The 72,089-nt window shown below is 35.2% G+C and overlaps 1 long non-coding RNA gene across 1 annotated transcript; it reads right to left on the reverse strand.

Annotated features, from left to right (window-relative positions):
* Positions 1 to 31,022: 31,022 nt before the first annotated feature.
* LOC114074743 lies at positions 31,023 to 32,997 on the reverse strand. The gene is made up of 4 exons (XR_003575051.1): positions 32,795 to 32,997; positions 32,644 to 32,701; positions 31,396 to 31,530; positions 31,023 to 31,302 (listed from the first exon to the last, which is right to left on the reverse strand). It is a non-coding gene; the product is annotated as an uncharacterized LOC114074743 (long non-coding RNA).
* Between the last annotated feature and the right edge of the window lie 39,092 nt (positions 32,998 to 72,089).

The raw sequence follows: 72,089 nt of genomic DNA on the forward strand, positions 1-72,089 counted from the left end.
TGGAACAAGCCATGAAATAAAACCTTCTTGTGACAAAACTTGTATCAACTGGCTCTTGGGAATATCTTGGTTATTAGAAAGAGCCAGACAAATTTTTTCAAGAGAGAGGTTCTAATCCAACCCTGAATGTGACGTAGAAAATCTTGGTTCAGTTGGTAGTGACTCATATATATGGTATTGACTAACTAGCACAAAAAGATGAGGAAAACTTTCGATACTCAACGTTCTAATTTTTTTAATAACTTGAGATTCACACATCAAAAATTAAGTTGAAGTTAAATATAAATTCTTATCTAGTCAAGAAAGTACCATTATAATTAGAAATTCAAACTAATCTGAAAATGTAATTTAGAATACAAGACAAAAGAAAACATAATGAAGAAAATTTAACATGGAAAATTACAATCAATGTGTGTAGCCAAATAATATTTGGAAATTTTAATTAAAGTATTATTAAATGTTAACCATGGTACGTGTTTAACCTCAACTAAACCCCTCCTCCAACTATAGAAGGTGAAAATAAAGGTTTAGACCAACACATGAAAAAAACACTTCACATTAGGAAAAAATCAAAGCCTTTTCTCCCTTTTTTTTCTCTTTTTGAAACTTTATGCACAAAAATTGCACATTCCTCTCCGGTTTGATCAACAATCTTAATAGCTAGAAGCAAAAGAAGGTTGTCGAATTTCCACCCAAAAAAATAACCTTCTTTTGCTTCTAGAAATTCAGAGTGTTGATCAAAACCGAGAGGAATATGCCGTTTTTGTGCATAAAGTTTCAAAAAGGGAAAAAGACTTTGATTTCTTCCTAAAGTGAAGTGTTTTTTTCATGTGTTGTTCTAACCCTTTATTTTCACGTTTTATAGTTGGAGGGGTTTAGTAGAGTTTAAAATCGTGGCATGGTTAACATTTAATCATACTGTTACGACCCGATTTCAAACTAAAGGTTCCGACTTCGTAACTTTGGCAATTTGTTAATGTTTTTTTAAAAAATAATAATTTTGGGAGTCGCCACTTAATTTTTTTAAGAGAAAATTAAGAAAACAATTAAGAAAGGTGTTTTTGAAAGAATACATTTTAAATAAAATCAGAATTTTGGATAAGGGTTCAAATAATTCTCTAAGGAAGGGTTAAGGAATCTTAGAGAATCTGCTAACACGCGTTGACAGACAAATTTTAAAGTTGACTACTTTTTAAGAAAAAACTTAGGAATATTTGTGAAAAAATTGTTTTAAAATAACTAAAGTCTTTTGATACTTATATACCACAAAGTAAGACTGTGTTAAACGTTTGATCAAATTTATATCTTTATGGATAATATATTTGATGATTGGATCTATGTGTTTGTGAAGTTGTGTTGTTTCTATGAAATCATTATAATCTTTTTAAAACACTCATGAATATCATTGTACATGTATAGCCTGAGAGCGCAAAAATCACGACAACGATAATAATTTTGTAAATATAATGTGATAGAATAAAACTTTGAGTCAATAAAACAATTCTTGATTCATAGAAATTCTAAACTACATCAATTATTTTATGAAATTAATTTTATTTTAGCAAAGTCCGACGTAAACAATTCTTGATTCATTGAAATTCTAAACTACATCAATTATTTTATGAAATTAATTTTATTTTAGCAAAGTCCGACATAGAGTCTAAAAGACACTAAAGCACTGTATTCATATGTTTTTTTTCTGTATTCATATATGAAAACCCAACTAAAACTTTTTTTTTCTATTCATTATTGTTCTTTTTTCCATATGGTGGATTATAAAAAGCATGATTAGGATAACTCAAAAAAAATATTTTTATAAATGTTTAGTTTCATTTATTATAAATACCTTACTTATTAACTAATATTTAATAATATGATTTTATATCTTACAATTTTATTGTTGCATAATAAATTGTAACAAACTTCTGTTGACTGATAGTCTTGAATGTAGAGTTAGAAACTTCTAGATCCGTTCATTTAATTAGATTTATTTTTCTCTACATATAGAGAGAGAACACACAATTATATACATGTATGAGTCTTCATTTCTCTCTATGTCTGAGCTTGTAAACATAGAAAAATATCAACTACTAGTTCTTGATTAATATTTTTTTGGGTGGAAATTTAAGAACTACTCACTCTTTCCTTCCTTTTACAGGTAAACTATTTTTAATCAATTGTTTCTCCATTGTTTCATTCAAATTGTTGTAACTATTTTTTTGCAGTTGTTCTTAAGAGGAAAATAATTTATGCATACACGTTATATATATGTATATCTATGTATGTGATCATGCATATAAACCCTTTTCTTTTCTTTTTAATCGGTGTTTCTAAATGACTTTGGAATTTGAGGATTTTGTTATCTTGCTGAGTTCATATCGAATACTTTTGGGTTTGAAGCTTTGATTTCGAGATTCTGTAAAACATTTTGTGGTGAATTATTTTACAAAGTATTATTTTTCAAGTGTAAATTTTGAAACTTCTATAAACATAAAATGGTATCTACTACTTTTCAGTTTTGAATGATTAAAGAATGAAGATTAAGGATACATCTCACCGAGTTGTTGAATCTTTATTTAGTTTCAAAGAAAATAAATTTACGTAGAGATTTTGTTTAGTCATCAATACCCTTGTGATCAGTGTCGGCTCAATGCTTATTAAAATAAGGAACATGCCTTAGGTCCCTAATTTTAGGGGGCCTCAATTTTTCCCCAAAAATAATTTTTGTGTTAATTTTTCATAGAAAGAAATAATTGTTTATGACAAATGTATCATTTTTATTAAAAAAAAAACTATTTATTCTCCTTAACCTCAATCACATAGAAGAAAACAAGAAAATGTTGTTTCTCTTCTTACATTCTTTTCGCTTAAACTCATATTATTATATTTTAAACCCCCTTTATACTCTATCTTAAGTTACAATAATACTCTATCAAAAATATAAATTGATAGTAAAAATGTGTTGGATAAAATGAATTGCCTGTCTAGATTGACCTTTTTATGTGTTTCTAAACCAAAAAAAGTTTCTAAGCAATTTTGTCAAACTTAAGTTCCTTTATTCTTTTTGAATGAATTATAGTTAGTAAAGTAATCAGGTGGAAGGGGTCCATAGAAAAAAATTTGGCTTCTTTTTTTCTTTTTTCTTTTTTCTATTTTTCGTTTTAGATAGAGAAAGAGTTGAAACTAAGGGTACACTCACTAGAAGATTTGCTTTGAGATTTGTTGGTTGCCTACTACTATCTTGAAACGTCTTTGCTTGCGGGGGCAAGAGTTGAAAGAGCTCTGGCTGCACTATTATTTTCCTGAATATAGACTTCTACCTTACAATTCACAAAATTGTCCAATTTTTAGCAAGTTAAAATGTAATAGCTTCCGAGAATGCTTTAACTTTTTTTATTCATACTTGTCCAAATAAAAAATCCTAGCCTCGTCACTCCCTTTTCTCCTGAATGGCTGAGATAGCCACTGCATGATACATCTAAGAAGGAGTTAAAGAATACCTAATCTAGTTTTCTTATTGCTCGAGACCTCCAGTATAGCCTTGCATTGACAAATTCAAGTGTTAGCCAAGATGGAGTGGATTACCTTTAGCGGCGACTATTATTGGTTTTAGTTTGCCACAAATACCTATCTTTAGCGGCGACTAGCGGTTTCAGTTGCCACAAATCAAACAATAAAATTAAACTTGTGTTTCGTAAACCAGTTCAAGGGTTAGAGGAGATTCGTTAATTTTCAAAATTCTTCATATTCTGAACTCTTATCTCTTGAGTTTTATTGTTAATACAACAATGCTTGTTCATTTAATTTTTGTTTTGGAGTCAGTGAAACAAACTTTAATTTCATGCTACATCAGTTAAGGTTCTTACAAGTTTGTTCACCTATGCCACTTTGTCGAGTTATAGCATGACTACGTCGATTAATTTGTGTGAACAAAATCTTATCACGAAATAAAAAAATTTCTGAAAGGATATATGGGTGAAAAAGAAGGGGTGAAATAAGTACATACACCAAAACTCGAAATAATCAAAAGGAAACAAGAGTTTCAACATAATATAAATGTAATATATTTCTACTTGGAGACTTTAATACCAAGGCTACGATCCTATAGCCTCAAGTTACCAAATTTCAATAAAAAGGACATGCAAGAACTTATGATATCTTCCAGTTTGAACAAAATTATCGAAATGGAACAAGACTTTCAACATAACTATAAATGTCATGGATTTTGTTTTCCTTTGGAAGATCCATGATTTTTAGTTCTCTCCAATTCTTCTTGTGACATCATAACAGAAACAACGGACAACACTTGACCTTAAGTACAAGACAAATACATTCTCCACATCACTTTGAGTGGGGGATGATATAAATATAGGTTTTTTTCTCATTGCATATAAAGGGAAAGCGAATGATATGTCTTTTCATTGGTTTCTTGGAGTCTGCTCTAAAATCCACGTCCATGTATCCACTTTGACTTACATAATTATAATCTATGACTGCTAATTTACCCTTCACCTTTATCAGCTCGTGACAATACGACTGTGACTGTGACAAAAATGCTTTCCACAATGCAATAATTTCATAATTTTCATATTTAATATCAAATGCAACAATAGAAGATTTGTAACCGTTTATAAAAGGCTCATAGATGAATTGATAGATAACTCCACTAATGCAAACACCCGGGCCACTAGATGGAGCACAAGAGAAAACGTGTTGAGTCTCTCTCCATGATCCGTCTATGCCTAAAATAATAATTAAATGTATTTTAGGTATCCTTCTTGTGCATGATATTTTGTCGAGACAACTTTGTACTTGTTTGTTTTGGCTCAAAACCTAATGAATAGTTAGACAAAGGAATATCTTTATTTGGATGGGCAAAAAATCTTACTTCTTTTGTGTTGGGATTGAAAACTTGGAAAGTTGATGATGTCCAACCAAAAAATAAACCATTAACGGACGAATTGAAAGAATAATATGTATGGACATGAATTTTGAATTCAATAAAGAGGAATGTCGTTTGTAGTCTCTGTGTTATTGTCTAATTCAACTTTTAATCCATGTGATATTTGACTTGGGCCTTGAATTAACTAGACTGAGCGATTTTGATCTAATCACTAAGAAATGTTAACTTCGTTAACGATCTTTATTAACGGAAAGGGATATTTTGGTTCTATTAAGTATTGGATATCCTACTTTATTTATTGTCTAATAAAAAAATTCTTTTATCATTTAAATTTAGTTACTCTAGGTTCATGTGCTAGCACACTGTCAGAAGTATTGTGGATTGCATTTACGTTTACTTCTTCATATTTAATTTTCCTCTCTCTCTCTCTCTCTCTTAGAATGACATGAAAATATATCACTGTGTTCTTCTCTCCTTTCTTATCTCTTTCTCTCTCTTAAAAATCAAATGGAGAGCTCCTGAATATTTATTTAACTAAAGGAAAATATACTATGGAGCTCATCTTGGAATAATTTTTGTTTCAATTGAATCAATTTTTGAGATTTCTTCTCAGTTCTTCTTCAACTCGAGATATGAGCTAAGTCTTTTTGATTTCTCCTTATCGATTCGGTCAAGCAAGTTTGGTTCTTCAACTTACATATTTGATGGTTTTATTTTCTTCTAAGGTGTGTACATGACAACTCTAATTTAGTTGATGTGATGAGTACGTGTGTGATGAATTAATTTGGGAATCACTTTTTCTTTTGCATAAATCTATTTGTATCCCTTTTAAAATTGTAGTAACCCCTTTTGAAGGTGCTGAAATGAAAGGTCGGAGCCTATAGGTCCAATAATTTCTTTACCTCTAGGATTTCAATGGGATCCTTGTTGTTTGCGAAGGTTTCTTTCACTTTGTAGTATTTCAGATTGATTAATAGTGAAACTAATAGTTATCAACATTCAAATGTCATATCTCACTAAAAATTAATAAAATGTGGTTAACTGTGAAGTTTGCATTGTTTCTGTAGTGAAATTATTTATCTTGTGAAAAGACAATATGCATTTCAAAGTATTTGTACTATATTGACTTGTAAAGCATGATAGTGAAAAAACTGATTCTAGATATTAACTTAGTGAATTGTCTGATGTAAGATTGTTATATGGGTTTTGCATTAACTTAAATGGTGTGTAGATGCGGGAGACGAAATCAATTACTGTTATAACGGAGTCAGAGCTCTGGCTTCATATCCAATGAAAGACAATAAGAAAGGTATTGGAGAGAAGCACGTTCCCATAATCATTGTCGGGACTAGAATCTGCTATGGTGAGTGGCTTTATACCGAACCAATGGCATTCTGATTTATCAAATGGATCTATACCAATGACATTCCGATTTCTCAAATGGAGCTATGTGTTTGAAAACATATATACACCATGCCTTAAGTTAATGCATATCAGTTGTGAACATATTCTTATGGAGCTTATAGTCTAACTACTCCTACTTTATATGCTATGGGAATCGCGAGCTTCATTAATCTATTTTATGTTGTAAGACAAACTCTTCGTGAACACGTTTTAAGTCTACTCTATTTTGCCTTAAATAAAGTGATAGAAGTTGCCTTCTTGCTCAAGGTTTGAAGAGTTCTGAAAATTTACCTGACTTAGGTTCTGTTTGCATCTCTGAGACGGGAGATGAGAAGCAAGGAGTTGCAAAGAAAAGGTGTAATTTGGCTGAAGAACCTACAAAATCTTTGACTGTTGAAGAGAATAATCATGCACAAATGGAACTTTCAACATTGAAGCATGAAGATAATGGTTATCATCCTGCTGAGTGATGTGAACAGAACGCTTCTAGGTCATATACTAAAAGTGGTTAGTCTGAGACAGATTCTGTGGAAGATATCGATGACGAGTTGGCCACAATCTCAGCTTTCTTCCTTTTCACTGTTGTACAAGCCACCTTACATGTAGATGCTGGAAAATAAATTAGGAGATAGAAGGGTCAAGTTTTAGGTTGTGAATCTCCCTCCGGAGGAGGGTTCTATACATTTTTTGGATATGTAGAAACATTTCGATCTTTTTGTTGTGAAACCAATGCATTGATACATGTGATCTTGATATAGTCATCTGGGGAAAGTTCAAATTCAGAATAAAATCAAATTGTTTAAGTTACATCTAGTTTTAAGAGGAAACAAAAACATGTCACCAAAACATAAACAACTTCAAAGTCAATAGGAATGAGAACAATGTAAACTCATGCACCCATTGTCATGAGAAAATGTTTGGCTTGTATTTAAGGAACATTTTTCTTTTTAATATATGATCTATTTCCGACTCTTTTGCTAGTTTAAGAAAGCTCCTCGTATAAGCTTGACAATTAGACATATTGCTTTCCCATTCTCTGGATGAAATGTGGTCTTGTACCTTCTCTAGAATGCTCATTCGTTTCTTCTAAGATGAATGCAAAACTTCTGTTATATTCTAAGTGTTTTGATGATCCTCACAAATACGGGGACCTGGTCTCTGGCAGAGTTCTCTCGTCCAGATACAAATGGGGTACAACCGTAAAATCTGTCATGTCAAGTTTTAGGTGAAGTGAAGTGTCCTACACCAAAAGGAATAGCAGACGAGATTGTATGTTTTAGTATCTCACAAATGCAGGGACCTTGTCCCTTGCAGAGTTTTATCCATCAGGTGCATAGTGGAGTACATCTGTAAAAGCTGTCCACGTCAGAAGGTTGATGAAGCGTCTGCGTAGAACACCAATACGAATGGAGGAGGGTGTTTGTCCAACGGATAATGACTCTTTATGTTTGATACTTTCAACATGACAAACTCCATATTCAATTCATTCATACAAAGAAGGAAGTCAACAACAAACCTTTTCAAGAACTCACAAAGAAGTTTGTAAGGGACTTGATCCCCGCAAGACTCCGACGTGAAAAGGTGAAAAGACAGCTATTAGAAAAGCTACCACCTTTGATGCAGTAGGTGTATAACTTTTCCAACAGCAGACCTTCAACAAATGGGATGGCCTCAATGAATTTGTGGTTAATTATAGTGTCTCTTTCCAAGAAACACAAATTCAAGATTTGGCAAACTCAACTTGGATTTTCTTTCAAAATTCATAAGATTGAAAAGTGAAGGCCATTATCAAGGAAAAACACTGCTCATATCAACAAAGGACCAGATGGAGTACTAAAGAGTCTTTTTGTATTTAGAGCTTGGTGTCTTATGTGCTTACATTGTAAATCTGATCCAAATGTATAAAGGATACAAATCTTGTTTCGTCTTGTAGAAGTCTAAGTCATCTAGAGTTAGGTGATTTAGTGGGTAACATTGTTGTTGCTTAGTCAAAATCTAAATCGTCCAAAGGGTGGGGTTTAGTGGGCGATGGGGTATCCACTTAGGAAAATATATATATTAATTGGTGAGGGTTAGTATAGTGGGTAGTGTTGTATCTACTCTAGCTCAGCTAAGTGATAGGAAGTATTACTTAGCATAGAGATTAGCAGGCTAGTCTCTTGGTGTAAAACTGGTTTTAATTTTTCTTGTGAGAAGATTAGTGTACGAAGTTCGAAAAGTCCTGTTGGGATAGGTCGTGGTTTTCTTCCCTTGAGCAAGGAGGTTTTCATGTAAAGTTTCTTGTTCAATCTTTACTTTCAGCACTTATTTTACTGTTCGTTAATATAACTATGCTGAGAACCTGGTCCCATTGAAACAAGTGGACACAACTTTTAGTTGTTGTTCTTGCTGAGTCAAGGAACCTAGTCCTTGACTGATAAGTGGACGGATACATTCCAATAAGTGGTATCAGAGCAGGTTCTCTCTACCTTGTTAACAACAAGAGAGATTTCTATGGAAAGAATGGCTGCTCCACTAAGATGGAAAGAAGGTCGGTCTTAAATGAGGCCACCCCTGATCGATGGTTAGCATTATCGGTTGTGGAAACATTACATGATTGTCTTCATAATGGTTGAAGATTGCACACTGTGGGATGTTATTTGTGACGGTCCCTATGTCACATTTATTGAAGTAAAATATGGGGATGTCACAAGAAGCATTGTCAAAACTCGACAGCAATACAATGATTTTGACAAATGAAAAATTAAGAAAAACCACAAGGCTAAAATGTTCATAATGTGTGGAATCGGACCAACTGTATATAATATGATCTCTTCATGTGAATCAGTTAAAGGAATTTGGGATCTACTGGGGACCACATATGAGGGAACTGAGAAAACAAGGGCACACATTACTGGGGATGTTGATCAAAAGAAAAATACTGAAAGGGATGAATCATTAGCTTCCAAGGTTTCAAAGTATAATGAAGCCTTTATGGCAAAATCTGATGATGAGGAAGATGAAGAAAAGGTAACCCTTTTTTATCTTAAACAAAACTTAAATATTTTCTGTGTTATGAAGTTGAGAACTCTAGATACTCTTTTATTGACACTATCATTTTGTCAACAACTGAAAAGGAGTTAATGAACAATAACTTAGATATTCTTTATGTAGAAAAGGTAGCCTATGTTGACCAAATGTCTGTTGCGGAAGAAAAATTTATTGTTCTAGAGACGGAAAATCTAAAACTCAAGAAAAAGTTGAAGATGTTGAGTGAGAAATCTGGCAAAGGAAAGGGAGAGGCTATTTACATGCAAATGGAGCTAGAAGCTAGTCTGAACAGTGCTGAAACAAAACTTGTTATGTCCTTGGAGAAAAATTATCAGTTAGAAAGGGACCTGGTCCGCGTCAAAGAAGAACTGAACAAATATCTCAAATGGGCCACCTCTTCGAAATTACTTGCCAATCTTACAAGTCAAGGTCAAAATGATAGACAGGGATTAGGAAATTCAAGCAAAAATCCTTCTTATAATCTCCATGGCAAAGATGTGCTCATGCCTAATAGTTTTCCGTGTCTCCATTGTGGTCGTGATGGTCACTTGGAAGAAGGTTTGTCTATCTTTGAAAAAGACCCAGGATAACCTCTCAGAATATTCTAACCAGAGAAACAGGAAGACAAAGGGACCTGGTCAACGGAATAACAAGAAGAATAAGGGACCTGGTCAACATACCATCAAGAAGAAGAAGGGAACTATTCAACATAGGAGCAATCAGAAGAGAGGACCTGGTCAATAGAATAATTGGCAGAAGAAGGGACCTGGTCAAAAGAAGAATTGGCAGAAGAAGGGACCTGGTTGTTCTTCTGTTCCTAAGTTGAAAAATATCAATTTGCCTCACTGGACAAAGAATTCTCTTATCACTCATTTATATGCTTATTGGGAACTCCAACTGAAGTGGGTTCCCAAGGCTAACACGTGATATGATATTCTTGCTAGAGGAAATGGCAGCAACTAGTTTTGATTCATGAATGGCGGATGCTCAAAGCACTGGGAAACTGAAAAAAACTTCGTCTCTCTCAAGGAACTTCAAGGTGGAGGCGTTGTATTTGGTGATGGAAAGAAATTCTTTTTGTGAAGGCATGTTTGGAAAATCTATGGAATACACTATTGAAGATGTGTACTATGTCAATGATTGAACTACAATTTCAATTGTTTCATAGATTTGTGATGAATGAAATTATGTTAAGTTCTTATTAGAAAGAACGTGTGGTAACAAACTTGCTTTCTTGGGCTACGATCTTAATAAAAGAGAGATGCAAGAACATGTGTATTGCTGATCTGTTTACTGCTCATTGTGTCAGTCTCACTGAACTTAATGCTCGAGGTAAGAATGCGGATGTATGGCACAAGAGACGTGCTCATTTATCTGTTGCTTTACTGCACAAACTTGTGTTTGGGGACCTATTCCCAATATGCATAAAATAATATATGCATATAACAAAGGTTGTGACAATGGTGTTAAAGAGAAGCAGCTCATACTATGCTTTAGGTGATATGTGCAGACTTTGAATATTTCGAGGAACTTTCTACTAAAGTTATGAATGTTACATGTTGTGTGACTGAAATGATGATATGGAGAACCTTAATCTCAATGAACTTTGTAAGAGTATTTGTGAGATGTTCATCCTCCTGCAAAGCTTATCTGGTGCATAAAAATGTGTGCATTAAAAAAGGGTTTTCATGTGATTTTTGATGAGCCAAGAAGAATTGAGAAGTAAGTTGCAAAACAAAGAAGATTCTAAGATAGAAGAGCTACTTTAGATTCAGAGAGATGATCTAAATAGTGATCTTGTTGAAGACCATTCTCTTCATGAATCCAGCAATCTCAAGAAACCTGATGCAGATGATGTACTTGATCAGAGACCCGGTCCTCTAGACAGTGCTGAACAAAGATGATGCAGTTCAAACTGATAATCTGAATTTTGAAGGTGAGAATGAAGAAGCTAATCAACCTCAGTTTGAAAGAAGAAAAATCTGAAAGGCGGTTCTCTAACAAGCTGATCAGTTGTCCAAGTTGCTCTTCAACATTGGCTTCAGAAGAGGTAAAATTGTCAAACCCTCCTTTTGAGATTACAAGGAAATGAATTGTTGATCCTTCAAGTGTATATAGAGGAAGTCATCTTTGGTACTACCTTTTTAATTATTGTGTGAAGAGTTTTTCGCATTCATGGATGGTGGGTTCTAAATAAGCACAATGAGAGATTTCTTGTTAGAGCTACAAATTTAGCACACCTTGAAAGGTACCTCGGTTTTCCTGAAAAAAAAAACCAACATTAATGTGCTATTCAAATGGCGTAACATATTTGAAGTCAAGACAATGATAAAGAGGGATAATGTCATTATGAAGCTTTGTAAGAAGGAAGATCAAGTGGATGACATTTTCGATGAAGCTCTAATCACGGACAAGGTGAATACTCTCATAGGAGCTTAGTTACAGAGAAGAAGATAGCACAACATTCAGGGGTCATTGATGTCTAATCAAAGAGAGGGACATGGTACCAGTTTAAAAAGCTGCTGAAAGGGTTCATGGTTTGGGTGCCTAGACAATTCATACTTTCTTGAGCACTAACTTGAAGCTGGATGTTGATCAATGGGTTCAAAGACTCTACTCATGTACAAAGGACAATATTTTGAAGGCTGCTGAGAAAATCTTAAGTCATCTGAAGAAGATAGAGAACCTGGTCCTGTTTTGTCCATCAGGAGACTTTTTGATTTGTAGTACATGGTGTTGTTGATTATGTTGGGTATCCAGATGATAGAAATAGTACCCCAAGAGTGGATTATGTTATGCGCTGATCTTTCACTCATGTGGAAAGGAAAGATTCAATTGCTCTTTCATCAACTGAGGCAATAAATGTAGAAGTGCAACTTGATGGACTCAACTCTTGTGGAACAAGCAGTAACTTGAAGTTCACAAAAACTTGGCTGAAATAACAATGCTGATGATGGAAATGCTAAAACCTTCCTGAATGGATCCTGCCTAAAGCAATCAACTCTTTCATGACTATGCAAAGGGAGAAAGTATCCTTGTTTTTCGGTTATGTATGTTTTAGCAAGTTCAGTTTCATACCTTTAGTAGGTACACACACATGGAAAAGGGAGGTCAGGATTGATCTAGGCAATGACACTCAAACTACAAAGAGGGACCTGGTCCTTCTCGAAGGTTAGCAATCTTAACATTTCTGTTTGAATTATGCATGAGAACCATTGCAATTGCCACATGTCTGTCCTTCAGGAATCTGACAGTTGTCTCATATTTTGAGTACCAAAATGATACCTCCTTTCGCTTTCTTTATATTCCATATATCTTTCTATTTTCCTAGAAAGATCAAGTTACCTTCCAAATATCAGGGTGCTTCGAAATTCACTTTTCTCTTCTTTTCAAACACACTATAAATTGTTAACCCCTTTATTCTTGCTGAAGAATTCTCTGATGAAAATGTTTTAAGTGTGAAGAGGGATCTGGTCCTCTATGACAAATGAAGAAGTTGAAAAGATGATGTTCAAAAAGGGAGAAGTTGATATTATGAGAACTCAAAGTTTTCTGAAGAGGAAGGTGTAAAAATTAAAAATAAATAAATAAATTAATTAAAAAGAAATCTTCTTGCTTCCTCAATTGTTGATCTATTCATCTCAGAGGCCTTGAGTAATTTATGTTACCAATGTTTTTGTTATGAGAAACACAGGCTGGTGTTGGAAGCTATGAGAGTTGCTCGCGTTAACTAGAATACTGAAATGGGTTGTCTAAAAGTCCAGCTTCTGAAACAACACTATTAGAGGGACCAGGTGCCAAAAAAAATGGCAGCCCTGAAGGTTCAACATACAGGTTGGGCTGCATAGATTGCTAAACGTTAAGAGAAATATGAAAATCTCATGCTAAGGGATATGCTCTATTTATTCTATTCTTTCAATTCCTTCTCTCTAAGTCATCCCATCTCTTCCTATCTCTCTTTTGCAGTCCTCATTACTCTTTTTGGCCATTGTTCTAGTTTCCATTTGTAATCATACTTGCAATGCTTTGAAGGCTGATCTTTTTTTATGGATGAAAAATGTCTTGTTTCTACTGACTTGTCTCATTACTTTATGCCTTTTTACTCATGCTTAGTGTTGTCCAAGTGGCCATGAATTTGCTTAATATGTAGTTCTGTCAACTTGGTTTACTGCTTTAACCCTTCTTTATGATGTCAAAAGTGGGAAAATTGTTAAGGTAAGGTATGAGATCACTGGTGTTATCACTGCTTGAAGAAGTATGAGATCACTGGTGTTATCACTGCTTGAAGAAGACATGGATCATGCCAATAAAGGGAATCAATGTTAGCTTCTTGAAGAGGAAATGGTTTTGCTGACAGGGGGAATACATGCTTGCTCCCTGAAGAGGACCTGATCCTGTCGATAGGAGGAAGAAGATGTTTGTCATCATCAAAAAGGGGAAAACTGCTATGTTGATGTTTTGATGATTTGACAAACTTAAGGGATGATTAAACTCCAGTTACCCTAATAATTCTTGTTGATAGGGGGAACTGGTGAATATGTTTGTCAACATCAAAAAGAGGGAAAAAGCTACATTGATATTTTGATGATTTAATAAACTTTGGGGATGATTCAACTCCGGTTACCCTAAAGTTCTTGTTGATAGGGGAACTGATGAATATGTTTGTCATCATCAAAAAGGTGATAATGTTATATCCATGTTTTGATGATTTGACAAACTTCTGGGATGATTAAACTCCAATTACCCCAAGAATCTTATTTTAAGGGGGAATTGGTGAATAAGTATGTTATCATCAAAAAAGTGGAAAATGTTAGTTCGAAGTTGATTTGAGATATTTTTTCGAACTTGATATGAAATTTTGATGATTTAACAAACTTATCCATCTAACAAGAAACCAAATCATTGTCATTGGAACTGCTGACAGTGAGATGAATGATAAACTCAGTGTACGTTTGTTTGTGTGCTATCATCAAAAAGGGGAAAAATGTTATATTCTAGGTGTTCTGATGATCCTTCCTAATGCGGGGACCTGGTCCCTGACAGAGTGCTCTCATCCAGATACAAATGGGGTACAACCGTAAAAGTTGTCATGTCAGGTGTTAGAAAAGTGCAGTGTCCTACACCAATAGGAAGAGCAGACGATATTGTATGTTTTAGTATCTCACAAATGCAGGGTCCTGGTTCCTCGCGGAGTTTCCTCCATCAGGTGCATAATGAAGTACAGTTGTAAAAGCTGTCCGCCGCAGAAGGTTGGTGAAGTGTCAGCGTACTACACCAATCAGAATGGAGGATGGTGTTTGTCCAATGGATAATGACTCTTTATGTTTGATATTTTCAACATGAAAAACTCCATATGAAATATATCCATCCAAATAAGGAAGTCAGCAGCAAACCTTTTCAAGAACTGACAAAGAAATTTGTAAGGAACCTGGTCCCCGCAAGACTACGACGTGAAAAGATGAAAAGACAGTTGTCACCTCTAATGTGGTAGGTGCACAACTTTTTCAATAGCAGGCCTTCAGTCAATAGGATGACCTCAACGAATTTGTGGTGAACTATATTATCTCTTTCCAACAAACTCAAATTTAAGATTTAGCAAACTCAACTTGGATTTTATCTCAAAATTCATAAGCTTGAAAAGTGAAGGTCATCTTCAATTAAGAACACTGCTCATATCAACAAGGGACCAGATAGAGTGGTAAAGAGTCTTGTTGTATTTAGAGCTTGGTGTCTTATGTGCTTAGATTGTAAATTTGATCCTTATCTTCATAGGATACAGATCCTGTATTGATTTCCAGAATTCTAAGTCATCTAGATTTAGGTGATTTAGTGGGCAACATTTTTGTTGCTTTGTCAAAGATTAAATCGTCCAAAGGGTGGGGTTTAGTGGGCGGTGGGATATCCGCTTAGGAAAATCTATATTAATCGGTGAGGGTTAGTATAGTGGGTAGTGTTGCATCTACTTTGGCTCAGCTAAGTGATTTGAGGTTTTACTTTTGCTTGTGAGAAGATTAGTGAAACATAGTTTGAAAAGTCATGTTGAGACAGGTCGTCGTTTTCTTCCCTTGAGCAAGGAGGTTTCCATGTAAAGTTTCCTGTTAAATCTTTACTTCTGTTACTTATTTTACTGTTCATTATTATAACTGTGCTGAGGACCTGGTCCTATCGAAACAAGTGGACGCAAAATTTTGTTACTGTTCTTGCTGAGTCAAGGAACTTGGTCCTTGACAGATAAGTGGACGCATGCATTCCAACAACTTCTCAATGGGATTTGAGGTTTTTCCCTTGGGTTGTTAAGTTGACTAGCCTACAATACATAATATGATAAACTAAATTAGTAAAGTTTAATATAGACAACATAAATAGACAATGTCAATGGTAATTAAGATTTGTTTAGTCACAAATGAAGAGTTGGACTGTACTGATGCCGCACTATCAGAAAGAGTGCTTGACACCTACATCGAATAACATTTTTAGTATTTCTATTCTTAATATATATTGAAGGGAATCAACTTATTTTTAAACTTAATTCCGTTTCATTATTAAGTGTATATGAACCTTCTTTGGTGACTTCCTGGTGAACTTGTTGCAATTGAACCTCGGATTGATTGGTTTTTATAAGAATAGGACATTTTATAATATTATGTACTGTTTTTCCACACAATCCACATTTCTTTTTCCCCTTTCTTGACAATTTTAAAAGGGTACTATTTCCAAAATCTGATTCTTTTTTAGTTGTCTCATCATTTCCTCTCTTTCTTAGTTTTCTTGGTCTACGTAGTTGAGCTTTATATATGGGTGACAATGGTTGTTCACCCCAGTCTTAGACCATTGCTCAGAGCTATTAATTGGCAAGATAGATGGATAATAAATCTTCATATATTGCTCAACTGTGTAACATTCATGAACATACTTTTCAAGTTTATCCTTCTTAACCCATATAGTTGCGACAACATGATTACAAGGTGTCCTGTTGAGTCCCATCTCTTACAAGAACATGTCCTCTCCTTAAGTCAACAGAGAATAATCTTATCTTTATTTAATATTTATCAATTTATCACTGATAGCATTATGTTAACAATACATATAATAATTGTCTCACTCAAAGGATGTTTTTCAATGTTGAGTTGATAAAATCTAACCTAAAATTAGTAACGAAAAAAACATTATTGAATACTAACAATTTTCATCTAAATAGTGTGAAAAAAAATTTATTTTGAATAAATATGTATATGAAAATTATTTATTTTTTAGGCCATGAATTGAAATTTCGCTTTAGACCCCCAATTACGTTGAGCCACCATGCTACTATCTTAGCCATATTTTGATGGTGGAGATTGGGAAGAAAGTTTACTTGGGCCTGTGACATGCATAAAAAATTATAGTAATAAACTTTCAAAGTCTAGATAGTAAAGACAGAAACTAGGCATACCATGCATCCACTCCCTATGACCCTGAATTCCATGTGTATTCAGAGCTTTAACAAGTTCAGTGTCAGATTTCACTGGCAAACTTCCACTCTCACTTATCCAAAAATAATTTTGTATTTGATGTTATATCACTCTTCATATCAAATTATTGTTAAAGTTCACGTGAATCTTCTTATGCAATCAAGACACGTTAGCTTATCTCAATCAAATAGCTTCTACAGTTGTAATTAGAAGAAAACACGAATAATGACGGACATTTTCGTAATTCAACTTTTTTGTGCATAAACACATACTAATGTTGAACTAATGTTATAATTAATGTGTATTTACATTTTTTTCCAAGTTAAGATATTGTTTGTGCACGAGGCACTTCAATTAAGGATTTGAGTACTGTCTGTGCACGAACTTACTGGTAACATCACGCTGCAATTTATAAGTCTAATTTTGAGTGACAACCATTAGCATGTTGAACAATATTATAACTTGGAGAATTTGTTTGTGATTCAAATGATTGTCCATCTACAACGTAAGAAACAAATTTAACTTTAACTGCATTACAATGAGTTACGTTGTTAGCACGTCCTTGCATTTGATGGATAATAATATCCCTTTACCTGGTGTATCTTTGACATATCTGATGATTCTTAATGTTGCATTCATATGTGATTGTTGCATAAACTGAATTAGAGTTTGAACGTTGTAGGCTATATCACGCCTGGAATTACTGTGAGGTATAACAACATTTCTATCACTCTTTGATACCTTCCTTTATCAGTAACCAAATCATCAATTGCATCTTTGGTGTTGCTTAACTTATCGTTTCATTATATATGATAAGTACAATTTTACACCATTATCTCGAACGCCGGGATGAGCTATCCTCAACTACATCTTTTCGAGCAATTATTCAAACTACAACTATCATATCCTCCTCCAATTTGCTACAACATTGCCAAAGACATAAAGGAAAACTCAAAACAGAAATTCAAAGACACCAGAATGCTTGAAAGCAATTAATGACTACAAGCAAATGCTTAAACTAAGATATTAATTGGGAAAAAGCGAATGCATAATCCCTAAAGGGGCAGTAAACACATGTAAGAAGTTGGAAACATAGTCTTTCATGAGTCATAAACTCATAGATGATTAGCCTCTCATCTCCTTCCTTGCATATCTGATGGGGAGATTGAGAATAAAGTTTAGTTCAGTTTTCCACATGAGATAGCTTGTAAACGGAATTATGGCAATTTTAGTTTGTATAGTCTATGGAGGGTGCTCAAGAGAAGAAATTTGAGTCAACTAAGGAACTCAATTCCAAGGATGATTGATTTTACCGAAACATGACTTTATAATTTAGTCTCCTTTTTCCTATTTGAAGTAGAGAAATGGTTAGAAAAAAAAGGTAGATAGGAAAGAAAAAAAAAAGAGCAATGTGACACTGATAGAATATCAATTCAATAATTTGTGTATTTATGATTTTGTGTATGAGTATGAATTTTAAATTAAGAATTTTACAATTGAGATCAAACACAAAGCTTGTTAAAAATAAATAAGAAAACTAAGACATATATTGATTCCCCACATTGTAATCTCCTTCCTCATTTTCCTTTTCAATAACAATTAAAAAATATTGTTAAAATAAATCATACAAAGAAAAATAAAATCATTCAACATTCAATGAGAAAAATAAATAGAGTTAACCCATTTAACCGGTATTTAAATAATTTGAATCATATTTTGTGGTATCTTCATCTTCATTCCTTTTTTGGACAATTGTTGAGGAAACATCCTCTCATGGGATACGTATATTCATTCAAAATTTCATAGTAAATGGATAATTGAGAAAAAAATAAGAAAACAAAAAAAGGAATTCAGAAATGACAAGAACAAGCAAACTGACTTGAAGAATTTTTTGGGCTTTTGGCTGAAAGGGGGAGAAATAGGAAAGTTGGGCGGCAATTGAAGAAAGTAAAAAATATTAGGGTATAGAAAAATGGATATTGGGTGACCTGTTCAAATAGAATGAAGGACAAAGTTTATGAGGATCACGACTCCCACGCATGCGCACGCACACATCCACGCGTACGCGCAGACAGACACAATAACAAGGTAGGTCATGATCGACATGCCTGCCTGGCAGCTGCACTATTTTTCCTTTTTTGATGGTTATTTTGTTTTAATTTGTGTGTCTTGTTTCTTAATTTTGTAAATATTTAAAAATTAAGTAATATATACTATAATTAATGATAATTACTAACTTAAAATAGTTGTAAAAAATATATAAAAAATTCGATTGATTCATAAAATTAATATATCTATGTAAAATAAAATGGGATAAAAAAAGTAACATGTATTATTTAATTTGAAAACTACATAGAAAGTATTGTAAATCTCAATTATTAAAAACATTTGATTGACTTTTGAAATTATATTTGTGCTACATATATCGGGATAAGAGAAGTAACATGTACTATTAAACTTTTTCGAAGACTAGTACACTGATGATGATGATGTTGTTGTGCCTCCGCATATGATAATCTGATAGAGAGTTTCGAGAAGAAAGATGACAATTTTAGTTTGTATTGTCTATGGAGGGAGGCTCAAGAGAAGGAATATGAGTCAACAAAAGGACTCAATTCTAAGGATGATTTATTTTACCGAAACATGACTTTATAATTTATTCTATTTTTTGTATTAGAAACAAAGAAATGGTTAGGAAAAAAAGGTAGACCATAAGGAAGAAAAAAGTTCTTTTTTTTTCATTTTAAATGTGACACTGATGGAATATCAATTCAATAACTTTGTGTATTTATGATTTTGTGTATGAGTACGAATTTTAAATTAAGAATTTAAGAATTGAGATCAAACACAAAGCTTGTTAAAAATAAATAAGAAATTAAAGACATATAACATGGGAAAAGACTAAACATATAGTATTAAGAGAAATTTTAGTAGATAAGTTGGTTGACTACCTGAAAAATTATTTACGAGAGTTTGATTCGCCTCTACTTCCTCATTTTCCTTTTCAATTAAAATTACAAAATATTGTTAAAATAAATCATACAAATAAAAGTCAAATCATTCAACATTCACTAAGCAAATAAATAGACTTACCCCATGTCACGCCCCGAGATACCCCCGAGACATGGACATGGAACCTAGGACCACAAGTGATCCCAAGCAAACCCTACTGGAATGATCATGAGCATACTAAAGATAATAAACTGATGCATAGGCTATGTCATAACCTGAACAAGCCACAGTTAATCTAGCAAAACCGAAACTAAATTACTAAAGATAGAAATGAAACTCATAACTGTTTTCCTTGGAGAATGAGGACTCACCACTGAATCAGCTGAACTGAAGATCTAGAAATCAATCTATGCGTGATCTTGATGCTGCGAACCAGAACCTACATCACGAGAAGATGTAGCGCACGTATGCGTCAGTACTTGAAAGGTACCGAGCATGTAGGATAGAGTAAAACTGAAATAAAACATAACTGAACAAGCACAAAAATAAGTAAAATAATCTGAACATGATATGATGATTTTTGAGCTAACTTGATGCAATGACCAATTTATAACATGCTGAAACTGAATACTGAATATATTGATAAATGGTCAATGCAGAGAGTCTGCCTGAACTGTGGAAGCTACTAATAACTAAAAATAAAACCACATGAGGTAAATGTGGAGTCCGATGTATACGCCCCACCGAGAGGAACCAATATACCCTGCCAAATGTATAAAGGCATGCTGGCGTGATCACTAAATTGATTACCCACAGAGGGGACTTACAACCTACTTGGTTATTAGTTCTGGGACTAATTGGGTAGCTGAACCCTAGTTAAACTCGGTATTATGCTACTCCCAATGAATTCTATAAATTTACTTATTATGTCTGTGTTTCGATAAATAATGGATAGCTCGAAACTGAACATGCAAACTGAGAATGCAACAATTAATATGGTAAATTTGCATTTATAACTGAGGCATGTATATCTGAAGTGTCTGAAATATCTGACCTAGCATGTGTAATTCAAGAACTAAATAAATACGTAACAAGAGTTCTGAAATTCATGTGATGATCTGAGTAATAACATGATAATCTGATTTGGAATATGTATTTAATAGGTTCATGAAGTTATATCAAGGTTTTAAAAACCCTAGGTTTAATCATGATAATAGAATCAAGAATCTGACTGAAAACCCAATGGGTGAAAGGAACCCCTTAGTGAAATTCCACATAACTGGTGATTAAATCCACAGAAAAATACTTAAGTTTTGGGGCTAGAACTTCTGGAGCTCGTGGCGTTCTTGAAATTGTGTCTTTAGCTTTTTCTCCTCTCTTGCTTCTAATTTTCTATGTTTTGATTTAATTATTTGACTTAGATATGTTTTAATTATGTTTCTAGGCTTAAACTGACTAATATATGATGATTTAGGGTCAAAACGACGTAAATGATGGTTTAAACAAAGTGGGAAAGTTGCTGTCGGATCAAATGACGGCCAGGACTGACGGTCCGTCGTCTGACCGACACCTCGTCCTTGGGTCCGTCGACTAGGCATGTTTGATAGGCCTTTACTATAGGCATACCGTTTTACCCGTAGGTCTGATTTTAGCAAGGTCGGTGGCTATGGAAAGATAATTCAAGTATCTATATGTGTTTAGGTCATGGGACACCTAATTATTTTTGTGCTAAGAGTTATGACCATTTGAAGTTGACCCAACTACATTTCCCCTTAACTGTCTACAAATTTCAACATACGGTAAGACCTACACCTACGGACCATGCTTGTCATCCGTAGCTCTTGTCAGAGAGTGGGTGAGGGGAGTATTGATCAACGATCATAGACTACGGACCTTCATCTGACCTACGGACTATAATTCAGTCCGTCGTCTAACACTTAACCAATTTTTCTGCGCTGAAACTTTTGGGAGTTTCTGATCCCATCGACGGTTGTGCAGGACGGACCGTGGATCAGGCTACGGTATGTCGATGCCACCGTTGGTTGCACCTGCAGATTTTTTTTTCTCTGTAAAGTTGTTTTTGGTATGTTTTGACTACGGGGTGTTACATTATCACCCCCTATGGATTCGTACTCGAATGAAGACTTAACTAGCGAAAATAGAGGGAGAGAGCTGCAAACCCTACTACTAAACTTTGAGAACTGAGTTTTTGACAGAATTTAGTTCCGAGTACATGCAATTACGCTGAAAATTCAAGTACAAGTTGAGGGAAAATGATTCTAAAACTTAATTTACACATGAATGACTGGAAAACTGAAGAGGAAATATTACCTCCAGCTGGAGTGGAATCAAAAAGAAAGAGGTTAGGATACTTGGCTTTCATGGCTGCTTCTGCTTCCCAAGTAGCTTCCTCTACGGACTGACTCCTCCAAAAAACATTGATTGAAGCGACTTCTTTGTTTCTCAACCTTGTAACCTGACGATCAAGAATCTCAACTGGTACATCCTCACAAGAAAGACTATCTTTCACCACCATACTTTCCAATGGCACTATAGAGGTTGGATCACCCACACACTTCTTAAAGAGTGAGATGTGAAAGCCGGATGCACTGCAGCTAATTCAGCTGGCAACTCTAACTCATATGCCACCTTGCCAACCCTTTTCAAGATCTTGTAAGGTCCTACATATCTAGGACTGAGCTTCCCTTTCCTTCCAAATCTCATCACCCCTTTCATAGGTCAGACTTTAACAAAAACCCAATCATCAACTTAGAACTCTAGTTCCCTTCTCCTTACATTTTCATAAGATTTCTGACGACTTTGGGTTGTCTTAAGTCTATATCTAATTAGTTTCACTTTCTCCATAACATAAAGGACTGAATCTGGCCCTATCAAAGCTGCTTCACCTATTTCAAACCAACCAATAGGAGATCTACATCTACTCCCATATAAAGCCTTATAAGGGGCCATGTGAATGTTGGAATGGTAGCTATTATTGTAGGCATACTCAATAAGATGAAGGTGATCATCCCAACTACCTTGAAATCGAACACACAAGCTCTCAACATATCCTCTAAGGTCTGAATGGTACGTTATGCCTGCCCATCCATCTGTGGATAAAATGTTATACTAAAGGTAATATGAGTACCAAGACCTTTTTGGAATGAGTTCAAGAATAGAGAAATAATTGAGGATCTCTATCTGAGATGATAGACAAAGGAACACCATGCAACCTCACAATTTCATTGATTTAAAGCTTGACATAGTCCTCAACCGAATCTGTAGTCTTGACCTCTTAAAAGCGAGAAGACATAGTCATCCTATCAACTATCACCCAAATTGAGTCATGCTGTCTGCGAGTACGAGGTAACCCTGTGATGAAATCCATATTGATCACATCCCACTTCCAAGTAGAAATATCAATCTCTTGAGTCATACCTCCTGGTTTCTGATGTTCTACTTTGACTTGCTAGCAATTGCTGCACTTACTCATAATGTCTGCTATATCCCTCTTCATGACATTCCACCAGTAGACTTCCCACAGATCGTGGTACATCTTAGTGGCACCTGGATGAATAGAATACCTTGAGTTATGGGCTTCTGCAAGAATACGCTGCCTCAACTCGCCCACATCAGGAACACATAATCTACCCTGGTAGAGAAGTACATTATCTCCCCCTTGGGAGAAAACCTCCACTCTCTGATTGTGGACTGCATTCTTAAGTTCAAGCAAAATTGGATCACTGCCTTTCTTTTCCTTTACCTACACTACCAAAGAAGATTCTGCCCTATTCTGAAATGTCACACCATTGTCTCATATGCTCATAAGGCGAAATGGACTACACTACCCATAGATAATCTGTTGAGGGCATCTGCTACTACATTCGCCTTATCGGGATGATAATGCCACTCATGTCATAATCCTTAAGGAATTAAAGCCATCTCTTCTGGCGAAGATTCAACTCTTTCTGGGTGAACAAATACTGAAGGCTCTTATGGTCAGTGAACACAACTACGTGAACACAATACAAGTAGTGTCTCCATATATTGAGTGCAAACACCATTGCTGCAACCTCGATTCATGAGTTGGATAGTTCTTCTCATGCACCTTAAGGTGTCTAAAGGCATACACTATAATCTTATCTCATTGCATCAACACACAACCTAGGCCAACTCTGGATGCATCACAATAGATCACATAACCATTTGAACCCTCTGGTAGAGTCAAGACATGAGTTGTAGTCAATATAGTTTTCAATCTTTCGAAGCTTTTGTCATAATCATCTGACATTGGAACTTGACCACCTTTTGAGTCAACTTAGTCAATGGTGAGGCTATGGATGAAAATCCTTCCACAAACCTTCGGTAATAACCTGCTAGACCTAAGAAACTTCTGATATCTGCAGCAGAGGTAGGTCTGGCCCACTGTTTCACTGCTTCTATCTTCTGCATATCCACTCGGATCCCCTCTCTAGATATAAGGTGACCAAGTAAAGCAATGGATTGCAACCAGAATTCATATTTGCTAAACTTAACAAATAACTGGCAATTTTTGAGAGCATACAGAACATTTCTCAAATGACACGCATGTTATTCCTCATCCTAGAGTAAATGAGGATATCATCAATAAATACGTTAACGAATAAGTCCAGGTACTGTTTGAACACTCAATTAATCAAATCCATGAAATCTACAAGAGCATTGATTAGTCCAAACGACATAACTACAAATTCATAATGACCATAGCGAGTTCTGAACGATGTTTCGGAATGTCACTGTCTTTGACTCTGAGTTGATGATAACCTTATATGAGGTCTATCTTTGAGAAATGACTAGCACCCTGAAATTGGTCAAACAAGTCATCAATCCTAGGGATGGGATACTTATTCTTGATTTTGATTTTGTTCAACTGTCTATAGTCAATGCACATTCTAAGAGAACCATCTTTCTTTCTTACAAACAACACTAGTGCACCCCATGGTGAAATACTAGATGTGATGAAGCCCTTATCTAGAAGGTCTTTCAACAACTCTTTAAATTCCGTAAGCTCTACTAGAGCAATTATATATGGAGGAATAGAAATAGGCTGGGTATCTAGAAGGTTATAAATTCCAAAGTCGATTTCCCTTTCACGAAGGACTCCGGGAAGATATTCTGGAAACTCACAAACTATTGGAACTGACTCAAGAGTTGGGGTTTCAGAGCTAGAATCCTTAACCCAAAGATGATAGATATAACGCTTGGAGATCATCTTTCTGGCCTTAAGGTAAGAAATAAATCGATCCATAGGTGCTAAGCTACTACCCTTCCATTCTAAGATTGGTTCGTCTGAAAATTGAAAACGAACGATCCTAGTTATACAATCGACTGAGGCATAACATGAATGTAACCAATCCATGCCTAGAATTACATCAAAGTCTACCATTTCTAACTCTACTAGATCTACTGAGGTGACTTTTTGAGATACTGTGACAGGGCAATTTATGTATATCCATCTAGCTATAACTGGGTCACTGAGTGGAGTAAATACAGAGAAAGGTTCTGAGAGAGTTTCTAGACTGACATTGAATTAGACTGCTATGTATGGAGTTACAAAAGAAAGAGTAGCCCCTGTATCTAATAATGCATACACATCAAGGTCAAAGACTCGTAACGTACCAGTGACTACATCAGGAGAACCTTCCTTATCCTGGCGAGCCTAAAGAGCATACAACCGGTTCTAGCGCTAACCACCACCTGTACCAGATAAGTTACCCTGCTGAGTTGGGCGACTTGCTGGTGCTGCTGAAGTTGTATACTAAGCTATACCATTACAACCTCCTTGACCTTGTCTAGAAGTACAATCCATCAACCTATGACCAGACTGACCGCACCCAAAACATCTCTGTTTTCCTGCAAGACACTAGCCCGGATGGTTCTTACCACACTTAGGGCAAGTGGGGTAAGTCTTGGTTCCTGAAACACTTCCCTGAGATTTAGAGCCTAGTTCTCTACCCTTCTGGTCATACCTATTCTTTGAGGATGTAACACTAGCTGATGAAGGGGCTAGAGCCAAAAACTTATGCTAACCCTGCAAGCGATTTTCACGACCCGATTTCTGCTGAGAATAGTCATAGTTCCCAGTCCTAACCTTCTTATTTTACTTAGCCTGTTCTCTAAGATTATCACCCTTAACCTGCTGAGCATGAGTCATAAGTCTAGAGATGTTCAATCTCCAAGTAACATCGCATTTCTACACTCATTTTTCACTAAAAATCTGACACTCCATACAAAAACTTATTGATCTGAGCCCTGGAGTCAACAACCATGTGAGGAGCATACCTGGAGAGTTTGTTTAACTTGAGTCCATACTCTTGGACTGTCATGTTACGCTACCTTAAGTTCATGAATTCTTGGGCTTTTGCTTCCCTCAACTTTATTGGAAAAAACCTGTCGAGAAAAGTCTCACTAAAGCAATCCCAAGTGATAGGAGCCCCATTTGCACCCCTATTATCCTTCCACTAAGTGTACTAAATATGAGCATCATCTTTCTACTGGTATGATGCCAACACAACCCGATCATTCCCAGTTACTTGCATTACCTCAAAGATCTTCTTGATCTCATCCAATAAATTTTGGGGATCCTCATTAGTTTGCGATCCTAAGAACTCAGGCGGATTCATCATAACAAAGTCACAAACCCTTGCTGCTACTGATCCACCATTTTCATTCACATGAGCATGAATCCGATCGTTCTGGTTAGTCATACTCTGAGCCAAAATCTGTATTACATTTCTCAACTCACTATTGGTGACTTCCTGATCTGGGGCAGGAGGAGCTGCATTTGCATTTCTTGCGTTCGCATTCCTGGCGTTAGCTCTACGAGGAGGCATGATCTAAAACGTAGAACATCAAGTTAGAATGGAATAAGATCATACCTCATGCATGATAAGAATACCAAGAAAGTGAAGTTTTTTTTCAAAAACACTTCATAGCCTCCCTCTCATTAGATGTGGTGCATTTCACACCCATGAAAAGGACTCTACATAGTGCGGCTTTTAATACATCTTAGGACACTTAAACCTAGTGCTCTAATACTAAGTTTTGTCACTCCCAAAGCTAGCCCCAAGATGCCGACACGAACCTAGGACCACAAGTGATCCCAAGCTAACCCTGGTGGCATGATCATGAGCATACTAAAGATAATAAACTGATGCGGAAGCTAAGTCATAACTTTAAACTAAAATAAATAGGGAATACCCATATTCTATAACTAAGATAAAAGAAATCAATGAGTTTAATACAAAGAAGTTAGTAACTCAATACTAAGCTGAAACTAACTATGTCTTAAATAAGCCTCTAAACTGGACTAGAAATACTGGGACAAGCCCCAGCTAAATCTAGCAAAACTGAAACTAAATGACTTAAGGCTGAAATGAAACTCATGATTGTTGTCCTCGGAGAATGAGGACTCACCACTGAATCTGCTGAACTGAAGATTGGGAAATCGATCTATGCATGATCTGGATGCTGAAAATCTGAACCTACATCACGAGAAGATGAAGCGCATGTATGTGTCAGTACTTGAAAGATACTGAGCATGTAGGATAGAGTAAAGCTGAAATAAAACATAACTGAACAAGCACAAAGCAAGTAAAATAATCTGAACATGATATGATGATTTCTCAGCTAACTGGATGCAATGACCAATTTATTACATGCTGAAACTTAATACTGAATATACTAAAAAATGGTCAATGCAGAGAGTCTGACTGAACCGTGGGAGCTACAAATAACCGATAATAAAACCACATGAGCTAAATGTGGAGTCCTATGTATATGCCCCACCGAGACGAACCAATATACCCTACCAAAGGTATAAAGGCATGCTGGCAAGATCACTAAATTGATGTCCCACAGAGGGGATTTACAACATACTTCGCTAGTAGTTCTGGGACTAATTGGGTACGCTGAACCCTAGTCCAACTTGGTATAAAGCTACTCCTAATGAATTCTATAAATATATTGATTATGTCTGAGTTGTTGTAAATACTGGATAGCTCGAAAGTGAACATGCAAACTGAGAATGCAACAATTTATCTGGTAATTACGCATTCATAACTGTGGCATGTATATCTAAAGTGTCTGAAATATCTGACCTAGCATGTGTAATTCAAAACTAAAGAAATACAAAGATAGGGTTCTGAAATTCATGCGATAATCTGAGTAGTAACATGATAATATTATTTGGAACATGTATTTAATAGGTTCATGAAGTTCTATCAAAGTTCTAGAAATCCTAGGTTTAATTATGATAATAGAATTAAGAATCTGACTGAAAACTAGGGACCCAATGGGTGAAAGGAGCCCACTAGTGAAACACCAATACCTGGTGATAAAATCCGCCGAAATATACTTAAGTTTTGGTGCTGGAACTGCTGGAGCTTGTGACGTTCCTGAACTTGGATTCTTGAGCTTTTTCTCCTCTCTTGCTTCAAATTTTCTAAGTTTTGATTTAATGATTTGACTTAGATATGTTTTAATTATGTTCTAGTCTTAAAACTGACTAATATATGATGATTTAGGTTAAAAACGACGTAACATAGGGTTTATTAAAGTGGGAAAGGTCCAAAAGACATCTGGGAAAGTTACTGTCGGATCAAACGATGTTCAGGACTGACGGTCCGTCGTCTGACCGACACCCCTTTATTGGGTCTGTCGAATGGGCCTGTTCGTAAGGCTTTTACTAAAATGGGAATACATTTTTACTAGGAAGTCTTATTTTAGAAAGGTTAGTGGATATGGAAAGATAATTCAATTATCTATCTGTGGGTAGGTCATGTGACACCTGATTCATTTTGAGCTAATAGTTATGACCATTTGAGGTTGACCAAACTTCATTTCCCCTTAACTGTCAGAAAATTTCCCCCCTACGGACCGTATGTCCACCTACGGATCGTGCTTGTCATCCGTAGCTTCTTGTCAGATAGTGGATGCAGGGAGTTTGGATCGATGGTCACGGACTACAGACTGTCGTCTGACCTACGTACCGTAAGTCCGTTCGTCGTCCAAGACTTAACCAATTTTTCTGGGCTGAAATTTTTGGGATTTTTTATCCCATCGACGGTTGTGCAGGACGGACCGTGGGTCATGCTACGGTCCGTTGATGCCACCATTGGTTACACCTGCAAAAATTTTTTCTATAAAGCTGGTTTTTGGTATGTTTTATATACGGGGTGTTACACCCTATTTGGCCTATATTTAAATAATTTGAATCATATTTTGTGATATTTTCATCTTCATTCCTTTTTTGGACAATTGTTGAGGAAACATCGTCTCACGGGTAAGTATATTAATTAAAAATTTCATAGTAAATGGACAACTGAGAAAAAGAAGAAGAAAATGAAAAAAGGAATTCAGAAATTACAAGAACAAGCGAGCTGACTTGAATGTTGTTTGAGCTTTTGGCTGAAAGGGTGAGAAATAGGAAAGTTGGGCGGCAATTGAAGAAAGTAAAAAAAATTGGAGCTTAGAAAAAAGGAAGATTGGGTAACCTGTTTAAATAGAATGAAAGGCGAAGTTTACGAGGATCATGTACGCACGCGCACACTCACGCACAGACATGCACGCTCGCGCACAGATCCACGCGCTCACACCCATGCGTACGGGCACACAAACACACAATAACCAGGTAGGTCATGATCGACATGCCTGCTTGGCAGTTGCACTATTTTTACTTTTTTGATAGTTTTTCTATTTTAATTTGTTTTTTTTTAATTTCTTAAATATTTAAAAATTATGTAATATATACGATAATTAATGATAATTACCAACTTAAATACTTGTATAAAATATAAAAAAAATGTGATTGATTCATAATATATCTATGTCAACTAAAATGGGATAAAAGAAGTAACATGCATTATTTAATTTGAAAATTACGTAGAAATATTTTAAATCTCAATTGTTAACAATATTTGATTGAATTTTGAAAATCTATTTGTGCTACATACATCAGGATAAGAGAAATAACATATATTATTAAAATTATTCAAAGACGACTACACAGATGATGATGATGTTGTTGTGCCTCCCCATATGATAATTAGACGAAGAGTTTGGAGAAGAATGATGGCAATTTTCGTTTGTATCGTCGATGGAGGGATGCTCAAGAGAAGGAATTTGAGTCAACTAAGGGACTTCATTCTAAGGATGAGTGATTTCACTGAAACATGACTATAATTTATTCTCTGTTTTCTGATTAGAAGCAGAGTAATGGTTATGAAAGAAAGGTTGATAGAAAAGAAAAGAAAAGTTCTTTTTTTTCATTGTAAATGTGACATTGAAGGAATAGCAATTCAATAACTTTGTGTATTTATGATTTTATGTATAAGTATAGTTTAAAATTAAGAATGTTAAAATTGAGAGCAAACACAAACCTTGTTAAAAGTAAATAAGAATATAAAACGTGAAAAGACTAAACATACGGTATTAAGGAGAATTTTAGTAGTTAAGTTTGTTGATTAAATAATTGGAACCATATTTTGTGATATCTTCATCTTCATTCCTTTTCATGACAATTATTGAGGAAACATCCTCTCAGTGTTAGATATATTCATTCAAAATTTCATAGTAAATTGATACCAGAGAAAAAGAAGAAGAAAATGAATAAAGGAATTCATAAATGACAAGAACAAGCGAACTGACTTGAAGGTTGTATGGGCTTTTGGCTGAAAGGGGGAGAAATAGGAAAATTGGGAGGCAATTGTTGAAAGTAAAAAAAAATAGGCCTTAGAAAAAAAGGAATATTGGGTGACCTATTTAAATAGAATGAAAGGTAAAGTTAACAAGGGTCACACGCACGCGCACATACACGCACGCACGGGCACAAGCGCGCGCTCACATTCACGCGCACGCGCACACACGCACACGCGCGCGCGTAGGTGTGCACGCACAATAACAAGGTAGTTCATGATTGACATGCCTGCCTGGCATTTCCACTATTTTTATTTTTGACGGTTTTTTTGTTTTAATTTGTTTGTCTAGTTTTTTAATTTCTTAAATATTTAAAAATTATATATATATACTATAAATAATGATAATTACCAACTTAAAATACTTGTAAAAACATTAAAAAATTCGATTGATTAATAAAATTATTATATCTATGTAAAATAAAATGGGATAAATGAATTAACATGTGTTTATTTGATTTGAAAACTACGCAGAAAGTATTTTAAATCTCAATAATAAACAACATTTGATTGACTTTTGAAATTCTATTTGTGCTACACACATCGGGATAAGAGAAGTAATATATATTATTAAAATTTTTCGAAGACGAGTACACTGATGATTATGATGTTATTGTGCCTTCCCATATGATAATTAGATAGAGAGTTTCGAGAAGAATGGTGGCCATTTTTGTTTGTATCGTCTAAGGAGGGATGCTCAAGAGAGGGAATCTTAGTCAATTAAGGGACTCAATTCTAAGGATGATTTTAGTAGTTAAGTTGGTTGACTACATGAAAAACTGTTGACAAGAGTTTGATTCCCCACGTTGTAATCTCCTTTCTTATTTTCCTTTTCAATAACAATTAAAAAATATTGTTAACATAAATCAAACAAAGAAAAATAAAATCATTCAACATTCAATGAGCAAATAAATAGACTTACCCCATTTAACTAGTATATAAATAATATGAATCATATTTGTGATATCGTCATCTTCATTCCTTTTCTGTACAATTGTTGAGGAAACTTCCTCTCAGGTTTATGTATATTCATTCCAAATTCATAGTAACTGGATAACTGAGAAAAAGAAGAGGAAAATGAAATAAGGAATTCAGAAATGACAAGAACAAGCAAACTGACATAAAGAGTTGTTCGGAATTTTGGCTTAAAGGGAGAGAAACAGGAAAGTTGGGCGTCAATTGGATAAAGCAAAATAAATTAGGGCTTAGAAAAAAGGAATATTGGGTGACCTATTTAAAAAGAATGAAAGACAAAGTTTAAGAGGATCACGCGCACGCGCGCTTACTCACACGCTTAAGCGCACACACACGATAACCAAGTAGGTCATTATCGACATGCCTGACTGGCTGCTGCACTATTTTTCCTTTTTTGATGGTTATTTTATTTTAATTTGTTTGTCTTGTTTTTAATTTTTTTAAATATTTAAAAATTATATAATACATACTATAAATAATGATAATTACCAACTTAAAATGCTTGTAAAAAATGCCTGAAAAATTCGATTGATTTGATAAAATTAACATATCTATATCAAATAAAATTGGATAAAAGAAGTAACATGTATTATTTTATTTTAAAACTAAGTAGAAAGTATTGTAAGTCTCAATAATTAACAATATTTGATTGACTTTTGAAAATTTATTTGTGCTACATACATCGAGATAAGAGAATTAACATATATTATTAAAATTTTTCGAAGACGAGTACACTGATAATGATGATCTTATTGTGCTTCACCATATGATAATTAGATAGATAGTTTCGAGAAGAATGATGGCAGTTTTCTTTTGTATCGTCTATGGAGTGATGCTTAAGAGAAGGAATTTGAGTCAACTAAGGGACCGAATTCTAAGGATAATTGCTTTTACCGAAACATGAAATTATAATTTAGTCTCTTTTTTTGTATTAGAAGCGGTGAAATGGTTAGGGAAAAAAGGTAGATAGAAAAGAAAAAAATGTTCATTTTTTTCATTGTGATGGAATATCAATTCAATAACTTTGTGTATTTATGATTATGTGTATGAGTACGAATTTTAAATTAAGAATTATAGAATTGAGATCAAACACAAAGCTTGTTAAAACCAAATAAGAAAACTAAGACTTATAAAATGGGAAAAGATTAAACATACTGTATTAAAGGAAATTTTAGTAGTTAAGTTGATTGACTACCTTAAAAGTTATTGACGAGAGTTCGATTCCCCACATTGTAATCTCCTTCCTCATTTTCCTTTTCAATAACAATTAAAAAATATTGTTAAAATAAATCATACAAAGAAAAATCAAATCATTCAACATTTAATGAGAAAATAAATAGAGTTACCCCATTTAGCCGGTATTTAAATAATTAGAATCATATTTGGTTATATCTTCATCTTCATTCCTTTTATAGACAATTGTTGAGGAAACATCCTCTTAGAGTTACGTATATTCACACAAAATTTCATAGTAAATGGATAACTGAGAAAAAGAAGAAGAAAATGAAAAAAGAATTCAGAAATGACAAAAACAAGCAAACTGACTTGAATGTTGTTAGGGCTTCTGGCGGAAAGGGCGAGAAAATAGAAAAGTTGGGTGGCAATAGGAGAAAGTAAAAAAAAATTAGGGCTTAGAAAAAAGGAATATTGGGTGACCAGTTTAAATAGAATGAAAGGCAAAGTTTACGAGGATCACGCACACACGCACGAACACGCACTCGCGTGCACACATCCACGCGCGCCCTCACATATATGTGACGCGCACGCACACACAGTAATCAGGTAGGTCATGATCGATATGCTTGCCTGACAGCTGCAGTATTTTTCTTTTTGATAGTTTTTTTGTTTAATTTTTTTGTCTAGTTTATTAACTTTTTAAATATTTTATAATTATGTATATACACTATAAATAATGACAATTACCAACTTAAATTACTTATAAATAATATATACAACATTCAATTGATTCATTAAATTAATATATCTATACCAAATAAATTTGGATAAAAGAAGTAACAAGTATTATTTTGTTTGAAAGCTACGTAGAAAGTATTGTAATACTCAATAATTAACAACATTTGATTGACTTTTGAAATTCTATTTGTTCTACATACATCTGTATAAGATAAGTAACATATATTATTAAACTTTTTCGAAGACGAGTACACTGATGATGATCATGTTGTTGTGCCTACCCATATGATAATTAAATAGAGAGTTTTGAGAAGAATGATGACAATTTTAGTTTGTATTGTCGATGGAGGGATGCTCAAGAGAAGGAATTTGAGTCAACTAATAGACTCAATTCTAAGGATGATTGATTTTGCCGAAATGACTTTATAATTTAGTCTTTTTTTTTCGCATTAGAATTTTCATTGTAAATAAGACACTGATGGAATATCAGCTCAATAACTCTGTGCATATATGATTTTGTGTATGAGTATAATTTTTAAACTAAGAAATTTAGAATTGAGATCAAACACAAAGCTTGATAAAAATAAATAAGAAACGAAGACATATAAAACGGGAAAAGACTAACATGCGGTATTAAGGAGAATTTTAGTAGTTATGTTGGTTGACTACCTGGAAAATTGTTGACGAGAGTTTGATTCCCCACATTGTAATCTCCTTCCTCGTTTACCTTTTCAATAACAATTAAAAAAAATTGTTATAATAAATCATACCAAGAAAAACCAAATCATTCAACATTGAATGAGCAAATAAATAGATTTACCCTATTTAACTGGTAGATAAATAATTTGAATCATATTTGTAATATCTTCATCTTCATTCCTTTTCTAAACAACTATTGAGGAAACAAACTGTTAAGGAAACATCCTCTCATGTTTATGTATATTCATTCAATATTTCATAGTAAATGGATAACTCAGAAAAAGAAGAAGAAAATGAAAAAATGAAATTCAGAAATGACAAGAACAAGCAAACTGACTTGAAGAGCTGTTCGGCCTTTTGGCAAAAAGGGGGAGGGGGGAAATAAAAAAGTTGTGCAGCAATTGGAGAAAATAAAAAAATTAGGGCTTAGAAAAAATGAATATTGGGTGACCTGCTTAAATATAATGAAAGACCAAGTTTACGAGTATCATACATGATGCGCACGCGCGCACACACACACGTAAGAGCGCACGTACACGATAACCAGGTAGGTCATTATCGACATACCTGCCTGGAAGCTGCACTATTTCTCCTTTTTTTATGGTTATTTTGTTTTAGTTTTTTATTGTTGTTTTTTTAATTTTATTAATATTTAAAAATTATATAATCTATACTATAAATAATGATAATTACCAACTTAAAATACTTGTAAAAAACGTATGAAATATTCAATTAATTCATAAAATTAATATATCTATGTCAAATAAAATTGAATAAAAGAAGTAACATGTAGTATTTAATTTGAAAACTACGTAGAAAGTATTCTAAATCTCAACAATTAACAATATTTGATTGACTTTTGAAATTCTATTTGTGTTACATACATCGGGATAAGAGAATTAACATATATTATTAAAATTTTTGGAAGACGAGTAAACTGATGATGATGATGTTGTTGTTCTTCCCCAAATGATAATTAGATAGATAATTTCGAGAAGAATGATGACATTTTTCGTTTGTATTGTTTATGGACGGATGCTCAAGAGAAGGAATTTGATTCAACTAACGGACTGAATTCTAAGGATGATTCATTCTAAGGATCATTGATTTTACTGCAATATGAAATTATAATTTAATCTATTTTTTCGTATTAGAAGCAGTGAAAAGGTTAGGAATAAAATGTAGACAAAAATGTGGCACTGATGGAATATCAATTCAATAACTTTGTGTATTTATGATTTTGTGTATTACGAATTTTTAATTAAGACTTTAAGGAGTGAGATCAAACATAAAACTTGTTAAAAATAAATAAGAAAACGTAGACATATAAAATTGGGAAAATACTAAACATTCGGTATTAAGGAGAATTTTTTTAGTATTTCAGTTTGTTGACTACGTGAAAAATTATTGACGAGAGTTCGATTCCCCCACATTGTATTCTCCTTCCTCATTTTACTTTTAACAACAATTAAAATTTATTGTTAAAATAATCATACAAAGAAAAATCAAATCATTCAACATTCAACGGCAAATAAATAGTGTTACCCCATTTAACCATTATTTAAATAATTCAAATCATATTTTGTTATATCTTTATCTTCATTCCTTTTCTGGACAATTATTGAGGAAACATCAACTCATGGATACGTATATTCATTCAAAATTTCATAGTAAATGGATAGCTGAGAAAAAAGAAGAAGAAAATCAAAGAAGGAATTCAGAAATGACAAGAACAAGTGAACTCACTTGAAGAGTTGTTCGGGCTTTTGGCTAAAAAGGGGAGAAAAGGAAAGTTGGCGGCAATTGGAGAAAGTAAAAAAAAATAGGGCTTAGAAAAAATTAATATTGGGTGACCTGGTTAAATAGAATAAAAGACGAAGTTTACGAGGATCAGGCACTCAAACACGCACTCAAACATCCACATGTGCGTGCACTCGTTTACCGCACACACACGCACAGCGCGCGCACATGCGTGAGTGCACATGCACACACGTTCACATGCACACGTGCGCACACACGCACACACGACACCCTTCTTGGACACACAATAACTGTCATTCTGAAAAGGACATTTGACAATCTAAATAATGTTTGTATTACACAAAATTGTAAGAAATAAGAATAAAATATTAGTGAGGATAAAGCTACCTTGGGAAGAGCTTTTCGAACTCAATGTTTTAATTTTTCTTACTTGCTTGAGTCAATGTTTGTGACATGAACACTTGGGGCATGTCAATTACAAAACCCTGTAAGGAAAACTGATCAACTTAGAAGTTTTGCCTAACTTTGAGTGCAATAAATAAAAATGTCAACTTTTTTTGTGGAATTGTTGGGTTTAAAAAAGGTGTGAATGGAAAATAAAGAGTTGCGACTTTTATGAAGAGTTTTGACTTTTATGAAATGTTGCGACTTTTATGAAAAGTTGTGACTTTTATGAAAAGTTGTGACTTTTATGAAAAGTTGTGACTTTTATGAAAAGGTATGACTTTTATGGAAAAGTTGTGACTTTTATGAAAGGTGACGACATTTCTGAAAGATTGTGACTTTTCCAAAGGTTTGTTACCTTCCCAGTAAGACACAATAAGAACCTTTTCGCACTACCCTTTGTTTTCTATAAATTGAGGGATTTCCTCTCATTTTAATATAGAATTCATGGACTTCTTCTTCAACTACTAAATTTAGTATTCTAAGTGTACTTTTTTGTCGTTGAGTGGTTCGCTGACACAAGAGTTTTTGGTATGTATACTCTGGTGATGAGATCATTTTACCCTGGGAGGTCATATTCCAAATCAAACCTCGGATACTATAGGAGAATAATTTCCTTAAGGGGATACTGTGAGTTCAGTCGACTTGATCTTTTTCATATTAAAAATTTTCCAGATTCTGGTACGTGTTTTACAAATTTTAGATTTGTGAATTAATTTTAGTTCTTCTATTCTTTTGTTCTTCACTGGTTCATTAAACTTGGTAACATCGTGTTTCTGCAAAGTTTGTTGGAATCAGTAAGATTCTCTAGACACATATTAAGAACAATTCTTCTTTAAGAAAACTATTTCGTATATTTTTTTTACATATATTTCTAATTCTAGTTTCGCTACTAGTTTTAATTTTCTAGTTGAGAAAATGTTCTTGAACTTTGTTATCTTACAAAGATGTTCAAAGTTTTGTTCTAAGTATGTTTGAAATACAAGATGAACAACAATAACCAGTTAGGTCATGATCAACATGCGTGCCTGGCAACTGCACTATTTTTTTGATGGTTTTTATGTTTTTATTTGTTTGTCTTGTTTTTAAATTTTTTAAATATTTGAAAAATATGTAATATGTACTTTAAATAATGATAATTACTTAAAATACTTGTAAAAAATATATCAAAATTTTGATTGATTCACAAAATTAATATATCTATGTCAAATAAAATGGGATAAAACAAATAACATGTATTATTTAATTTGAAAACTTCGTAGAAAGTATTGTAAATCTCAATAATTAACAAAATTTGAATGCTTTTGAAATTCTATATGTGCTACATACATCGGTATAAGAAAAGTAACATATATTATTAAAATTTTCCATAAAAAGTACTATAAATATAATAATTAAAAGAAGTAACATGTGTTCCTAATATTTAATTTGAAAACTACGTAGAAACTATTGTAAATCTCAATAATTAACAATATTTGATTGACTCTTGAAATTCTATCTATGCTACATACATTGGGACAAGAGAAGTAATATATATTATTTAAAAAATACATAAAAATACTATAAAATACAATAATTAAAAACTTAAAATACTTAAAGCCAATTTAATTGACTATCTAAATTCTATCTATGCCATCTAAAGGGAGACAAAAAAAATAGATATTGAGTCCATGCTAACACAGACAATTGTGACTAGTGTTATAGCTAAGGCGTCAAGTTTACTCACAAGAGATAATCTGTATTTTTGAGTTAAATTTATATATTGATTAGTGTTGTGGATTAATATAAATACTCCAACTGAAAATTTTGAGTAAAAAAAATTCTTTTGATAAAAATGTTATATTATGGCTTAAAATTTTGTAAATATTAGAAAACTCACAAAAAATATAGCGTAAATGGTATGATATATCCCTCAATTTTCCATATGGAGTTGATGCCTTTGTTATGAAGGTGATTCATATATACCCTTATCATTATAAAAAAGACCCACATATACCGGCTACCGTTACAAAATGAGCTCACATATACCCTTCATTAACATAGATGAATGTAGCATCTCAAATTCTAGATAAACTAAGGTTAAGTTAAGAAAAACAAGAAGAATCAAATATTAAAATAAGTAAGGAAATCTAGAAAATTTCCATATTTCAAAAGTGAGTTTTGTTCATTTTCAAACGGCCATAATTTCCAGCTCAGGAGAAGTTTGAGTGAGTTCTTTATATGAAATATCGTCGGAAGATCTTTTGAACGACGCCATGTTTATGAATTTCCGAGGTTATATGAGGGAGATATGACTTTCGGAAGTTGGGTTGTTGAGAAGGGAAAGTTACATATCCGGATTTGTTAAGGGTGTTTTGGTCTTTTCCTAAGTTAATTATTAAATTCATATTTGGGGCAATATGTTGGGGTCTAAACTAATCCGATTAAGTTTACACATTTAAAAAATAAGCTAGTGTTGTGAATGAAAGGAGAAAAGAGGAGAAGCGAGAAGAAGAAGCAAGAATGCCAAGAATTCGATCATGGATTTCGTCGGGGGTGATCCCTAACAAGGTATGTGAGATCATTCGGTGTTTGGTCCTTTCATCCACACTCCAATTTGATTCATTACTAAAATTTATGGTTAATTGAAAAGAAATCTTGAAGTTCTAGTGGAAAAGTTTGATGTTCTTGTCGGTCGAATTAATGTTGAGCTCTGTCAGTTTTAATCCATTTTCCGGACTGTTCTTAGGTTTAAACTATTGGATAATAAGTTATTTAGGGATAATAAGTGCTTGGGGTAGGATCCATGGGAATTTTAGAAGGTTTAGAGATGAAAAAAGAAGAAGAAAGTTTGAAAAACCCGTAGGAGAGATGTTGGGGCGCCGCGCCTCAGGACAGAGTCTGTTCATCAGGCTCTGGCACGCCACGCCTCTCAGAGCACGTAAGGACAGTCTCTGTCCATCATGCTATGGTGCTCCGTGCCTCTCCGAGCGCCAGAACCCCTGGAGACCCCGTTCTTTCCCCATCTCTTTGTACTAGTTCCTAGGTGATATACCCTTCATTCTTAGTTGATTCAAACACTCTAGAGTACATCTAAACGTCATGAAATCATCCATAAACATGATATCATGATTCTTGAATCCATAGTTCATTTCAAGGAAAGTTAACATCAAAGTCAAGGAGCTTAAGAGTCAAGTCAGGAGTTAGGAAGCAAGTCAAAGTAAAGTTATCAAGTTTTCGAAAGTCATTAACAAACGTTTTTACTTTATTTTAAAGACTTAAAGTTCAAGTCAAGAAAGAGTAAAGAGTTGAGTTCATTTCTCAAAATCTATAAGGGAACTAAGTATGTTAAAGTTTCAAGTAAGCACAGAGTATCAAGTTGAGTTCACTTCTCAAGAGTTATAAGGAAACTAGTCCCTAAGGATTTAAACAAAATGCTTTCAAACTTTTGAGAAGGAAGGGAAGCTAGACTTCCACAAAGCCTATGACTAATTTTAATAGAAGAAAGAGAAAGGTATGCTTTCCAAGAGAGCTTTTTAAAAAGCTAAGTTTTGAGCACTAATCTCAAACCACAGAATCAATATGATTTTAAGCATAAGAGCCACTATAATTTTGGGAATAGTATTGAACACATATAAGGGGGAGAATTCAGATAACTCACAGCCCCCTTAAATCATGTTAGCCACCATGGGTAGAAAAGGGTCATTACTTTTTAAATTATTTCTTTTCATAATTTACTAGTGAATCCATTTGGCAGTTCAGGTCTTATACCTTTGGTCGGGTATAGGATGCGCTGACAGCGTGCGGTAGATCGATGTATCATTAGTGTAGATTTTAAGTGATGGTTGTTGGTTAGAGAATCTCCCTCAGGTAAATTGTACTTTTATACACAACAATATTGTATTATCATAATACATCAGTATTGTATTTTATATATATATTTCACAAACTATTGTGTACTTGTGTGTATATATATATATATACTCAGAGGATTAAGCATTTTTAAGTCAGCATTTCTTTATGTTACATAGATTTTAACTGCGCATAATGAATAAGAGTTATTAGATCATGAGTTGAACAGAGTCAAGGGTAACTATTCATTCTTACTCCCTTTCAATCCTAAGTTTTGTATAGCATTCAAACTTGCATTCTCATACACTAAATGTACTGATGTCAGTTGGCCTGCATCATTTTATGATGCAGACGCAGGAAACCAAGATCAGCACACGGCATTCGTTGATCCAAATCAAGCTTTCTGACTCAGGGTGAGCCTCCTTGCATTCCGGAGAACATCCAAATATTTTACTTTTTGTAGTTTACTCTTAGGATGTTGTGAGTTATGTCCCAACATACCTCTTCTCTCAGTTTAGAGGCTTCATAGACACTAGTATTTCAGTTTAGAGTTTATTGTTGCGTGTTGAGACTTGACATCGTCATGGCCAGATATTATATGAAGTACTTTCCTTTAAACATGTATTATTTATTGTTTAAGATAATTTTAGCTTTCCGCTGAGTTATGTAAGACAAACCAAGGGTTCTCTTGAGGGCCAGCAATGGTCTTCCTGTGCCAGTCCCGCCCAGGGTATAGGCTCGGGGCGTGACAAACTTGGTATTAGAGCACAAAGTTCAAGAGTCCTAGTGATTCTATGAATCCGTGTCTGTAGACTCTTAGTTATCGGTGTGAAGCACGCCACATCTATGATTAGGAAGTTACAATATTTAGGAGTGTTTTGCTTCTTTCATGTTTTTTTTTGTGCGAAGAGTTTATCTCTAAAGTATGTCTCTCTAATTCGTGCATACAAATATTTTTTCAAATCATCATGACTTCAATGAATATCATTCAAAGGTCGACCACGAAGAAATGTTGAGGAACAAGATGTTCCAAACGCAGCATAAGTGCAACCCTAAGGAGAGGTTACCAATGCCGAATTCCAGGAAGCTATCAGGATGCTAAGTCGGGTTGTGACAAACCAGGTTGGGAAACAGAGAGCACCTTGACAATAACGAGCTGATACCTCGAGAGTTCGTGAGTTTATGAGAATGAACCCTCCTAGTTTGATTGGATCAAGCCCTACTGACGATTCGGAGAACTTTGTGGAGGATCTAAAGAAGTTGTTTGAGGTAATGCCTGTGGTAGATGTTGAGAGGCTTGAATTGTCTTCATATCAACTAAAGGGTATGGGTAGAACTTGGTTTGATCAATGGAAGTATAAGGATGCACCACGTCCAAGTTGGTCTTGCTTCGAAGAAGCCTTCTTTGGGAGGTTCTTTCCTCGCGAACTGAAGGAAGCCAAAGTGAGGGAGTTCCTTACTCTGAAACAGGACTCCATGAGTATACATGTGTATGGGATGAATTTCACCCAGCTATCTCGCTATGCTCTGGAGATGGTCAAAAACATGAGTAGCAGCATGAGTCTGTTTGTTAAAGGGTTGGGTCGCGCTTCAAGTAAGGAATGTAGGGCTTCCATGTTGATAGGTGACATGAACATATCCAGGTTGATGGTATATATGTTCAACAAGTTGAAGAAGAGAAGGTCAAGGATAGAGAAAAGTACCGAAACAAGAAGGCCAAGACTGGAAACGAGTTTGGCCAACAAAAAGGTGGTTCAAGCCGACCACAATTCTAGAAACCAAAGGGGCATGCACCATCATCTGCTAGTGCACCTACACCTGGAAACCGAATTGAGTATAGTGGACAAAATTTGCATCACATCAAGGGTAGGCCTGCTCAGTCACAAGGTAGTGTGGCACATGGAGGTACTAAGCCTCATGCCAGTACCAAGTGTGTTAGGAATCACTCTGGCATCTGTCGTGAAGGATTCACAGGTTGTTTCAAGTGTGGTCAAGAGGGTCACTTCATGAGAGAGTGCCCCAAGGAAAGGCAAGGTGGTGGAAATATGGGCAATAGAGCTCAATCTTCATCAGTTGCTCCACTAAACATGACTGCACCTAGGGGAGCTACTTGTGGTAGAAGCGGAGGAACGAACTGCTTGTGTGCTCTTAATAATTGCCATGAACAGGCGAATTCGCCAGATGTAGTCACTGGTATGATTCGAGTCTTTGACTTTACTGCTTATGCATTATTATACCCAGTATATAGTTTATGTTTTGTAACTCCTTATGTTGCTAAGAACTTTGGGATTTCGCCTAAGAAACTTAACAAACCATTAAGTTTATCCACACCTGTTGGTGAGTTCATTCTAGCATAAAGAGTCTATCGTGATTGTCATGTTTTCATAAGTCACAAGAGTACCATGACTGATTTAATAGAATAATACATGGTAGATTTTGATGTCATTCTAGGTATGCATTCGATCCATGCTTGTTATGCATCAATAGATTGCAGAACTCGAGTTGTCAAGTTTGAGATTCATAATGAGCCAGTCAAAGAGTGGGCTAGTAGTTCAGCAGTGCCTATGGGTCGCTCGTTTCGTACCTTAAGTCTAGGAAGTCTTTTTATAAGGGGTGTATCTATAACTTAGAGAGTTAATAACTCAAGTGTTGAGGTACCTTTCGTTCAGTCAGTTCCTATAGTCAGTGAGTTTCTAAAAGTCTTTCCTAATGACTTAAATAGAGTCCCTCCCGAAAGAGAGATAGACTTTGACATAGACATTATCCCTGATACTCATCCTATATCTATTCCGCCAAACAGAATTGCACTAGCAGAATTAAAAGAGGTAAAGGAGTAGTTGAAAGATCTATTCGATAAACGCTTTATTCGACTGAGCGTCTCACCTTGGGGCGCTCCGGTCTTGTTTATTAGGAAGAAGGATGGGTCCCTTAGGATGTGTATAGATTACCGTCAGCTGAATAAGGTGACTATAAAGAATAAATATCCTCTTCCAAGGATAGATGACCTTTTTGATCAACTTCAGGGTGCTTCTTGCTTTTCAAAGATTGACCTTAGATAAGGCTATCATTAGTTGAGACTAAGGGAATGTGATATTCCCAAGACAGCTTTTAGAACAATGTATGGGCATTATGAATTTTGGTTATGTCCTGTGGTTTGACAAATGTACCTACAACGTTCATGGATCTTATAAACAAAATACTAAAGACTTATTTAGATTTGTTTGTCATCGTCTTCATCAATGACATACTTATTTATTCAAGAAATGAAGAAGATCATGCCAGTCACCTAAGGGTTGTTCTTTAGATGTTGAGAGATAATGAATCATATACCAAGTTCTCCAAATGTGAGTTTTGGCTTAACTTTGTGGCATTCTTAGGCCACACTGTTTGTGGTAAAGGTTTAGAGTTTACACTAAGAAGATTGAGGTAGTTCAGAATTGGCCTAGATTCACATCTCCAACAGATATAAGGAATTTCTTGGGTTTGGTTGGCTATTATAGAAGATTTGTTGAAGGATTATCATCTATCTCCTTCCTTTTACCATGTTAACACAGAAAGTATTCAAGTTTCAATGGTCTGAAGCTTATGAGAAAAGCTTTCAGGAGTTGAAAAGGAGATTGAGTACCGCTCTTCTTTTGACCTTACCAGAGGGTACTCAAGGAATCGTGGTGTATTATTACGCATCAAGAGTTGTCTTGTACTGTGTATTAATGCAGAATGACAAGGTTATAGGTTATGCTTTGAAACAGTTCAAAGTTCATGAAAATAATTATCCAACACATGACTTATAATTAGTTGTAGTAGTGTTTGAATTGAAGATATGACATCATTATTTATATGGTATTCATGTGGATATATTCACTGATCACAAGAGTCTTCAATATGTGTTCACTCAGAAAAAGCTCAACCTCAGATAAATAAGGTGGTTGGAATTACTCAAGCATTATGACATGATTATTTTATACCACCCAGGTAAGGCTAATGTGGTTGTTGATGACTTAAGAAGATTGTCCATGGGAAGTACTTCCCATGTCGAAGAAGAAAAGGAGCTAGCAAAAGATGTGCACAGACATGCACGTTTGGTAGTCTGGATTATATATTCCACAGAAGGAGGCATAGTGGTGACAAATGAGGCTAAAACATCATTATTGTCAAAGGTGAAAGAGAAGAAATATCAAGACCCTATTTTGCTTGATTTGAAGGCAAGTGTCCATAACCAAAGAGTATTTGCCTTTGAACAAGGGGGAGATGGTGTGCTGAAGTATCAAGGTAAATATGTGTACCTAAGGTGGATTGACTCCAAGAGAGGATTTTGAAAGAGGCTCATATCTATAGATATTCAATTCATCCGGTTTCCACCAAACTGTACCATGATTTGAGAGAGGTATATTGGTGGGAAGGCAAGAAAAAAGATATTTGTGTTTGTTTCTATGTTTGTTCAAATTGTCAACAAGTGAAAGTGGAATACCAAAGACCTAAAGGTTTAACTCATAATATAGAGCTTCCGGGAATTGAAGTGGAAGATTATTAACATCGACTTCATCAAAGTATTTCCAAGATCGCGAAGGTAACATGATTCCATTTGGGTGATTGTCAACAGAATGACAAAGACAACCCATTTCATGCAGGTCAAGACTACCTATTCAACTGAGGATTATGCAAAGTTGTACCTTATAGAAGTGGTAAGACTTCATGGAGTTCCGATCTCCATTATTTCAGATAGAGGTGCACAATTTACCGCATAATTCTTGAAATCATTCCAGAAAGGTTTGGGTTCCAAGGAGAATTTGAGCATTGATTTTATCCTTGGACAGATGGACAAGCGGAGCGTACTATCCAAACCTCAGAAGGTATGTTGCGAGCTTGTCTGATCGACTTCAAGTGAAATTGGTATGATCACATACCTCTCATTGAGTTCACTTATAATAATATTTATCATTCGAGCATCCAAATGGCTCCATATGAAGCTCTTTATGGTAAAAGATGCAGATCTCCAATTGGGTGGTTCAAAGTTGGTGAAGCAGGGTTGATAGGACTTGATCTAGTTCACCAAGCTATGGAAAAAGGGAAAGTGATTCAAGAAAGTTTGAAGACAACACAAAGTCGGCAGAAGTCCTACATACATGTTAGAAGAAGGTCATTAGAGTTTGTGTTAGATGATTGGGTGTATCTTAAGGTTTCACCTATGAAGGGCGTTATAAGGTTTGTAAAAAGGGAAAACTTAGTCCCTGATGTATTGGACCTTATAGGATCTCCAAAAAGTGGAAAATGTTGCTTATGAGTTGGAGCAACCCTAGCAGCGGTCCATCCGATATTCCATATTTCTATATTGAAGAAGTGTTTGGGTGATCCTTCATTGATAGCACCAACAGAGAATTTCCGGTCCAGATTTTAGAGCGGCAAGTTCGCAAGTTGAGGACAAAAGAAGTTTTTTCAGTCAAGGTGCTTTGGAAGAACCAATTTATTGAAGAAGAGACTTGGGAAGCAAAGGAGGATATGAAGAAGACATATCCACATATATTTTAATCTGGAGATAATGCAAATTAAGGTACTAAACTCTTTTCTTAGCACTTTATAAGATTATGTATAAGCATGTCATTAATTACTTTTGTGGTTGACTGCTGAAATGATATTACTATCCTTAGCTTAGGCAAAGAATTCGCATTCGATGATGAATGTTCCCAAGGGGGGAGATATTGGAACATCTCGAGTTCTAGACAAACTAAGGTTAAGCTAAGAAAAACAAGAAGAATCATATTTGGAAATCAGTAAGAAAATCGGAAAAATATCCAGATTTCAAAAGTGAGTTTTGCTCATTTTCAAATGGCCATAATTTCCAGCTCAAGAGGAGTTTTGGCGATTTCTTTATATGGATGGAAATCTTGTCAGAAGATATTTCCAACTACGCCAAGTTTGCAAATTTCTGAGGTGGTATGAGGGATATATGACTTTAGGAAGTTGGATTGTTGAGCAGGGAAAGTTCCAAATTTGGATTTGTTAAGGGTATTTTGGTCTTGCCCTACGTTAATTATTAAATTCGTTTTTGGGGTAATATGTTGTGGTTTGAACTTATCCCATTCAGCATAAAAAATGAGAAAATAAGCTTGGGCTTTGAAAGAAAGGAGAAAAGAGGAGAAGGGAGAGGAAGACGCAAGAACGTCAAGAATTCGTTCATGGATTTCATTAGGGCTTATTTTTTAACAAGGTATGTAATATCATTATGTGTTGGGTCCTTTCATCCACCCTCCAATTTGATTCATTAATGAAATTTATTGTTAATTGAAAGGAAATCTTAAAGTTCTTGAGGAAAAGTTTGATGTTCTTGTTTGTCGAATTATTTTTAATCTCTATTAGTTTTAATCCATGTTTTCGGACTTTTGTAGGGTCTAAACTATTGGATAATGAGTTATTTAGTGATCCTAAGTGTTTGGTGTAGTATCCATGGGATTTTGGGAAGGTTTAGAGATGAAAAATGAAGAAGAAAGACGAAAAAACCCGTTAGAGAGATGTTGGGGCACCGCGCCTCCAAAGTGCCTCAGGACAAAGTCTGTTCGTCAGGCTCTGGCGTGCCACGCCACTCTGAGCGCCTGAGACAGCCTCTTTCTATCAGGCTATGGCGCTATGCGCCTCTTAAAGCGCCAAGACCCCCTGGAGACCCCGTTCTTTCCCTTTCTCTTCGTACTAGTTCCTAGGTGATGTACCCTTCATTCTTAGTTGATTCCAACACTCTAGAATACATATAAGCGTCATGAAATCATCTATAAGCATCATATTATGATCATTGAATCCATAATCCAATTCAAGGAAAGTTATCATCAAAGTCAAGGAAGTTAAGAGTCAAGTCTAGGAGTTAGGAAGCAAGTAAAAGTAAAGTTATCAAGTTTTCTAAAGCTATTCACAAACATTTTTACTTTGTTTTAAAGACTTAAAGTTCAATTCAAGAAAGAGTAAAGAGTTGAGTGCATTACTCAAAAGCTATAAGGTAACTAAGTATGTTTCAAGTAAGCACATAGTATCAAGTAGAGTTCACTTCTCAAGAGTTATAAGGGAACTAAGTAGTCCTTAACGAATTTAAACAAAATGCTTTCAAACTTTTGAGAAGGAAGGGAAGCTAGACTTCAATAGAGCCTATGACTAGTTTTAAAAGAAGAAAGAGGAAACTATGATTTCTAACAGAGCTTTTTAAAAAGCTACGTTTTGAGCACTAACCTCAAACCACAAATTTGTATGTTTTTAAACATAAGAGCTAGTATATTTTTGGAAGTAGTATTGAGCACCGATATGGGGGAGAGTTCAGATAACTCACAGCCCCCATAAACCATGTTATCCACCATGGGTAGAAAAGGTTCATATTTTTTAGATGATTTCTTTTCACAGTTTACTAGCGGAACCATAAGGCATTTAAGGTCTTATACCTTTGGTTGAGCATAGGATGCGTTGGCAGCGTGCGTTAGACCGTTGTATCATCACTGCAGCTCTTAAGTGATGGTTGTCGGTTAGAAAATCTCCCTCAGGTAAATTGTATTTTTATACACAACAATATTGTATTTTCATAATACATCAGTGTTGTATTTTATATACTTTTCAAACATTGTTGTGTACTTGTATATATATTGTATAAGAGTTAGTAGATCATGAGTTGAACAGAGCAAAGGTAAGTATTCATTGTTACTCCCTTTCAAGCCTATGTTTTGTATAGCTTTCCAACTTGCAGACTTGTACACTCAATCTACTGATGCCAGTTGGCTTGTATCATTTTATGATGCAGACGCAGGTAACCAAGATCAGAACGCGGCGTTTCGTTGATCCAGATCGAGCTCCAAAGTCAGTGGTGAGCCTCCGTGCATTCTGGAGGACATCCATATATTTTAGTTTAGTAGTTTATTCCTAGGATGTTGTGGGGTCTGTCCCAACATCCCTCTTCAGTCAGTTTGGAGGCTTCATAGACACTAGTATTTCAGTTTGGAGTTTATTGTTGCTTGTTGAGACTTGAGAGCCATCATGGAAAGATATTATATGAAGTAATTTCCTTTAAACATGTCTTATTTCTTGCTTAATATGAGTTTAGTCTTTCGCTGACTTTAGTAAACCAGGCAAAGGGTTTGCTTGAGGGCCATCAATGGTCTTCGAGTGCCAGTCCTGCCCAGGGTATAGGCTCGGGGCATGACAGTGAATAAATTAACTTTACTTATATCTCCAACATTTAATTATAAAAAAGTTCATGTAGGGGTATAAGTGATCCTTTTAGCAACATTCAAGGTATATTTTAATCTTTTAGATACATTAATTATCTTTTGACGTCTTTGATTATCATTATGTAAATTTCTTATTCTTATTTATTTTTTTCTATCATTCCTTAGTGTAACAAAAAAACTAAGACTAATTTTTTGTGGTTATATTATGATTAAATACTTTTTTTTACTATATTGTTATTTAGTTTTTGTATTCAAAAAAATGATTGGGTTGTATATTATAAAGTGTACAAGAATATTAGTGAAACATGAATTAATTTGACCATAATAATAATAAATTTAAGGGGAAAATGACAAATATACCCTTAACTATCATAAATGGTATACAGATACCCTCCATCATACTTTTGAGACATTGGTGCCCTTTAAGTTATCACCTCTAAGCATCTTAAAATTCAACTATGCACTTATCACATCGCCCACCAAATCAACTGGCTCCTAGATGACTTAGAATTTGCCTAAGCAACAAATAATGTTGCCCACTAAATCAGTTAGACTCAATTGATTTAGACTTTTACAACGAACACAAGATCTGAATCCTTTGTAGATTAGGAACAAATTTACAATGAAAGTGTAGAAGATATAATTCTAAAACAACTAGACATCTTCAACTCTTATCATGTCCTTATTGTTCTTGAAGATGATTTTCACCCTTTGTTAGCCTTTGCAAGAGTTCTTGAGAATTTTCAAGTTTTTAAGACTTATAAAATGATAAACACAAAAATTAAACTCAACAAAGATGCTTCAGCACTCTATCTGATCCTTTTATTGAGTATGAGTATTTTTCTACCTTGAAGATGACTTTTTCTTTTTAATCTTGTGTATTTTTAACATCTCTTAACATGAATTAACTAAAGTTAAACTAAGAAAAACAAGATTAAAAAATTTGGAATGAAGTTGGGAATGTGAGTCTTGGTCATTTTCAAACGGTCATAACTTCCAGCTCAGGAGGAGTTTTGGTGATTTCTTTATATGGATTGAAATACCGTCGAAAAATATTTTTAAAAAAGACAATTTTACGAATATCCAAGGTTGTATGAGGGAGATATGACTTTCGGAAGTTGGTCTATTGAGCAGGGGAAAATTCCAAATCTGGATTTGTTAAGGGTGTTTTGGTCTTTTCCTTAATTAATTATTAATTTCATTTTTGGGTTTTAAGTTGGGATCTAAACTGATCGCAATCATTTTTTCCATTTAAAAAATAGGCTAGGGCTTTGAAAGAAAGAATGAAAGAGGAGAAGGAAGAAGAAGACAAGAACGTCAAGATTTCAATTCGTAGATTTCATCGGGGGTGATTCCTAACAAGGTATGTGAGATCATTTGGTGTGGGTTCTTTCACCCACCCTCTAACTTGATTATTCACATAAATTTAGAGTTAACTGGAGGCAAACCTTGAAATTCTTAATGAAAAGTTTGAAGTTCTTGTTGGTTGAATTGTTGTTGATCTCTCTTATTTTAATCCATGTTTTTGTACTGTTTCAAGTCTAAACTATTGGGTGATGCGTTATTTAGGGATCCAAAGTGTTTGGGGTGGGATATATGGGAGTTTGGGAAGGTTTAAAGATGAAAAACAAAGAAGAAAGTCGGAAAACCCGTCTGTAGGGAATTGGGGTGGCACGCTTCCAAAGCCCCTTGAGACAGAGTCTTTCCGTGAGGCTCTGGTGCGCCGCGCCAACCAGAGTGCCTAAGGACATCCTCTTCCCATCAGTGTCTAGCTCTCCGCGGCTGTCAGAGCGCCCCGACCCCCTGGAGACCTCGTTCTTTCCCTATCTTTTCATATTAGTTCCTAAGTGATGTACCCTTCACTCATAGATATTTCCAACACTCTAGAGTACATCTAAACATCATGAATCATATATAAACATAAGCTCATTATCCTTGAATCCATAATACAATTCAAGGGAAGCTAAGTTCAAAGTCAAAGAAGTTAAGAGTCAAAGTTTAAAAAGTTAAGAAGCACGTCAAAAGTGACTTATTAAAGTTTTTTAAGAGTCTTAAATAATTATTTTTACTTTTTTATAAGGATCAAGTTACAAGTTGAGTAAAGACCAAGAGTTGAGTTCATTTCTCAAAAGCTATACGGGAACTAAGTATTCCCTAAGGGTTAAGTTTCAAGCTAAGTAAAGAGCAAGAGTCGAGTTCATTTCTCGAAAGTTCTAAGGGAACTAAGTATTCCCTAAACGTTTACAAATGTTTCACATCAAGTAAAAAGGGGACTAAGAGTTCCGAAAGAGTTTTATACTAAAAGGGTATATTGATCCCAAAAGGAGCTTTTAAAGCAAAAGGGGTTCAACAAATTATCTCAACCCAAAGAAAAGAAAGTTTTATTAAAAGTATGAGCTGAAGTAAGTTTTGGGACTAGTATTGAGCAACGATATGGGGATGGAGAGTTCATATAAACTCAAGTCTCTATGTAAACCATGAAGCCATCATGGGAATTGACGGATAATACTTTTTTAGATGATCAAGTAAGTTTATCTTGTGGATCCACTAAGAAAAGTAAGGTCTTATACCAATGGCAAAGTATAGGACAGTTTTGGAAGCGTGGGAAAGATGATGTATCACCATTTAGGCTCATAGTGGTGGTTGTCGGTCGGAGAATCTCCAACCAAAGTTATATTACTTTCGTATATAAGTAAAGTTGAGTTTATTATTGTTTTATAGTTAATGAACTAAGAGTTTACACTGTTTTACCAGTTTTTTATATATATTGTATATGTTCTTATTGCTTTATGTTGAGTTATTATCTTATAAGTTGAGCAGAGCCAAGGTAAGTTTATCCTCACTCCACTGCAAGCTTAGCCTTGTTCTTAGCATTAAAACTCGCTTACTCGTACATTCAATGTACCGATACTAGTTGACCTGCATCATTTTATGATGCAGACACAGGTATCCAGGAACATCACGCAACGCTTCGTTGATCAAGACCGTGCTCCAAAGTCAGTGGTGAGCCTCCTTGCATTATGGGGATGATTATTTTCATTGCTTTACTAGTTTATCTTTTAGGATGTTGTGGGGTATGTCCCAACATCCCTCTTCAGTTAGTTTAGAGGCTTCGTAGACAGAAGTATTTCAGTTTAAATTATTTTCCTTGTTGGGACTTAAGTGACCTTTTGTCCAGAGTTTATGAAGAATTTGTTTCGAACATGTTTTATTTCTTTAGTAAGTTGAATTTAGTCTTCCGTTGAGTTTAGTAAACAAGGCCAAGGGTTTGCTCGAGAACCAACATAGTCTTCAAGTGTCAGTTTCTCCAAGGGTTTAGGCTCAGGGAATGACAAACTTTGTATCAAAGCACAGAGTTGAAGAGTCCCAGGGAGTCTATGAAGCCGTGTCTGTAGAGTCGTAGTCATCGCTGTGAAGTGCGCCACATCTATGATTAGGAGGCTACGACATTTAGGAATGTTTATACTTATTTCATTTTATTTCGTGTGAAGAGTTTATCTCTAAAAGTCTATCTCTCTAATTCGTGCTTACACATAGTTTCAGATTATCATGCCTCAAAGAACAGCAGTCAGAGGTCATCCGCAAAGAAATGTTGAGGAACAAGAGTGCAATAATGCACCAGAGGTGCAATCCCAAGGAGAGGTTGTTAATGATGAATTTTGAGAAGCTATCCGGATGTTGGTCAGGTTGTGACTAACCAGGTCGGGCAACAGAGAGGAGCTCGACAAAAAGAGGATGATACTTGAAGAGTTCGTGAGTTACTCAGGATGAATCCTCCTAGTTTCACCGGATCAAGCACTACTGAAGATCCGAAAAACTTTGTGGAAAAGCTGAAAAATGTATTTGAAGTGATGCATGTGGTCGATGTGGAGAGGGTTGAATTGGTTGCATATCAATCGAAGGGTGTTGCCAGAACTTAGTTTGATCATTGGAAAGATGGTAGAGCTGAGGATGCACCACACCCAGGTTGGGCTTGCTTCAAAGAAGCCTTCTTGGGGAGGTTCTTTCCTCGCTAACTGAAGGAAGACAAGGTGAGGAGTTACTTACTTGAAACAGGACTCCATGAGTGTACATGAATGCGGGATGAAGTTCACCTAGCTATCTCACTATGCTCCAGAGATGGTGAAAGACGTGAGGAGCAGAATGAGTATATTTGTTGCAGGGTTGGGTCGTGCTTCAAGTAAGAAAGATAGGGCTGCTTATTGATAGGAGACATGAACATATCCAGGCTGATGGTATATGTTCCACAAGTTGAAGAAGAGAAGGTGAAGGATAGAGAAAAGTACCAAAACAAAAAGGCAAAGAATGGGAATGAGTTTAGCCAATAGAAAGGTAGTTCAAGTCGACCACAATTCCAGAAATCAAAGGGTTATGAACCATCATCTGCTGTGAACCTGCGCCGAAAAACAGAGCTGAGTATAGTGGCCATAGCTCGCAAAACTGCAAGCCTAGACCAGCCCAATCTCAAGGTTATGTGGCATGAAGAAATAATGGGATTTCTGCGTGTGGCAAATGTGGAGGTACCACCCTGGAAGATGTCGTGATGGTCAGACAGGTTGCTTTAAATGAGGTCAAGATGGTCACTTTTTTAAAAAGTGCCCTAATTACAAGCAAGGTGGTGGAAATCTGGGCAATACATCCCAATCTTCATCAGTTGCTCCACCAAGCAAGGCAGCACCTGGAGGAGCCACTTCTGGTACTGGCAGAGGGGCAAATCTCGTCAATGCAATCACTAGCCGCCAAGAGCAAGAGAACTCTCCAGATGTTGTAGCGGGTATGATCAAAGTCTTTGGTTTTGATGTTTATTCTTTATTAGATCCAAGATCAAGTTTATCCTTTGTAACTCTTATGTTGCAAATCAGTTTGAAATTCTCCCTAAAAAGCTTTATAAACCCTTGTGCATTTCTACACCTGTTGGTGAATCCGTAATAGCATAAAGAGTCTATTGTGATTGTCCTATTTTTGTCAGTCACAAGAGTACAAGTGATGATTTAATAGAGCTAGACATGGTAGATTTTGATGTCATTGTAGGTATGGACTGACTTCAAGCGTGTTATGCATCAATAGATTGCAGAACTCGAGTTGTCAAGTTTCAGATTCCAAATGAGCCAGTCATAGAGTGGTTTAGTAGTTCAGCAGTTCCTAAGGGTCGTTACATTTCGTACCTTAAGGCAAGAAAATTAGTTTTTAAGAGATGTATCTATCACTTATCTGAGTTAATGACTCAGGTGCTAAGGTACCTTCCCTTCAGTCAGTTCCTATAGTTAGTGAGTTTTAGAAAGTCTTTCCTGATGATCTACCCCGAGTCCCTCCCTAAAGAGAGATAGACTTAGGCATAGACGTCATCCCAAATAGTCATTCCATCTCTATTCCACCATACAAAATGGCATCAGTAGAGTTAAAAGAACTAAAAAAAAAGCTGAAAGATATGTTAGACAAAGGTTTCATTCGACGAAGTGTCTCACCTTGGGCTCTCCAGTCTTGTTTGTTAGGAAGAAAGATGGGTCCTTTAGGATGTGTATAGATTACCGTCAGTTGAATAAGGTGACCATCAAGAACAAATATACTCTTCCAAGGATAGATGATCTTTTCGATCAACTTCAAGTGATTCTTTCTTTTTCAAATTGACCTCAGATCAGGCTATCATCAGTTGAAGTTTAGAAATCTGATATTCCCAAGACAACTTTTAGAACAAGGTATGGGCATTTTAATGTTTTGGTTATGTCCTTTTAGTTGACTAATGCACCTGCAATGTTCATGGACCTTATGAACAGAGTCTTCAAAAGTTATTTAGATCTGTTTGTCATCGTCTTCATTGATGATACACTGATTTATTCAAGGAATGAAGAAAATCATACTATTTACCTTAGGAGTATTTTTAGACTTTGAAAGATAAAGAGCTATATGCCAAGTTCTCAGAGTGCGAGTTTTGGCTTAAGTCTATGGCATTCTTAGGAAAAAAATTGTTTCTGGTTAAGGTATTAGAGTTGACACTTAGAAGAATGAAGCAATCTAGAGTTGTCCTAGACTACATCTCCGACAAATATAAGGAGTTTCTTGGGCTTGGCTGGCTATTATAGGAGATTTGTTGAAGGATTCTCATCGTTTGACCAAGTAAACTCAGAAGACAGTCAAGTTTCAATGGTCTGAAAGTTGTGATAAAAGCTTTAAGGAGTTAAAAAAGAGATTGACTACCGCTCCGATTTTGACCTTACTAGAGGGTACTCAAGGTTTCGTGGTGTATTATGATGTATCAAGAGTTGGCTTGGGTTGTGTATTATTGTAGAATGGCAAGGTCATAGGTTATTCTTCCAGACTATTGAAAATTCATGAGAAACATTATCCAACTCATGACTTAGAATTGGCTGCAGTAGTGTTTGCTTGGAAAAATGGCGTCACTATTTGTATAGAGTTCATGTGGATATATTCATTGATCACAAGAGTCTCCAATATGTATTAATTTAGAAAGAAGTCAACCTCAGACAAAGAATGTGGTTGGAATTACTCAAAAATTATGACATGAGTATTCTTTACCACCCAGGTAAGGCTAATGTGATTGTTGATGCCTTAAAAAGGTTGTCCATGGGAAGTACTTTCCATGTCAAAGAAGAAAAGAAACAGTTAGCAAAACATGTGTACAGACCTGCACATTTGGGAGTCAGACTTATGGATTCCACAAAAGGAGGCATGGTGGTGACCAATGAGGCTGAGTCATCATTAGTGTTAGAGGTGAAACAGAAATAAGACCAAGACCATATCTTTATTTATTTGAAAGCAAGTGTCCATAGCCAAAGAGTATTATCTTTCGAACAAGGGGGAGATGGTGTGCTGAAATATCAAGGCAAATTATGTGTACCGAAGGAGGATGGACTTCAAGAGAGGATCTTGGAGGAGGATCATATCTCCAGATATTCCATTCATCCAGGTTCAACAAAAATGTATCGTGATTTGAGGGAGCTATATCGATGGAAAGGCATGCAGAGAGATATTGCTGAATTTGTTTCCAAGATTCAAATTGTCAGCAAGTAAATGTGAAACACCAAGTGCCTAGAGGTTTAACTCATAGAACTTCCAAAATGGAACTGGCATATGATTAATATGGACTTCATCAAAGGTTGCCAAGATCGCGAAGAGAACATGATTATATTTGGGTAATTGTCGACAGAATGACAAATTCAGCTCATTTCTTGCCAATAAAGACTACCTATTTGGCCAAGGATTATGCTAATTTTTACCTTCAAAAAGTGGTAAGACTTCATGGAGTTCAAGTCTCCATTATTTCAGATAGGGTTGCACAATTTACTGCACAAATCTGGAAATCTTTCCAAAAAGATTTGGATTCAAGGGTGGATTTGAGTACTGTTGTTCATCCACAGACAGATGGCAAGCAGAACGTAATATCCATACCTCAGACGACATGTTGAGAGATTTTGTGATCGACTTCAAGGGAAATTGGGATGATCACATACCTCTCATTGAGTTCTCTTACAACAATAGTTATCATTCAGTTCTCTATGGAGAAGGTGTAGATCTCCTATTGGGTGGTTCGAAGTTGGCGAAGCAGGGTTGATAGTACCAGATTTAATTCACCAAGCTATGTAGAAGGTGAAAGTAATTCAACAAAGGTTGAAGACAGCGCATAGTCGCCAAAATTCTACACACACGTTAAATGAAGGTCATTAGAGTTTGACATAGATGATTGGGTGTATCTTAAGGTTTCACCTATGAAGGGCGTTATAATTTTTGTAAAAAGTGAAAACTTAGTCCCGTTATATTGGACCTTATAGGATCTCCAAAAAGTGGAAAATGCGGCTTATGAGTTGGATCTACCCCAAGAGTTAGCAGCGGTCCATCCGATATTCCATATTCCTATGTTGAAGAAGTGCTTGTGTGATCCTTCATTGATAGTACCAACGGAGAATTTTGGGATTAAGGATAACCTATCCTATGGAGAAGTTATGTTTCAAATTTTGGATCAGCAAGTTCGCAAGTTGAGGACATAAGAAGTTGCTTCAGTCAAGGTCCTTTGGAGGAACCAATTTGTTGAAGAAGCGATTTGGGAAGCAGAGGAGGATATGAAGAAGAGATATGCACATCTCTTTGAACCCGGAGAGAATGAAGATCAAGGTACTAGATTTTCTTCTTAGCACTTTATAAGGTTTCATATAAACATGTTATTAATTGTTTTGGATTGTTGAGTGTTTAAATGATGTTACTACCCTTAGCTTTAGTGAAATAATTCTCATTCGAAGACGAATGTTCACAAGGGGGAGATACTGTAACATATCATAACTTAAATTAACTAAGGTTAAGCTAAGTTAATCAAGAATAAACTAATTTGGAAAAAAGTTGGGAAATCTGGAAAATTTCCAGATTTCAAAAGTGATTGGTGTTCATTTTCAAATGGCTATAACTTCCATCTCAGGAAGAGTTTTGGTGAGTTCTTTATATGGATGGAAAGCTCGTCGGAAGATCTTTCATAAAACTCCAAGTTTGAAAATTTTCGAGGTTGTATGAGAGAGTTATGAATTTCGTAAGTTGGGTTGCTGAGAAGGGAAAAGTTGCAAATCTGGATTTTTCAAGGGTGTTTCGGTCATTTCCTTAATTAATAATTAATTTCGTTTTTGGGGTTTTAAGTTAGGGTATAAAATGATCCCAATCAGTTTTCCCATTTAGAAAATAGGCTAGGGCTTTGAAAGAAAGGAGAAAAGAGGAGAAGAAAGAAGAAGACACAAGAACGCCACGATTTCAATTCGTGGATTTCGTCGGGGGTGATCCCTAACAAGGTATGTGAGATCGTTCGGTGTGGTTTCTTTTACCCACCCTCTAACTTGATTATTCGCAGAAACTTAGAGTTAATTGGATGTAAATTTTGAAATTGTTGACGAAAAGTTTGAAGTTTTTGTTAGTTGAATTTTGTTGATCTCTATTAGTTTTAATCCATGTTTCAGTACTGTTTTCGGGTCTAATCTATTGGGTGATGAGTTATTTAGGGATCCTAATTGTATGGGGGGATCCATGGGAGTTTGGGAAGGTTTAGAAATTAAAATCGAAGATGAAAGTCGAAAAACCCGTCTGTTGGGCATTGTGGCGTCGCGCCTCCAAAGCCCCTCAGGACAGAGTCTGTCCGCCAGGATATGGCCCGCCGCACCAGCCAAGGTGCCTGAGGACAGCCTCTGTCCATCATGCTCTGGCGCTCCGCGCCCCTTAGAGCGCCCGGACCCCCTGGAGACCCCTTTCTTTTCCTATATTTTCGTATTAGTTCCTAAGTGATGTAAGTTGTTTCCAACACTCTAGAGTACATCTAAACATTATGAAATCATCCATAAACATGATACCATGATCCTTTAATCCATAATCCAATTCAAGGTAAGTAATAACATGAATTAAGTAAGCTAGACCAAGGGTTCGCTCGGGGAGCAGCAATGGTCTTCAAGTGCCGGTTTCGCCCAGAGTGTAGGCTTGGGGCATGACAGTGTTTTTGTTTGCCAAAATCTTGTGTTTGTGTTATTGGAGAAGAGACTAAATTAAAATGGACACAAACCCTTGGGACAAGGTCAGTGGATGAAGGCCTGTTGTCATGAAAAATTGTGCAGCAACCACATCAGTTGGCAGACTGTTGAAAGTTTGTCTTTTCCTTCTTTTCTCGTTCGCATACTTCCCGGGGACCAGGTCCCTTGTTGCTTGCTGTTGACACCCAATTTTGGCCTAACATTTTCAAATTTCATAAATTTTAAGTTCTATTTATTTAATAGTTCATAATGAATTTTTTATAATTTTAAATAAGTATCGACAACTATCTTTATTTATCAAAATTTAGGATTTTTTATTAGTTAATTTTCAAAGTGCACTTTCACATATCATTAGTTACGTTTATTATATTTTTTCGATTCATTTTATTTGTTACGTTTGTTAATATTCATGTTAATATTTTGCACCGTCTAGAAATATATTCAAATATGAATAAAATATTTGCATACGCAGTTGATCGATAATTTTAGGTCACAATTCCAAGCCAACAAAATTTGAGTTCATTACATAATTATTTATGGGAAAATTGTATATAATGGCAAACATAATTGTGTGGATGTTTCTTTAACCTATCCTAACGTAATGTATACATTTATTATATTAATTATATATTATAGAAACGTATTATCAAATATTGTAAAAGGATGATTTAAACATCCTATAAAAGGACGATCTTCACCCTTAGGAAATACACAACAAAAGTGATAAAATAATATTGTCTACTCTATATTTCTCATTATTATTTGTCTTGCATTTCTTGTTTAGTATTATTGCATTTTTCTCTCATTTTATAACACGTTATCAGCATGAGTCTCTAACCAACTGAGACATACTTAATTCTAAATTAATTCCTAAAAGAAAGTTAATCAACATTCTTTCAGAGTCAGGTATATATTTGTGTGTTTATAACATCTCTAATAGGACTTGCATAAATCTTTAATCTACAATTTAACTACTGCATATATAACTTGATTTAGCTATTATTATGATACTTTATTTGGCATAATAATCGATATGTTATAGATTTATATTGTTATGTGATTTACTAACTTATAACTATAAATTAATTACAAAAGTAATATGATAGCATGCTAGTTAAGATAACTATTTTCATACATTATGATAATATATTGGCGTGTGTCATACAAAAGAATATTATTGTATTAAATATGACTTCAAACTCTTAAAAAAAATTTGGCGTTAATATTGTATAACAATTAAAATTACATATTAAATCTATTGTTTCAATACGTCATTAGTTTATATGTTTTTAAGACATTCAATGTGCATGCATGTAACATATAATTTATTATATAATCATATTATAATTAATCATTTGAACATTATTTACAATTTATTATAAAGAAACCAGCATCATAATATTAACTCAATGATTTTATGATAGTTTTCATCATGTCAAATTTGTAAAAACTTGAATTTGTGTCACTTGACATTTCTGCAAAGAATTATTTATCATGGTACTTGATGCTGAAATTCACCATACCGCTAAGGGTCTTGGTGATAGTATTATCGAAGGAAATATGACATCAAGTCAGGATAAAGCGAAAGCTATGATTTTTCTTCGTCATCATCTTGATGAAAGCCTAAAGGTTGAATACCTAATAATGAAAGATCAAGTTGAATTGTGGATAGGTTTGAAAGGGAGGTATGACCACCTCAAGGCAACGGTATTACCAAGGGCTCGTTATGAGGGGATTCACTTACCGTTTAAAGATTATAAAACTGTAATTGAGTATAATTCTGTTGTATTTAGAATAACTTCCCAAATGAAATTATGCAGGGAAACAATAAAGATGAGGACATGTTGTAAAAGATACTAACTACTTTCCGTGCCTCTAATATGATATTACAACAAAATATCGTGAAAAAGGTTTTCAGAAATACTCTGAACTGATCTCATGCCTTCTGGTGGCTGAGCAACATAATGACCTTTTGATGAAAATCACGAAGCCCGTCCTATTGGAAGTGCTCCATTACCGGAGGCACACGCGATTGAAACACATGGCCAGTCTGAAATAAGACAAAATAATCAAGGCCCGGACAATGTGCGCGGGCGTGACAAAGACAAAAGACGATATAATAATCGTCGAGGTAGTGGTCATAACAAAAGGGAGAACAATATATGTTCTCAAAATAATCCTTTTAAAGGAAAGGGCGCTCACTGTCGTCGTTGTGGCCTTAAAGGTCACTGGAAAAATGAATGTCCGGCACCTGAGTATTTTGTCAGGTTGTATCAAAATTCGTTTAAAAGGAAAGGAAATAAAGGTGGTGCCTCCTTTTCTAACGCCCGAGTAGAGTCATATTTGACTCTCAAAGATGATATTCAGACAGGATCTTCTCAAAAATATAATGAGAGTGTTGAGGCAAACTTAGCATTGAAAGATGATGCTTTTGGTGGGCTCGATGATATTACTCATCTGGAAGCTGAGGACTTCTTTGGGGATCACAACTGAGATTAATAATTGAACTACAAAATGAATAATGTTTTTATGTATTTTTAATTTCTTAATTAAAGTTTATGTACCTAAGATTTCTTTTGCTAAATTTTGTACTTCTTATTATGTGTTTTTTTTATTCGTGTGAAGATAAATAAAATTTTCCAGTCTTCAGTTGGATCCAAGATGAGTAGTGCCACAACTCATACGATACTAAGAGAAAAGAAGTATTTCTCTCATTTAATAATGAAAAAGGCATATGATAATACAAAATTCGGTAGTACAAAATTGATGAAGGGCTCTGGAAGAGCGGCCTTATTACTACCCGGAGGAACATTATTGGTAACGAATAATGCATTTTATTGTAGTAAGTCTCATAGAAACTTGTTAAGTTTCAAGGTTATTCGCCAAAATGGCTATCATATTGAGATTGCGAATGAAGGAAAGGTGGAATACCTTTATATTACTATAACAAATGCAGATAAGAAAACTGTGCATGAAAAATTGCCAACACTTTCTTCGGGGTTGTACCATATAAATATTGGTACTGTTGAATCACATGCCTTAGTAAACAAAAGGTTTACTGATTCTAATAATTTTATCATTTAGCATGACCGGTTGAGCCATCCCGGTTATAATATGAGGTGCAAAGTAATTGAGAATTAAGATGGGCATACATTGAAGAACCAAAATGTTCTTCAATCAATGGAATTCTCTTGTGTTGCTTGTTCACAAGGAATGTTGGTTATCAAACCGTCAGTGGCTAAGGTTGGGGTGGAATCCCCTGCATTTCTGTAACGGATACAGGGTGATATATATGGACTTATTCACCCTGCATGTGGACTATTTAGATATTATATGGTCTTGATATATGCATCTACAAGATGGTCTCATGTGTGCTTATTATCAACTCACAATATGACTTTTGCGAGGTTGTTGGCTCAAATAATAACGTTAAAAGCAAAATTTCAAGATTATGCAATAAATACAATTTGTCTTGATAATGCTGGTGAATTTACATCTTAGGCATTTAATGATTATTGTTTGTCCACTAGAACAACAGTTGAACAACTTGTTGCACATGTTCATACTCAAAATGGTTTAGTAGAGTCATTGATTAAATGTCTATTGATAGCTAGACCCTTGTTGATAACAACAAAGTTGTCTGTTTCAGGTTGGGGGAATGCTATTTTGCATGCAGCAACACTTGTGCGCATAAGGCCAACCAATTATCATGACATCTCCCCATTACAATTGGTTTTTGGTCCGGATCCAAACATTTCCCATCTTAGAATCTTTGTTTGTGCGGTATATGTTCCAATTGCTCCACCACAACGCACAAAGATGGGTCCCCAAATAAGGTTGGGGTTATATGTTAGGTATGAATCTCGTTATATTATAAAATATTTGGAACCTAGAACTGGAGATTTGTTTATGGCAAGGTTTGCTGATTGTCATTTTGATGAATCAGCTTACCTAACATTAGGGGGAGAACAAAAGCAGTCGGGGTATGAGATAGACTGGAATTCACTTTCACTGTCTCATTTAGATCCTTGAACAAATCAATGTGAGCGAGAAGTTCAAAAAATAATTTATTTGCAGAATATTGCAAATCAACTGATGAATGTATGTACTAACCTTCGGGTTACTAAATCATATATCACAGCTTCTAATGCTCAAGTTCGAGTTGATGTCCCTATAGGACAAAATGTTAAGGCAAATGAGTCTGGACCGCCCTTAAAACGTGGTAGACCTATTGGTTCCAAGGATGAAAATCCTCGGAAAAGGAAAAGGATAAATAATCAAGATGATGATCATAATATAGAGGCAATTGCTCATGAAGAGCTCCGCGACATAATAAATGATGACACCACAAAAAAGGTCCATTTATTTGAAAATAATGAGAATGAGCAAATCGCTATAAATTATGTCTCAACGAGAAAATGGTGGAATCAAAATAATATTATGGTGGATAATATTTTTGCCTATAATGTTGCAGTTGAAATAATGCAACAAGATGAGGATTTGGAAGTAAGATCTGTCAACGAGTATAGACAGAGAAATGATTGGCCAAAATGGAAGGAAGCAATTCAAACAGAATTGGTTTTACTTGAAAAACGTCAAGTTTTTGGACCAATAGTCCGAACACCTGAAGGTGTCAAGCTAGTGGGGCATAAATGGGTTTTTGTGCGAAAATGCAATGAAAGTGGTAAAGTTGTAAGCTATAAAGCATGACTTGTGGCACACAGATTTTCACAAAGGTTTACATTGATTATGAGGAGAAGTATTCTCCTGTGGTAGATGCAATTACCTTTAGGCCCGTACCTTCTTGGATTAGGCTTCCAACTGAACAACATGGCCTTGCCGTATCTGATAAATATGACAGTTCATGAAGAGCTTGAAATGCATCTAATGGACGTTGTCACATCTTTTTTATATGTCTCACTAGACGATAATATTTTTTATGAAAATTCCTGAAGCACTCAAAGTGTCTGAAGCATATAAAAATTCAAAAGAAAGTTGTTTAATAAAGCTTAAGAAATTCTTATATGGATTAAAACAATCAGGACGAATGTAGTATAATCGTCTTAGCAAATATTTGCAAAAAGATGGGTACAAGAATGACCCTATTTGTCCTTGTATTTTTACACGAAGGTCAAATCTGAATTTGTAATAATATATGTTTATGTTGATGAATTGAACATTATTAGAACTCCTAAAGAGATTTCGTTGAGTGTTTGAAGAAAGATTTTGAAATGAAAGATCTTGGTAAGACAAAATTTTGTCTTGGCCTTCACATTGAACATTTGACAAATTGAATATTTATCCATCAATCAACGCATATTGAAAAGGTTTTGAAAAGATTTTACATGGATAAATCACACACATTGAGTACTCCGATAGTTGTGATATCTCTTTATATAAATAAAGATCCATTCCGACCTCAAGAAAGTGATGAAGAGGTTCTTGGTGATGAAACACCATATCTCACTGCTATTGGGGAACTAATGTACCTTGCCAACAAGCCCGACCAGATAATTATTTCGCAGTAAGTTTATTAGCAAGATTCAGCTCATGTCCAACAAGAAGACATTGGAAAGGTGTTAAACATATATTCAGATATCTTCAAGGAACAATTGGTATGAGATTGTTGTATTCTAATGCATCCAAGTCAGAATTGATCAATTATGCATATGCAGGGTATTTGTCTGATCCTCATAAATTCTGATCTTGGACAGGCTATTTATTCACCTATGGAGGTACAACTGTATTGTTGCGTTCGATGAAACAAACAATAGTTTCTCCTTCTTCAAATCACGCTGAGATAATAGTCATTCATGAAGCCAGTCGAGAGTGTGTATGGTTTAGATCAATGACTCAACACATTTTGAACTTATGCAGTCTTCTTGTGCAAACAAAGTCTCCAATAATATTGTATGAAGATAATGATGCTTGCATAGCACAATTAAAGGGAGGATATATCAAAGGATATCGAACAAAACATATTTCACCTAAGTTCTTTTTCACACATGATCTTCAACAAAATGGTGAGATAAATGTTTAACAGATTCGTTCGAGTGATAATCTTGCAGATTTATTCACTAACGCATTGCCAACGTCAACATTTGAGAAGCTAAGATATAAGATTGGGATGCGTCATCTCCAAGATATCAAATAAGTTTTTCATCAGGGGGAGCAAATACGCGTTGTATTCTTTTTTCCTTAGCTATGATTTTGTCCCATTAGGTTTTCCTAATAAGGTTTTTAATGAGGCAACACTCAAAGCGTATTACAAGATGTGTTTACTCTTTTCCTTTTCTAGGCTTTTTCCCACAGGGTTTTTCCTAGTAAGGTTTTAACGAGACACATTATCTATAAACATCCAAGGGGGAGTGTTACAAATTCACTTAATTGTGTGAATGTTTCTTTAACCTATCCTAACGTAATGTATACATTTTATTATATTAATTAAATATTATAGTAACGTATTATCAAATATTGTAAAAGGACGATTTAAATATCCTATAAAAGGATGATCTTCCCCCTTAGAAAATACACAACAAAATAGATAAAAGAATATTGTCTACTCTATATTTCTCATTAGTATTTGACTTCCATTTCTTGTTTAGATTATTGTATTTTGCTCTCGTTTTATAACAGTTTTAAATTATAATATAGCCACAAGAATAAGTTTTAGTTTTTTTTCATTACACTAAGGAATGAAAAAAAAAATTAAATAAGAATAAGAAATTCAAATAATGATAATCAAAGACGTCAAAAAACAATTTATGTATGTAAAAGATTAAAATATACCTTGAACTTTGCTACAAGGATCATATATACCCCTACATGAACTTTTTAAAAAGGCATAATATATAAACATTACCCTTAATTTGATGTCAGTTGGCAACCATGACATTTAACTTTGGGTGTGCACAAGTAGACACTTAAATTTATATAAAATTGAACAAAAAGACACATTCATCCTACATTGCACCCGGCATTGCAATTCTGTGTCCTATGTGGCATCCTACGTGTATTATGTCATGTAGGACACGTGTGTTTACTTGTTTAATTTCATACAAGTTTTAGTGTATACATGTGAACAGTCAAAGTTGGAGGGCATAGTTGTCCGCTGAAACAAGTTAAGTGTCATATTTATGTATTATGTCTTTTAAAAAATAAATGTCAAAAATATAATCAAGGCATTATACATAAATATGCTTAACTTTGCTTCAAATCACATTTATACCCTTCAACTTTAGGTGTGCACAAGTAAACACTTAAACTTGTATAAAGTTGAACAAATAGACACACATGTCCTACATGTCATTTTTTGTCTTACGTGTGTTGTGTCACGAAGGACTCATGTGTCTACTTATTCAAGTTTATACAAGTTTATGTGTCTACTTGTGCATAGATAGAATTTAGATAGTAAATTAAATTGACTTTTAAATATTTTAAGTTTTTAATTTTTGTAATTTATAGTATTTTTACGTATTTTTGAAATAATCTATATTGCTTCTCTTGTCTCACATATAGAATTAAAGAGTCAATCAAATGTTATTTTTATTGAGATTTACAATATTTTCTATATAGTTTCCAAATTAAATATTAGGAGTACATGTTACTTCTTTGATTATTATAATTTATAGTACTTTTTATGTAAAACTTTTATAATGTATGTTACTTCACTTATCCCAATGTATGTAGCACAAATAAAATTCAAGAGTCAATCAAATGTTGTTAATTATTGAGATTTTCAATACTTTTTACGCAGTTTTTAAATTATGTAATATTATGTTACTTCTTTTATCACATGTTATTTGACATAGATATATTAATTTTATAAATCAATCGAATTTTTAAATGTTTTTTTTTTGCAAGTACTTTAAGTTGGTGATTTTCATGATTTATAGTATATATTTTAAATATTTAAGATATTAAAAAACAAGACAAACAAATTAAAACAAAAAAATCATCAAAAAAGGAAAATAAGTACTGCTGACAGCCTGGTTATTGTCACTTGTATATATACTAGATTTATGCTGCACATGCATACAAATTGCTTACTGAAAATTTTGATAAATTTCAATTATTGTTAGATATTTGAGGTCAATTATTTGTATGACAAAGTAGTAATAATTGCAAATTTATAATTACAAAGATACTTTAAAAGTGCCTCACATATAGAGGAACGTCAATAGCCCTTTCTTGTTTGTCAAAAGTTTAACTAAAATAAGAAACTTAAGCTTTTTGATTGATAAGAAAAAATCAAACAAACAATATAGATTGCTGTCAGAATACAACTCCAACTTTATTTTAACTGTTGCGTCTCATTCAAACTGCACAATATGAATAAGCATTAATGCTAACCTAGTTAAGCTACCATTGAAACTTTGTTTCGAATCGTCAATAAATAATAGCATAAAAAAGATTTATTATTCAAATTGATGGATTTGAAGCATATAGTATCTTTTAAGAAACCATCATATATGCCTATTCACAAAATTTCAATGCATAATAATTTGCAACATTTCAACTTAATTGATATCCTGTAGCTGATATCCAAAAAAACCCTCATAATTTATCGCAATATGTAGTAGTGTAACATAAAGCAAGACTGGTGGATCGATTAAATTAGAACTCTAGATCAACCAAGTTCCTTTCCTAGTTTTGAAATATCAAAATGCAAGATATGCATTTCAGTAAGTTTAGCTACAATATCATTAATGAAGATAATAATAATCATAAAATCCATTCAATAGAGATAAACATTCTTCAGGATACCATTGGTCTCTTTTATGCAACCTTAAATTGCATGAAAATTTTCTTTTAAAAAACAGACACAAATATAAAATCTAAGTAAAAGAACAAAATATAAAAATTGAAAAAAAATGACGATATATGTTTAAATGTTAACCCTTTTCTTTGTTGGGTTCAACATTGTGTTGGGTTTTATTTGCCCTAAATTTCTTACCATAAATAGGTTTTCCTTGTAGGAAAAGGTTTTGGATTGACTAATCCTTTTTCTGGTAGGAAAAGGTTTAGGACTCTATAGATAGAGGAATGTTCCTTCTAACTTAATCAGCATTCACAATGTAGTATTAAAGGCTTTGAGAGTTTTGGTTAGAGGGAGAATTTGTGGGTCACAAGCTTGATACGTTATCACTTGTGTGAACCTCCCATGTATTCCGAGTGAATTGGTTGAGGTTGTTTCCCTCTGTATTTTGTATTCTCATATTTATAGTGGATTGCTCATCTCCTTTGTGGACGTAGGTCGATTGACCGAACCACGTTAAATCTTTGTGTCTTTTGGTATATTTCTCGTTGTCTTCTTACTCGTGGTCTTTCGAGATTTGCTTTGCTAGCTTCCGCGTTTACACCTGCTTATTTCCGGTCCTAACACATTGTTCAGTCGATTCTTAGAACCATCAGACATGGTTTTTCTCATGCACAGATACAAATTATCATTTGACATACAAAAAGTGCTAAGCGAAATTTGTGACTCGAGAGTCAAGAGAAAATGCATAATACTATTATTGACGATTCATACATGAGAGAACCTCCTTACTGTTTGTGATTTAAGTTCAAATTGTGTATCAGCATACTCTAAATAAGTAGGGAATGAAATAATTGAACATTTTATTTGGTTGTGATGCAGAGAAGAAACATGTTCTAAGCACAGAACCTGGCATATTAAATGCAACATCTACAAGGAGGAGTAAGACATTCCATCTCTAATCTTAAAATAAAAATGTAAGTTCTATATATAAAGCTTATCCATTGACCAACAATATATGTTAACTATCTTATCCATTCTAAAATACATTTGTGGACATCTAGCATATCATCTCATTAAAAGTTACTCTCTTAAAACAGGTATTTCTAAGACTGTAAATGTAAAATATATATGGACCTTTTGATGTTTCAACTCAACAGCTTCCAACAACTTCAAATATCAGGTAGAAATAGTGTCTCTCACACTCACAACACAATGAGCATTAAAACTTGTACCATGACATAGTCAAAGCAGGGAATTACTTGCATGTATAAAGAAAAAAGTAGAAATATAAGATGCATCAAAGTTGGTTTAGACATCAAGGATATTCAATAGCAGTAAATTCATTCAATACAATTTTAAAGCAGCGATCATCTTCATTTACCATCTTAATTGTAAAATTCAGGGTCACTGTGCTAAAGGGAAATTTAGAAAAATCAAATGTTCAGTAACATTAACTCCTTTAGTTTCTACAACTATCTTCATGTACATAAAATATATAAGCTTAGTGTTATGCGGAATTCGAGATAATACGAGAAAATATAAATGCGAAAAACAAGACAACAGATTTACGTGGTTCACCAATAAATTGGCTACGTCCACGGGAAGAGGGAGAGCAGTTTTATTAAGGAGAGGCAAGAACAGAATTACAGAATAGGGTTTGCCATAGCGTCTATATATAGTGCTAAGCTACGCCCTAACAGGCTTGGGCCCAACATACAGAATTAACAGATAATTAAGGGCCCAATTTTGTTTGTAACGGGTCCGATTCAAGGCATTCAACAAATCTCCACCTTGACTTGAATTCTCCGAACAGATTCTTCAGACGCACTATGATAGTGCCAGGCCTCCCCCTCTTCCTCAGAGTTGCCCCGCAGGGCAATTAACAGCTTCTGATGTTGAGCAAGTCCAAACAGTGTTGAAACTTGCTCTGTGGAACCGGCTTTGTGAACATATCAGCAGGATTATCAGCAGTTCCTACTTTCTTCACCTTGATTCTCTTCTCACTTCTCAGAAAATGATACCTTACGTCAATATGCTTGGTTCTCTCATGATGGACTTGATCCTTGGCTAGACAAATTGCGCTCAAACTGTCACAATACACCGTAGCCTGATCATGATGCAGACCAAGATCACTAACCAGCCCTTTCAGCCAAATCCCTTCTTTTGCAGCCTCTGTCAAGGCCATGTACTCCGCTTCCGTAGTAGACAAAGTCACTGTAGGTTGCAAAGTTGCCTTCCAACTGACGACAGATCCTCCAAGGGTAAACACATAGCCAGTCATCGATCTTCTTGTGTCAACATCTCCAGCATAGTCAGAATCAGAATAGCCAGTAACCAAGCACTGAGTATCACCTCCATAAATGAGACCAACGTCAGATGTACCTCTAAGGTACCGGAAAATTCTCTTCACAGCCTGCCAATGTTCTCTCCCTGGTTGTCCCATGAATCTGCTCACTACACTGACTGCATGTGCTAAATCTGGCCTTGTACAGACCATAGCATACATCAAACTTCCTACGGCACTGGCATAAGGGACTCGTGACATATACTCCTTCTCTTCTTCTGACTGTGGAGCGAACATGGCAGTGAGATGGATATTGGCAGCACTGGGGGTATCAATAGGCTTAGATGAAGACATGCCAAACCTCGCCAAGACCTTCTGAATGTAGCTTCTCTGTGACAAGAAAAGTTTCCTTCTCTCTCTGTCTCTAATGATCTCCATCCCTAGAATCTTCCGAGCGGCTCCCAGATCCTTCATCTCAAACTCAGCACTAAGTAAACCCTTCAGCTTCTGAATGTCATACTTCTTCTTTGCAGCTATCAGCATATCATCTACATAAAGCACCAGATAGATGAATGAATCATCCTTGAGCCTATTGTAGTAGACACAACAATCATATGAGCTCCGAGTATAGCCCAACTTCACCATATAGCTGTCAAACCTTTTGTACCACTGCCTTGGAGACTGCTTAAGTCCATATAAGGACTTCTTCAACTTGCAGACGTGATTTTCCTTCCCTGGAACTTGGAAACCATCCGGCTGAGTCATGTATATCTCTTCCTCCAACTCTCCATGTAGAAACGCTGTCTTCACATCAAGTTGTTCAAGCTCCAGATTCTGATGTGTAACTATCGCTAGTAACACTCGGATGGAAGTATGTCTGACCACTGGTGAGAAGATCTCATTGTAGTCCACTCCCTCTCTTTGGTTGAAACCTCTGGCAACAACCCTGGCTTTATACTTGACTCCTTCTGCTGGTGATATCCCTTCCTTCTTCTTGAAAACCCATTTGCAAGTAATAATCTTTCTCCCCGAAGGCTGTATGACCAGATCCCATGTCTGATTCTTGTGTAGGGACTCCATCTCATCTCCCATAGCGGCAAACCATTTTTCAGAATCAGAACTTAAAATGGCTTCTTTGTAAGTAGACGGCTCAGATGTATCTACCTCTTCAGCAACCTGCAGTGCATAACCCACCATGTCCTCAAAACCATACCTCGTAGGTGGCCGAACTCCAACCCTCCTTGGCCGATCTTGAGCTATACTCCGATGGATATCTGATGGCATAGATTCTGGAATATCTGTTTCTGTCTGTGGCTCTTGATCCTCCTCTTCAGGTTCTTTCAAATCGCTCTCGTTCTGAATGACTTGAAACTCCACCTGTTTATCAAGACTCCCAGTTTCTGACGTAGTTGTAGGCTTCACAATGGTTCTAAGCAGAGAACTTTCATCAAAGACAACGTTCCTGCTCATAATAACCCTCTTTTCTGCTGGAGACCAGATTCTGAAACCTTTCACTCCATCTCCGTAGCCCACAAATACTCCCTTTTTAGCTCTTGGTTCTAACTTACCTTCACTGACGTGATAGTAAGCCGTACAACCAAAAGCTTTCAGATTTGAATAATCAGCAACTTTTCCTGACCACATCTCCATAGGTGTTTTGCACTGTATGCCTGTATGTGGTCCGCGGTTAATCAAGTAGCAAGCTGTACTAACCGCTTCTGCCCAGAATCTTCTATCTAGCCCAGCATTAGAGAGCATGCACCTTGCTCTCTCCAGAAGTGTTTGATTCATCCGCTCAGCTACACCGTTCTGCTGTGGTGTATTTCTGACTGTACGATGTCGAGCAATCCCTTCATCCTTACAGAATTGATCAAATTCAGACCAGCAGAATTCCAGCCCATTATCAGTTCGCAACCTCTTGATCTTCTTCCCTGTTTGATTTTCCATCAAAATTTTCCACTCCTTGAACTTCTGGAAAGCTTCACTTTTATGCTTCATCATGTACACCCAAGTCATCCTTGAGTAGTCATCAATCATGGACACAAAAAATCTGCAGCCTCCCAAAGACTCAACACGGCATGGACCCCAGCAATCAGAATGGATATAATCAAGAGTGCCTTTTGTTCTGTGAATGGCTTTTGGAAACTTGTTGCGATGTAGTTTTCCAAAGACACAATGTTCACAAAACTCTAGGCTTTTAACCTTATGACCAGCAAGAAGATCCTCCTTTGACAGAATTTGCATCCCTCTTTCACCCATATGACCAAGTCTCATGTGCCATAACTTAGTCATATCCTCCTGGTGAACTTCTGACGATGCAACATGGGCTGAACCTGTAACCGTGGAACCTTGTAGAAAATACAAAGTACCACGCATGACACCTTTCAGAATCAGATTTGAACCCTTCCAGACCCGCAAGACTCCATCTTTTCCCGACCAGCTGAATCCCTTGCTGTCCAAAGAACTGAGAGATATCAGATTTTTCGTCATCAATGGAACGTGCCTGACCTCGTTCAATGTGCAGAAGCTACCGTCATGTGTCCTTATCTTGATCGAGCCTGTCCCAACCACCTTGCAGACAGAACTGTTGGCCATCGAGATGCTGCCTCCGTCTATCTGCTCATAAGTCGTGAACCACTCTCTCCTAGGACAGATGTGATAGGATGCCCCAGAATCGAGAACCCACACATCTGAATGATGAGTGTGCTCATCCGCAACTAGGGCAATGTCTTCTTCAGAATTGGTGTCTTCTTCAGCAACAGCAGCAGAAACTGATTGTTTTTCCGATTGCTTCTTCTTCTTCGGACAATCAAATTTCCAATGTCCCTTCTCCTTGCAGTAATTACAAACATCATCTGGCTTTGCACCCTTCGACATCGGCTTATTTTTCTTTCCGCCGTTTTTCCTTCCCTTTCCGCTACTGGTGAACAGACCGGAAGGCTGTATGTCCGTACTTGTGCCGTTAGCCTTATGCCGTAATTCCCTGCTATGAAGGGCCGATCTGACTTCTTCCAGCGACACAGTATCTTTCCCAACAATGAACGATTGAACAAAATTCTCAAACGACATTGGGAGAGATACTAACAGAATTAGGGCAGCATCTTCATCCTCGATCTTCACATCGATATTACGCAATTCTAATAACAAAGTATTCAATTGCTCTAAATGTTCCCTGAGTTGTGTACCTTCAGCCATTCGTAGACCGAATAGACGTTGTTTCAGAAGCAGCTTGTTGGTTAG

This window comes from Solanum pennellii, chromosome 1 (genome assembly GCF_001406875.1).
Source record: "Solanum pennellii chromosome 1, SPENNV200".
Classification (NCBI taxonomy): domain Eukaryota; kingdom Viridiplantae; phylum Streptophyta; class Magnoliopsida; order Solanales; family Solanaceae; genus Solanum; species Solanum pennellii.